We start from the raw sequence: 72,089 nt of genomic DNA on the forward strand, positions 1-72,089 counted from the left end.
TTGTATGGATGCCTTAATGGGACGAGATATCCCTAGATCTGTTCATTTAGGAGTTGTAGAGCCCGGATCTGTTGCCTTTTTGGAGATGCCTTGCATAAGAACCCTAGATCTAGCCTTTATTATGCTTTTTGAGCCTTATTATCTTCTTGGTCGCTTTTGGGCACGTAAAGATAGAATCTTTACATGCTAATCGAGTTAAGGAAGCCCAAATCTATAAGTTTCAGCCGCTGGATTCAAGCAGAATCGAGTTTAGAGTAGCTGCATGGCTATGACTCGGCGAGTCGGAAGAACGACTCGACGAGTCAAGTCGCGAGTCCCGTTTTTCCCCTTTTTGAGTGATGACGAGTGGAAGCCAGTGAGTTAGAGTGGACTCAGTGAGTTGGAGAGCAGACTCAGTAATGGAGGGACTCGACGAGTTGTTCATACAACTCGGCGAGTCCAAGGCAATCTTCTTAGCTCAAGAACAACTCGTCGAGTTGTTCATATGACTCGACGAGTCGGATGAAGATTTTCTGAGTTCTTGGATCGAGAGAGTACTCGTCGAGTCGATGCCATACTCAACGAGTAGCCACGAGTAGGGTTGAGAAGTGAGACTAGAGACTCGGTGAGTTGGCGGCCCAACTCGGCGAGTCAGGTCAATTGTGGGTTGACTTTGACCGAGAGAGTTGTCTTTGACCAAGGGTAAAAGAGTTATTTTACCCCAGTGCAGTGTTTAGCATTTGATTGAGTGTGTTTATGGACTTGTAGCCGGGGAGATACCGGAGCAGCAGCAGTTAGCTTCCAGAGCCATTCACACAGCAGCCAGTTCACGAGGTGAGTCTCCTTTCAGTAGGAACGGGTCTACGGCCACAATGCCGGCCCGTTTAGTTAGCAGTAGTCCCGAACTTTGGTCCGATGCAGTAGTTAGAGTGCTTGATGTCTTTGTGATTCAAGCATGTTTGTGTTATGTGTTCCGGACTCTGTTCCAATGCAGTATGCAGTATATGTGATTATAATAGTTGATATGTGTTATGCTATGCCATGATCAGCCAGTTCCGGACTTCAGTCCGATGCAGGGGACAAGGTCCCAGTCAGTTCCGGACTTCGGTCCGATGCAGCTAGTTCCGGACTTCGGTCCGATGCAGTCAGTTCCGGACTTCGGTCCGATGCAGTTAGTTCCGGAATCTGGTCCGATGCAGGGGACAAGGTCCCAGTCAGTTCCGGACTGCGGTCCGATGCAGCTAGTTCCAGACTTCGGTCTGATGCAGTGGGCAAGGCCCAGTATGTGCTTTATATGTATTGTATGGTATGTGGTAGTTTGGGGGAGCTCACTAAGCTTCGTGCTTACAGTTTCAGTTTTGGTTTCAGGTACTTCCGCAAGCAAAGGGAAGAGCTCGGGATGATGGCATCGCACACACCACAACTTCAGTTTTGTCCTGGGAGTTGATTTAGTTTTCTTGATATGTTTGGATACAGTTGTGATGCAGTTTTTCTCACAGTATTTTATTACGGTTTTTGAAACACGCAGCATATGGTTTTATTATATGATACTCAGTCTCGTGGTTTTTGTTATAATAAAAATCGAAATTTTTGGGTGGTATTTTTGGGTTGTTTCATATTTATATAGATTAGTCTGGAGGTTTTCTTAATCCATGTTATCCTAACAAAATGTGTCAAGCTTGAGATCCACTTTTGGATATAAAGCAAACATCTCAATGTTTCAATCATAATTTTAATGTAAAACCACAATGTATGCTTTTATATCAAAATGAATAGAACATATGTGCTTACTAACAACTAGTGGGACCAAAGTGACATTCCTAATCTTGTATGAATGTGAAATACTTAATCATGAGAAATTACATTCTGACCATGCCATACCTTTTCACATTGACTCAGATTGTGTTTCTAAAATGAAAGACTTAGGAAGGATAAGATACATTTTTGGAATGTAAGATCTATGGAGATAGATTAAATGAATGTTAAAAGTTTTATGTCCTTATGCATATATGGATAATATCTTGAAAGGGATCAAGATACATATTCGAGGCACGACTGGTTGCGAAAGGCTTTACTCAAACCCCATGGAATGACTATGATGAGACCTTCTCATCAGTGGCCAAGATTAAATCTATCAGGATAATGCTCGCCATAGCTGCCTTTCATGATTATGAAATTTGACAGATGGATGTCAAAACCGCTTTCCTTAATGGGAAGTTGACTGAAGATGTTTACATAAGTCCGCCAGAGTGTTTTGTTGATGCAAAGTTTCCTAATAGAGTGTGTAAGCTTGATAAATCCATCTATGGATTAAAACAAGCGGTCTCGCAGCTGGAATCTTTGCTTTCATGAAAAGTTCAAAGGGTTTGGTTTTTTTAGAAGTGAAGATGTGTCCTGTGTGTATGTCAAAGCTATTGGGAGTATAGTAACCTTTGTAGTATTGTATGTTGATGACATACTTGAAAGATCTAGTATGCTCAAGAATCATATTAAAGTGATATTTCTAATTAACATATGATACTAATGGGTCACACTAACAACAACTTGATATAATTGATTATTTATTAGAAATTGATTTTAATAAATATTCATTAAAATCTTATAATTAAATAGGAAATTATTTATTTGTAATAGTCCGAAATTCAGATGCATCTCTTAAACCCTTCTTCTTTATCAAGTTGTCAACTTTAGCCCCTAAAGGCAAAAGTATGGCAATTGAGTACTCTGGGCGTACTGAAGAGTACGCTGCGCGTACTCATGTGCTTATTTTGGAGACGGACTCGCCTAGGTACGCTGGGCGCAGCTGGCCCAGATGCAAAACCCTAATTGTGGCTTGAGGGCTATAAAAGGAATGATATGGTCTTGTCTCCAGCCACCATCCCACAGAGAGAAACCCTAGGAGAGCAATATCATCGTTCTAAAGCTTGTGTGTGAGTGTTCTTGAGCTAGAAAGTGCCTTTGTGTGATAGTGAAGAAGAAGAGGAGGTTCTTGTGGAGGATAGAAGTTGGAGTACAAGCTTGGATCTGAGTTCTACAAAGGGTGGAGCTTCACTTGGAGGTAAAAAGCTCAAAGTTTTCCTTATCATTTTTGATTTGTGCTTCATGGACCAATTTTTTAGAGTTTTTGGTCCAAAGGTGGAGACTTTATGAGCAAATGGTCTCCATAAGCTTAGATCTGCCATATTTCAGAGTAATATGAGTTGTGGGTTCATAAAAATCCAATCTTGGACGTTAAGATTAAGTCATGCATGAGTTTAGGGCTTAATGGGGAAAGAGGTTATATGTTTGAAGTGAATGGTGACCTTTACAACCATGCAAAGGCTTAAAGGTTTAAACTTTATGGCTTAAGAGGCATTACAGAGCTTAGATCTATAATATGAACCTAGGTCTTAATGGATTCAGACTAAAAATGAAGGAAATATGAAACTGGGACTTACACTGGGCATAATCCCAGTACGCGCCGTGTAGGGGGCCGAGTCCCCCGATTCTGGTTAGCTGGAGTACGCCCTGTGTACTACTTGCTGTTGACTTTCTTGACTTTTAGGGTTTTGGTTAACATGTGGACTTTTGAGTCAGGGAGGGGTAAAATGGTCTTTTACCCTTCTGTGGGATTATAGGAAGGGTTCAATCTAGCCTTTGAGAGCCGTTGTTTATTTGAGGAATTTATTTATGTGGTTAGGCGGAGGCTAGATCAGTATTTCGAGAGCGAGATTATCCGAGTTACCCGAGGTGAGTCTTCTCACTATACATTACCTAGAGTGGTATCTATGTGCAGACCGGAGGGTCTTATGTGTATGTGTATGTTTGAGATTTTGTATTGTGATATGTATGCTATGTGTTGTATAGACCGGACCGAAGGGTCCAGCAATATAGACCAGACTAGAGGGTCCAACGATATAGACCGGACCGGAGGGTCCAATGAGTTACGGGACTGGAGGGTCCCGCTGAGACACATCGACCGGAAGGTCGTACCGAGATATAGCCTCGAGTGGCGTATGTGTTGTATGTGGTATTTTAGGGAACTCACTAAGCATTTATGCTTACTGTGTTATGTGATATATGTTTCAGGTACCAGCGAGGATCGCGGGAAGGCGCCGACATGAGTCGTACACACTGAGGGATTTTATGTATTGAGATCTTGGGATTTGTTTTATTCGGATAATATGTGAAACATTGGATTTTGGGATTTCTTTATGAATGAAATTATGTGTTTAAAATGAAAAATTGTTTTGAAAATTTACGTTGTTACAAGTTGGTATCAGAGCCTTGGTTTGAAAAATTGTTATGAATGAAATTATATATTGACACCTCCCTCATTTGCTGATTGAGTCGCGCCAGACGACTCTGCCACAAACTCATTTGAAAAGTCTTCAGGAAAGAGTAGCTCCATAAAAGTTGAAGTAGCAGCGGAAGTATCTTTGGACATGAACTCTCTTTCTATAGGAGTGAGTGGTGTTGTTTCAGCATAAGGATTATCATTCTGAACTGGAGATTTCGGACTATCAGGATGTATAGATGACTCCCCCTCAGGTGAAGCGAAGGACTCCCCTTCAGGCGAAGTAGGAGTCTCCCCCTCAGGTTGTGAAGAGGATACCGTTGGAGGTCTGTATACAACTTCTTTGTCTTCGTCTTCAGAAACATTCTTTGAACCGGAGATACATCCAGATGAGCTACCTGAAGACACATTTATAGATTTGAACAGAGATGTGTAATCAAACAACCAATCCGGACCTACTCGAGCATCCGTCTCATTTTCTTCCAACCAGCGCACGTCATAAGATTCTACAACTTGCTTTGTCTTCTTATTATAGACCCTATAAGCGGTGCGAGCAGCATACCCTATGAAGTAACAATCATCAGCTTTGGCATTGAACTTTGGGTTGGACTCTAAGTGAAGAAGGGTGCAAAGGCAGCCAAATACACGGAAATGACTGACTGAAGGCTTGTGACCATATAGAATCTCGTATGGAGTCTTCATTTAAGCTTTGTTGATCAACATGCTATTATGAACGTAGCAAGCAGTGTTTATCGCCTCAGCCCAAATGAAGACTGGCAGTTTGGAGTCACACAACATTGTCCTTGCAGCGTCTTTCAAAGTTCTGTTTCTCCTCTTAGCAACACCATTTTGTTGGGGTGTGTGAGTGGAGCTGTATTGACGCACAATACCCTTTTCTGTGCAGAAGTGATTGAGTACAGAATTCTTAAACTCTGTTCCATTGTCAGTACGAAGCGCCTTCAGCCTGTTGTTAGTTTGGTTCTCAATTAACACAATGAATTTCTTAATCAAATCAGCAACTCTAGCTTTATTGGATAGAAAGAAAACCCACGTAAAACGCGAGAAATCATCAATCACGACCAGACAATAGGAATATCTGTTAATGCCGAGAACGTTTACTAGTCCGAACAGATCCATATGTAGCAATTGAAGCACCTGACTAATTGAGTTGACCTGTTTTGGCAGGTGTGGTTTTCTATGATGCTTACCTTGGGCACATGACACACACTTCTCAAACGTGATAAAGTCCTTGACAGGCAAACCACAGACCATCTCATTCTTTGCAAGACGATTCAAGTTCTTGGCGTTAGCATGACTGAGTCTTCGGTGCCATAACATTGCATTTTGTTCGGAGATCTTTGAAAAGAGGCACGTAACTTGTTATGGAAGATTGCTATTCATATCTATGATGTAAGCATTCCCATCCCTTTTAGATTTCACAAGAATCCACTCTTCTGGGATGACAAAGCCTGACTTGAGAATCATACATTCCTTTTCGGTAAAAATGTGTAGAATAGCCTTTGTCGCAAATCTGAGACACACTCAACAAACTATGCTTCAATTCGGGAGCAAAGTTGACATTCTCGAAACTCAAAACCCCATTTGTGACAGTTCCTCTTTGAGTGATTTTGCCACCTTCTCCACCCGCAAAGGATATGTATCCCCAATTAAAGGATTGAATGTCGTGCAGCTGGGCGATATCTCCTGTCATATGCTAGGAGCAGCCGCTGTCGACGAACCAGGGTCTGACGACATTCCCCCGCAACTGTACCTGCAAAATGTGCAGGCTTAATTAAACTTGGGAACGCAGGTCATTATTTTCCTGGATTGTCCCGATGCCTTTTCAGATCTATTATCATCTAATAACTTTTCAGAGAACATCGATGATGAATTGGAAGCTAATTTGGGCAACCATTGATAATTAGGTTTTCTAACAGTCCCGGGTAGTTTTGAAATCGGATGTTTATCAGTTTGCTTGAAGCATTTGGGTTTTCTACTAGAATTAGTTGAAGACCCACTGTTGCTTCTTGATGAAACCGACCTTGGCTTGGCCATGCTCGGTTTTGGCAAACTGCTTGGGACTTTGTTATGAAAGACCTTTTTATGTTTTTGAAAACAACCCGTTTTCTACTCCGATCATTTTTCCAATCATCATTCCAAGAACGATTTCTAGAGGAATTTCTAGTTAAAGACCTTCCTCTAAATTCGTTCTCTCCTCTTGGAGACTCAAAATATACAAACATACGATTTTGACAATTTCTAGCTATATGACCACCAATACCACAATTTAATCTGTTTGTTAATGTTATAACTTGTGCTACATTGATCAGATTTGTTTTCCATACTAACACCCTTGCTTCTCTCACAAGAACAAGAACAAGAATTAGGCTGTGAGACAAGTGAGGGTACATTAGATGAAGAAACTTGTGAAACTGGTGGTTTTTCAATATTATCATCACAAACATTAGAATTGCCAACCACATTATTCAAAACAGTATCAGACACTTTAAAACCATTCAAAACAGTATCAGAAGAAGTAGAAACATCACAAAAAACATTGTCACTTGAAACATCAGAAAAATTATTGTCTTTATTTAAAACTAAAACTTCAGGTTCAGACTCAGTTTTATTTTCAGAAACAGATCCTTCAAATTCGTGCTTTGAATGATTCAAGGATTGATCTGCAGGAGAAATAGAAATGTTAGTACTTTCAACATTAATAAATCCTCCCGAAACAAAACCAGATGGCTTGCCATAAACCGTGAATGGTTCATTGGCAATCTCTTCTTTGGACAAGGGCTGAAACTGATATGAATGATTGAAAGGAGGAGGCACGTGATTATACCCTAGACCCTTTAACTGGTTTCATTTAAATTGCATGCAGTGGTCTATCATACTGGCAACTACCTCACTTGATACATCATATTTTCTAAAATCAAAATCAGCAGTTTCAAATTTTCCCTTTAATGATTCAATTTCAGCCACTAGTTCAGTGTCCTGTTTCTTTATATAGTCATAATTTTCGCATTTATTACTATAGTCTTCCTGAAGTCTCATAAAGTCCTTTATTTCAGATTCTAACTAGGCCTTAAGAGGTTTTTTTTTTACCTTTTCTCAGTGGGTAACCTTCATACCTAAGATCCTCTACTCCCCTTTTGAGTGAGTCGTTAAGTTCACGGAGAATTTTAAGGTTCTCTACTTCTCTACCTAACGTCTCAATTTTCTCATGCAGAATTTTAACATAATCAATACAAGCTTGATAGCATGAGGGTAGACTTACCTCGTTTTTATTAGGTTCATGAGAAGAAGATACCATCAACGCAAACTGTAGCTCCATCATTTAATCTTTAGCTGCAACAATCTCTATCGGAGGATCATCACTAACCTGTGCCAGGTGTGCATTTTCAGGTGTAGATAAGTTCAGGGCCTGCATCTGATCCTCCCAGTCAAATGATTGTGCAACCATGGCCTTCTCGTTGTTGACCTGAGCACTGCTGCGACTATTTCCAACTGCGACCATTGTCCTGTCATTATTTAGTCTTCTGTCTGGCTGTGGACAATCACGAGCAAAATGCCCTGGCTCGTGGTAATTGAAACACCGCAGCTTTCCCTTGTTGAACCCAACCTTCTTGTCAGCACTCATCCCCCAGTTGTTCTTTCCGGTCTTCTTGGCAAACTTTTTTTCCCTGAAAACTGCCATGACAATTTGCCATGTGATATCCATCTCTTCAACATCTTCAGAGTGAATCTGATCGAGATCGGCAAATGACAGTTGGGGTGGAAGATCTCCAGCTATGAGTGCGTTGCAGCAGTTGACAAGCCCTGTAGCAAGAGCGAGATTTTCATCACCCTCCTTTCCTTTTGAAGAGGAAGCCGCATTGGAAGAGGAAGCAGCTTGAGCGGCCATGAACGATTGGTTCTGAGAGAGAGGCATGGCTGATGCAGAGGAAGCTGATGGAGTGGGGAAGGACTGAGCCTGCGCTTGCTGAGTAGCAAATGATTGACCTGCAGAAGAAAAAGTGAGAGATGAAAGAGCATTGTTAGAAGAGATTCCAAGGTTCGCAGCTGAGTATGAGTTCACATGGTTGATCTCTCGCTGCTTGTCATCAATATCACAGGCCTTGATGACCGCCATCACTTCAGCAAGAGAGAGCCGGCTAAGATCCCTAGTCTTCTTTATAACAACTACATTCATGTCCCAAGACTTTGGGAGAGCATTCAGTAGCTTCTTTTTTATCTCAGACTTGGTGTAAAAAATCCTAACTACAGTCATTTCATTGTTAAGAGATGTGAACCGATGCAGTTGTGCTTCAAGAGTTTCTCCAGGAACGTAGTTGAACATATTGAATCGTTGTCGCAACATATCTTGGCGACTCTCCTTCATATCTTCATTCCCTTCATAAACCTCGATTAGGGCTTCCCACAAAGCCTTATCAGAAGTGTACTCCCTAAAACCTCGAGCAATGTCCGGAGAGAGAGTCTTGGTCAAGGTGGCCAAAGCCTTTTCTTGCTCTTCAACCTTCTCGAAGTCTTCATCTGTGTAGTTTTCAATCTTCTTGTCAACCACTTGTCCTGCAACAGTAGTGGTTATTCTGACATGATCTTTTATTATGCTTCTCCAGATTTTGAAGTCCTTCATCTTGATGTACTTTTCAATCCTATACTTCCATTCTGGGAAGCCTTCAGCAGACAGGAGTCTAGGAATTCGGGTGGTTATGCCCATAACAGAATCCAGCTCGTGGTGGTGTGTTTGACTTTGAGAATCCATTAATATTAAATTAATTTTAAACATAAATTAAATTATTTTAAAATAAATTAATTTTCTGGTCAAACACAAGTACACAGTCAAATTAGGTTTACGACCGTAAACTAAGTTCACGGTCAGGGAGGAGTTTGCGGCCGTAAACTCTGTTCACGGTCCGGAGTTTACGGTCGTAAGGTGTTTCCGATTAAGGTTCACGGTCCAAGATTTTAGGTTTCCGGTTGATGAACAATCTATATTCACGGCCCAAGAACAAGGTTCACGGTTCAAGAATAGTAAGAGTTTGCAGCCGTAAGCTAAGATTACGACCGTAAGCTAAGGTCGTAATCTCCCAGAAACTTGAGAATAATGCAGTTTTTCGAACGAAACTTGAAACCCTTTCGCAACAAACACCAATTTTAGTCGCAAACAGATAAGAACACAGTCCAAAATCGATTGTAGAGTGTTTTTGACGCTGGCTTTGCTCTGATACCAATTGTAAGGTCCTGAAACGGATCTTACCAGTGATCAAACAACAAATACAATCGGTTAGCAATAAAGAACAAGTAGAATATAGAATCAACAAGCTTGCACACGCTTTTGTATTAAGAACAACATCAGGTACAACTTGTGGTTACAGCAGCCGTGAACTCTGAGGCATCAACAATTGACAAAAGACCTAGCACACCTCTATATATACTGGACCTGGGCCGACCTTGGGTTTACGGCCGTAAACAGGCTTACGGCTGTAAACTCATTGTCGAGTCGTAAACAACACATAAACTACCAAAATGCTATAAATTGACCAAAAGAACCTATTACATGGAAATCCTAGACCAAACCACTAATTAGACCCTTCAGAGGTAAAAGTCAGACTGACTATATGAAGGGCAATCAAGTCATTTTACTTGGGACTAGGACAGGGACTAAAATTGTTATGAAAATCAAAAGTACAAATTGATTCCTTTAAGAACTTATTGGATGGAATAATCTTTTCGATTGATCTGTCAATTTCATATGTAATTCAATCATATTAAGAAAGGACCAAACATTGATCTCATCTGAAGTAGCAACAGTAGGGCACGAGTACATGAGTATCTTCTACTTTCTAAACTCATGCATGCGATCTGAAAGGCTAAAAACAAGCTTTAGTTGGTTTACTATTTTTTATCTCATAAAGTAACTAGTTAGATACAGAGAAAAAGGATTATGTGTTTGTTTAATAAGATTTTTACGTGGAATCGTGATTTCTTAATCAAACGATAAATTTGACAAAAAAAAACATTATACCTTCTAATACTGGCCAGTAGTAATGGTTGTCACATGACAACAATAGAGACGTTGACTTTATCTCACACCACATTCATGTACCTCCAATCCACTGATCACAACAATAGAGATGTTGACTAAGAATTGAGAAGCTAAACATAAAGATTTTATCGGATTCCCTACCGTAGGTGGTTCAAATACTTCCAATTTGATTCTTGACGAACTATGTTTTTCCCCATCTCCTAATACCACTTGTGACCTAATTTCTTTGGATGCTTTTCTTGCTGCGCGAAACTAACATAAAACTTTTCAATTAAGAGCATGAAAAGTTTGAAGATGGTTCTTGTAACGATCTATTGTCTAAACTGTATACCTCGTCACCAAAAGGGCGATGGATGTTTGAGGAAATCTTGGAAGAGAATGCGGCTAATAGTAAACATAGTGCTAGAGCTGTTTGACCACCTGTTAGGCTAAAAAATATGGTGAATTTGGTTTTCAGCGAAGAAACAGATGAAATCGGATGTATATGGAGATGGAGATGGTTATCTAAGCTGATGCTGCGACTAATGGCGCCAAGGAACCCTGAACTGGATAGGGAAAATGGATTGGACTTTAGCCGTGGTTCGATCTGCGTGGGGACAGAGGGAGTGGTGATGAGAAGAGAGGGTTGGAGAACACCGTTGTTGATAGAAGTAGAACCTCTACTTTGGGACTTGGGTGTGGCTGCTTTGGATTTTTATCATTATTAAGGTTAAAATTCACCTTAATAAGATATGGCTTGTAAATTTGAGCAATAGAAGAAGTAAGCCTAAGGTCCGACAAGGGGAGGCGAGGTATCGTGATTAGGGTTTGCAGAGAGAAAGGAAGAAGAGAATGAAGTGGTGTATTTAAAAATTTTAGAATTTTAGGAGGATTTCATTTCCCCCTTTTGAGATTGTGCATTTTGAGAAAAATTATAAAGCGACATTCACAGAGGATGCACATTTAAAAAAGCGCCCTCTTTGTTTGTAATTTTTTTGTGGGACAATAATTTTAGGGCACGCACAAATGCGTGTCCTCTATTCTTCAAAATTTAGAAGTCTGGCATTAATTTTTAGGGCACGCACAAATGTGCGTCTTCTATCAGTGAGTGTCATTATTTGCACGTCGTAAAAGGCTGTTTTTCTAGTAGTGACATTTCGAGGTGAGTTATCCTCACTATACTAAGGGGTCTAAGGCACCACGGCCGGCCCATTGGATTTGATATCCCAATAGTTAATGATGTGTTGAGTATGAGATAATTATACATGCTAGTTTTCTACGCTAGTTAGGTAGATCTGTAGGACTACCTGTGTTACCGATTGATTATATGTATGTGTAATTAGTTGTATATGTAGACATGTTGTGTGGGTAGGGTTGAGGTTGCACTATCTCGTGCAGTGACCAACAAACCCTAGAGTATGCCAGATATGAGATGTGGGCCGGGAAGGCATACCAGACTCATATTGAGGACTCATTAGCATGCCAGATATGAGCTGAGGGCCGGGAAGGCATACCAGACTCATACCGAGGACTTATTAACATATCAGATACAAGCTGAGGACCAAGTGGTATGCTAGACTCGTACTGAGGGCAGATCATTTATTTTTCAATTTTAGGACTGAAGAGGGGGAATGCTAGTCATAAGCTATGGACTCAAAAGCAAACCAGCCTTATGTTGTGGGCTCGGAGGCAAGCCAGATGTGAGTTGTGGGCCCGAAAGGCAAGCTAGACTCACACTACGGGCCCAGGGGGTAATACAGTCTGTAGAGCCGTGGACCCATTACATGCTGTTATTATGTTTACTGTTTGTTATGTATCGATATATTGGGGGAACTCACTAATCTTCGGGCTTACAGTTTCAGTTTTGGTTTTAGGTACCTCAGAGGATCGCGGGAAGGCAAAGGCGTGATCGTACAACTTCTCACATTTTATGACTATGTCTCTAGGATACACTGACGTTATACTATCTTGAAAACAAGTTTTGTAATAATCATGAGTTTTGAAATGTTTTTAAAAGTTTAAATTTGGCTTGAATTTTTTGGATGTTACATTAAACTTGAAGAAAATAATTGGAACGAAGAATCCAACTGATATTTTTACCAAGGTGGTTACCATTAAGAAGTTGAAGCTTTTCATGGCTTCAACTGTCCTTCTAGAATTTTGAAAAGAAAGGCTTGGCAGGAGAGAGATGTAGTACTTTGAGGAATGCAAAATTGTGAATAGTAGATAAAGTTGTTCAAGCCTTCAAGTGGGAGATTGTTGTGGGTATGAAGTCTTGACCAACTTGGAACACTTGGGAGTGGAATGGACAACTTGATACATAGTTGTGCCATTTGGAGCAACTTGGAGCATTTGGGCGTAGAATGGAGCAACATGTATGGCATCGAAATACATGTTGTGCCAGTCATGATATATGTTGTGCCATTCATGGAAGAGGTTGCGCCAAAGTGATAGACGTTGTGTCAAGTGGAAGATACTACGCTAAAGTAAAAGATCTTGTGGCATGCCTAAAGGATGTTGCGCCATCCTTGTACAAGATGGGTCATCATCATGCAAGTTGCACCATCTTGGTGTAAGGTGCGCCATTATGGTAACCCTGATGAGTCACGTATGCTCAGAAGTTGGTGATGCTCAAGGAATACACTATGTTATGCCACCATGATTGATGTTGGGCCATTGGTGCTCATGATGCTCCGCTATGGCTCATGGTGCTCCGCCATGTGTTTGGTTGATGCTCATGAGGTTGAAGGTTTCAAAAGCGTCTGCATGGCACTCCGTGATTGGTTAAAATTTAGGGCATCCCCTAAATGGGCTAATTATGGATGGGCCTAATCCATCAAAATTAGGATTTTCCATGCTTGCTTATAAATATGGCCATATCCCTATCATTATAAATTGCTAGATTTCTATGCGAGCTCAACGTGAGATATAATTTTGAGTGCTTATAATAGTTCCAAAAAGTTAATAAAATCATCTCTCTCGTTCGCCCGTGGACATAGGTCATCTTGACCGGACCACATTAAATATTGTGTCATTTTGATTTACGTTTTTCAGAAGTTTTATTTCCGCAAGTTTCACATAAACTTGTTTGATATTTGTCTGAAGTGCTTAACTTGTTTAGTTGTAACCTAATAGTTTCCTTTGAATATTCATAGACTATCTACCCTAATAAATGAAAATGTTATTGCCACTTGTCCTCTTCTCTTTTATTTGGACACATGACATTTTCTAGAATTTTTAAAATTTTCTATTTTCCACTTGTCATTTTATTGTATTTTTCATTTTATTAAATTAAAATTCCACATTTAATATGTAAGGTAATATATATGTAAGAAATTTATTAGAAAGAGTTTATATATGTAATGTATTCAATACATTAAAACATCATTAATTTTAATAATTCATTTTTTTTCATTTTTCTTATAAATTCAAACTTTTCAAATTGTTAAAATTTCATATTTAATTTTTTTAAAATAAACTCATGTAATAAATAAGTCTCGCACCTAGTTATGTAATATTGTAATGTATGTTTCCTTTTTGTTAGTTATATAAACACGTTTCCTTTTGTGTAATATTGTAAGGTACGTTTCCTTTTTGTAAGTTATATGAACACAGAATTGAGTGAGTGTTCTTTGTTAGGTTAGTTTGATTTATATAGGATTAGAGTGATATATTCTTGATGTAAAAGTATCTAAAGATCTTTAAATAAAAGTGTTTTCCTTTTATTGGGAGTGTGTTCATAAATTTTAACAATTTCTCTTGTTTCTTATCAATTATTTGGATAGGAAGATGGAACCTATCAATACTTAACATGTGGTTGAATTTAATAGATGTGCACTGGAGCCATATGCACTGTCTCTATTTGGCATTTATTCTAAACTCATAATGAATAGCTTGTGTCCAAAAAGCTAATCCACCAAGTTAAGTGTTGGTCCAAGAATTTATAGCCGTTATATTAACAACAGAGATTTTATTCAAAAAAATATCTAACGAAAAGCTAGAATTACATGAATTTTGACATTGCCCAAAAGGGTCAGCACACCAATCGGTCTGGTTAACACTTGCACCTTTTCGCGATCTAACTATCAACTAATTAAAAGCAATGATTTTCACCTAACTAACAATATCATTGCAATTTTTGACCACACCATTGAAGACAAGACACACTCATTTCTTTACATTCCAAAGAACCCAAAACAACAAAATTGTTCATGCATTTTGAAAGTCGGTTTAAAATAATGATATTATGGGTAGTTTATTAATAAAAACTTATGTAAGTTTACAATTGTTGTACTAACTACTAAGAAGGAGTTGTAGCATAATGATATAGGCTTGTTGGTATGTTCAACCATCTCGGCTTTCTATACAATTTAATATTAATGAATGATAAAAATATATTCATTTTAATATTAATTCTATATTATCTTTTTTATTGGTTTGTTGCTTTTTCATATATATATATATATATATATATATATATATATATATATATATATATATATATATATATATATATATATATATATATATATATATATATGCCATGTTACATTCTCATTTATTTTGCCACATACTAGTATAATTTTGTGGTTATTTTAAATTAATTTTTATTCCACATGTTATTTTATAATTTTTTTCATTTTATTAAATTTTACATAGTATTTAAATGCAATAATAAATACATATCAATTTCATTAATGATTTTTTTTTTCTAATTTCAAAATTACTAAATTAAAGATTCATTAATTTTCTTTCTTTATTTATTTATTTTTAAAAGAGATAAAAAAACACTTTAATTTTTATAATTCAATATTTTCTCACTTTTCTTATAAATTCAATTTCTCAAATGTTTAGAATTTTGTATTTAGTTTTTCTTTTAAATAAATCCATGTAATAAATGAATCTCACACCTAGTGTGTGTGTGTGTGTATATATATATATATATATATATATATATATATATATATATATATATATATATATATAGAAAACAAAAAATCCTTAAAAAAACCCTAAAAATCATAAAAGAGCATAAAAAAAACTTAGAGATTAGAAAACTTTTTTTTGAATTTATAAATAAAAAAATCGCAACTTTTTCTTCAAATTCGTTGAATTTTTTTTTTTTTTTGAAAAAAACCAAAAAAATCGAATTTTTTTTCAACGAATTTAAAGAAAAAAGCTGCAATTGTTTCATATTTAAACTCAAAAAAAAGTTTTCTGATCTCTAAGTATTTTTTAATGTATTTTTATGATTTTTAGGGTTTTTTTTGTTTTCCATATAACCTTTCCTCTCTCTCTCTCTCTCTCTATATATATATATATATATATATATATATATATATATATATATATATATATCCATATTCTAATAAAAGAATAGTTTAAATCTCATTTTGACATGTGTCATCCTATTAGGCCTCTTAATTAATACATATTTTATTTATCTTTTGTCATGTGTCACCATATTAGGCCTCCTAATTAATGCATACCACTTGTCAATCTATTAATTCTCCATTTCAAATTTCAAAATTTAAATTTATCACTCTAATTAAATTAAATTAATAACATTAGAATAAAATTAAAATAAAATTAATACAAATTATACGTGATATAATATTTCATATATTTATTTAAATTAACAATTATAATTTTATATAACTAAAACAATATCTTTTAATTAATAATTTATTTAAAATAATTAATTAATAATTTTTGAGTTCTCACTAAAAATATTTAATTATTTTTGTAACTGTGGTTTTCACGGGTTATAAACTAATATATATATATATATATATATATATATATATATATATACACACACAATAGATAGTGAAAACATTTGAACCTAACTCTCTCTCTCTCTCTCTCTCTATATATATATATATATATATATATATATATATATATATATATATATATATATATATATATATATTGAAGTTTACTCATAAACGTTTTATTCAACCTAGCATTAATGGTTATAATAGCTACCCGAAAACAAAACAATTTGGACCCGAAAACAAAACAATTTGGAGGAAGTATATAATTTCTCTAATTAATTTACACTGAAATAATACATATATAATATTGATTGAATTGATATGTTGTTGACACTTGTAGCCAAATGAGCGTCTACAATTGGGAGACGTCTTTCACATTAGAGACTAGAGAGAGTGATTGGGAACCACAGTCTAGTAAACCAACCAGTCAACTTGGCAACCCCCCTTCCGCCTCACTACTCACCATCACTCCGATTCAATTCTCTCACCCTTTCTTATCACACCAGATCCAATCTCAGAAGCTTTAATTTATTTACTCACACTTTCTTAATGTTAATAGTAGATTCGAAAAATCGCGCCGGAAGTTGCTAATTTCTCATTAGAAGTGGTTGCTGCTGGTATATGTGCATGCGATTGGTTCTCGAATCTTCTTTGGTTTCGAGACGTATTTCGGTCTAAAGAGATATCTGGAAGGAGTTTGATCATGGCCGTTGCTCTTGCTCAACCTTACGATGGATTAAAAACGATGCTGCAGTCTGCTGTACAATCTGTTCAATGGACCTACATTATTTTCTGGCAGCTTTGTCCTCAACAACGGTACGGAAATCAGATTTGGTATTTGATATTGTTCTCTGAAATTTCATCTAAGTTGATTGGTTTTGTATTCCGGTCTTCTTCGATGGTGGTTAGGGTTTTAGTATGGGGAGACGGGTACTACAATGGCGCAATAAAGACCAGGAAGACGGTGCAGTCTGTGGAAGTTAGCACGGAGGAGGCGGCTTTGTGTAGAAGCGAACAGCTTAGAGAGCTCTACGATTCATTGGTTGCCGGTGAACAGCAGGCGACGGAGAACCAGCAGCCCACGATACGGCGGCCGGCGGTGGCATTGTTACCGGAGGATCTTACGGAGGCTGAATGGTTCTACCTTGTTTGCGTCTCATTCTCTTTTCCTCCAGGCGTCGGGTACGTCAGTCATTCTATCTACTATTCCTTCACGTTTCACCTAAAAGGCTAAAACTCATGTTAGGGTTGCTTGCTATATTACTCATAAATCATAGTACTTCTTCCCAAAATTTCAGAATCTCAGCTGCAGCTGCTGCCATTGATATTAAATTCTGATTTCTGTTCTTGCATTATCTGGGTTTTTCAGTATCGAATAATAATCAGCCTAAAATAAACCAAATCTATTCCGAATACTTAAATCCTTGACTTTTCTACTTCGGATTGCTTACCCAAGTGACAGGTCGGGTCGGGTCAAGTTGTAAATTGTTTGACCAACATTAATTCAAAATCAGATTTAATTACATTAATTCATAATGTTTGTATATGCATGGTTGTAGATTAGTCGGAGAGGCATATGCAAAGCAGCAACATCTATGGCTCACCGGTGCAAATGAAGTCGATAGTACAGTTTTCACAAGAGCCATCCTTGCCAAGGTACACCGAATAAACTATGCAGTGAAAGTTTGAAAAAGAACGTTATTACGGGATTCTAAAACGTGTTCTGTGATGACAATCTTAATTATGAGAAATATAAAATATATTAATTATAAAAAATAATTTTTATTGAAAATTTTGAGATGCGTTAATTATGAATAATATTTTTTATAAGCAATAATGTATTTCACATTTGAATCTGATAATATTTTTTATAATTAATATATCAATAGTTTATAACCCGTGAAACCATAGTTAAAAACTTAAAAATATTAATTAATTATTTAAATAAAATATTTTAAATAGATTATTAATTAACATATATTCTTTAGTTCTATAAAATTATAATTATCGATTTAAATAAATATAAGACTTTATAATCAGTATTAATTTTATTTTATTGTTATTAATTTAATATAACTACAGTGAGAAATTTAAAATTTGAAATTTGAAATGAAGAATCAATAGGTTGATAAGAGACATAACATTAATTAGGAAATCTAATAGGATGATACATTAAAAAGAAGAACAAACATATTCTTTTATTAGAATAGAAATATATATATACTTTTAGGGTACATATTAGAAAATCTTTATTATTATATTTTTTTAATCTTGTTTGAATTGATAAACACTTTTGTTATTGAAAATGGCAAACTTTATTATCAAAACTACCTAACAAGAGTATACTATAGAGCATTTGGTTTAGTAGTACAGAATGACTCTTCAAATGAGAGGTCATGTATTTAAGTTTTGATAGGAAACATAAGTGATATTTAAAATTAGTTTAGTTTATTGTTTAAAAAAAAACTATAAAGAGCATAAATAGGTTATAAGTTAGTTTTTTAAAAATCAATTTAGACTAGTTTTTTAGGATTTTTTTTTAAAAGTTTTACGAATATACCCTGTAATTAATTATAGAAACATATTCTTATAAATAATTTTTATGTAATTTATTTTTATCTTTCAAACTAGCTTTTTAGCTAATAACTAGTTTTCCATCAAACATAACCTAATAAAACATTCCAATCAGCCCAATTATGATCCTTCCTAATAAATGAAAGTTTTTTTTGCCACTTGTTACATTCTCATTCGAATTATCAAATGTCATTTTGTGGTTATTTTGAATTATTTTTTTCCACATATTATTTTATGAGGTTTTTCTATTTTATTAAATTTCACATAATATTTTAATGTAATAATTGTAATAAATAAAGTAATAAATGGATATCAATTTCATTAATGAACTTACCTTTTAATTTAAATATTCCCAAAATTAAAGCTCATTAGTTTTCTTTTATTTATTTAAATTATTTGTTTAAATTTAAAAGATAAAAAATATTTCCATTATAATAATTTACTAGATGTGAGATCCATATACTACACGAGTTTTTTAAAAATAATAATTTAATATCAATAATTAAACATTAACTATTTAAAAAAATAATATTTTACATTACATAACGTAATCTTTTGGAACATTTATAAAAGAAATCAAATATTCTTTAGAGCATTTATGAGACTTTATTATCAAATTAATAAAATGATTTTTTTTCCTTATAAACTCATTAGAATTTTGTGGAATTTTATTTAAAAAAAAATAGAAATTCCCAAAAAAATGACTTCTAAACCTCCCACAAAATTACATGTGATAAAACTTTTAAGAATTTGACAAGTGTCAAACAAACCTTCATTTATTAGAGAAAATTATTTTTCTTATAAAATCAAAGTTCTCAAATATTTTGACCTTTATATTTAATTTTTTTTTTTCAAATTAACCCATATAATATATGGGTCTCACAACTAGTGGTTTACAAAAATAGAGATATTATTTGATTTAAATTCATACTGAGACATTATATGCGTGTAAAAGGAAATAATAAAAGGTGAAACACATATTTATTCAACATTATTATGTGAATATGATAGCTTGATTAGTATCACCTTTAAAAAAATTAGAGTATGGAAGGATCTACATAGTGACAGTGTAAGCTTTATTTCTAGTTTGTATACAATTTAATTACAATTATCTGAAATTCTTTATATAAAAAATAAAAATTACACAAATAGTAACAAAATCAAATAAAATTATATATGCAAAACAAATATTTAAAGTTATCTTGGAAATTTCGAAAACATTTTATGAAACTTTTAAACTTTAAATAAACAATCATATACACACACTTCATGATATGAAGCTAGATTGATATGATCCTAGCTAGCACAAATGGAAAATCAAGGTAAAAGAATAATCTATGTGAGCCTGTGTTCGGTTCTTTGTGACTCATTCTTATTTGTTGACATTTTGATCATGTTGATGGCTGCTGTTTTGTCTCGGGTTCTTGCACTAGAGTGCTGATATACAGGCAAGTCGAAATTTTCCCTTAAAGTAATAATTATACGTGCATTAATTCTTCAATCTTTTCATTTGTTGCTTAATTAACTTTTAACATCAACTCCACAGACTGTTGTATGCATCCCTCTACTGAATGGAGTCGTTGAACTTGGCACAACTGAAAAGGTTAGATCGATGTATCATGTTAATTTGATAGCCTCGTTAATTTGCTTACATCCACTCTCGTTAAATTGTTACCTAATTCATGAATTCATTGGGATATAAGTATTAATTATTTATAGGTATGAAATAAACTGTTTTTGACCACTCTATGTAAAATTTAATAATTAAAAGCTATATATATATATATATATATATATATATATATATATATATATATATATATATAATCAATAATTTTCATTTAAGAAAATTTTTCCAACCACATTCTAACACTAAAATGGTGTCAAAATGTATTCCATCGCATAGCATCACATATCAAATATAATTAAACAAATAATAAAATAAAAGGGTATATTACGCGAAGTTGAATAAATAAATTGTATAAAGAAAATTTTAAGATGTAAATGTATTGTATAAGTTTGTAAGGCACCAAACGCTGTTCTTTAAAATTATTTTTACACCGTTTTGCTATAACTAAATACCATTTGTGAGGAAATAATATAAAATCAAATGGTGTAAAATTATTTTTACACTATTTTTTATACCGTTATGGTTTTATTTCCATATATATATATATATATATATATATATATATATATATATATATATATATATATATATATATATATATATATTCTGTTTTTTATTTTAGTTTATAGATTTTAAAATTAATTTAATTATATAGTTATATTTTGAATATAATAATTGTTACCTATAATATAATTTCATATGATATTAAATTATTAACTAACTACATATACAAATAATTTATTTGGTTATAAATGTTTAGTATATAATTTGTAAGATTATTGTAATAATAAAGATATAATCAACAATATATTTTCAGAATCCTATTTTAAAATCTTGATGTATTTGTCTCCTTTGTTGTTAGAGATTGGTTTTTTATTGCAATACTACTGTTAAAAAAATATTATTTAAAATATATACTCGTTAGAATTTAGAATATATATATATATATATATATATATATATATATATATATATATATATATATATATATATATATATATATATATTTCGGTATAAAAATAGTGTCAAAAGGCGGATATAATTAACTATTTGCATCAAGTAGATATTACATTATTTTTTGTAAAACGTGGCATATGACATATGAGTTGAAAATGATTTACTTGTTGTTTTACTTATTTTTCAACACCGTAATTGTAAGAAATGATATTGATCGGAACAATTTTACACTAAATTTGATGTAGAAATGAAAATTGATTTCGGATTACACGTTGTGAACATTTAGAGGTTTTTTTGATTATTTTTTTTACCAATAATCAAAGTATTAGGATTTTTTTTGAAAATTACTTTTAAACTAATATATATTATATGATGTAATTTAATATGTATCACTCCCGGTCTTCTTTCTTGTAGTCTTTCTAGGCTCACCATATGTTTTCGTTGTCGTCGTAGAACCCAAAAACAAAAAGCTAACACACAAACATCATTAACTCCATCGATTTTTCCGAAATAATCCATTCACAATTATAAGGTCATCTTTCAATCTCCAAATGAAAAAAGAAGAAATGTTATTTTTTACTTATGTTGATTTTTTAAGCTCGATGGTTCATTCCTTATGATTTTCTAGCCCTTTAGTGGTTGCGTCATGTGAGATTCGTCTTCTGTTGTTAACAACATTATGACCAAAGCCATTAATGTATGGGTTCGAACCATGGTTCGCGCCATTGTTAGGTAATAGGAACATCTGAGTGTTGGAACCATGGTTCGAGTCATGGTTAGGTAATATGAAAATCCACGTGATCACTGATTAGCAATGATTTTCTCATTTCTTCATTTGGAAATTTAAAGATGATCGTAGAGTTGTGAATGGATGATTTTGGAAAGCTGATGGAGTTAATAATGCTTGTGAGTGAGTTTTTTGTTATTGGGTTCAACAACGATGATGAAAACACACAGTGAGCATAGAAAGAGTGCAAGAAAGACGTCAGAAAATGATACGTATCGACTTTAGATCATATAACATACATTAGTTTAAACGCAATCTTAAAAAAATTCTTAATATTTTGGTTATTGGTAAAAAAAATAATGAAAAAACCCCAAAATTTTGATCAAATAATGAAAAAACACCATAAAATTTGGATCAATTAACGAAAAAAGACGAGATAACGACTAAATCTATGTAATTGGCCACTAAAGGTTATTCAGAAATTTTAGCCGGTAATCTGTCTATTTTGTAAGCAAAACTTACTTTGAAATTAAACTGTAAACTGACCTAAAATATTTAGACTTTATTGGAGATTTTTGAATATAATAACGTTGGGTTTGCATTAAAACTCTAAACTTAATTTTATTACAAATTAGGGTTTCTCTATATTGTGGTGGAGAATTTATGTTTATTTAAGAAAAAAAACATGGACCACAAAACTTTAGATCCAGGTACGCCTAGCGTACTAGAGCTGAATCTCCATTTCACTATTAAGCTCTTATGTCGTTAGGCCAAAACACCAAACTTTAGATCGAGGTAAAAAGGGATGTCTTAACGGATAAAGTCTTTGACTTAATCCATTTGCATGCATACAAGAGGGTAAAAACTCAAACCATTTGTCCAAAAGTCATCCAAAGCTCCAAATCTCTTGCATGCATTAATGAGAGTGTCCAAGCTCTCATTTTTATGAATATATGAGCTCAAAACTACAAGAAACTACATTTCAAGGACCTAGAGTATCTCATACTCCATTAGACTAAATCAATCAAAAATATGCACACATAACATGTAAAACATGTATATTTTGTTCATCCAGCATATATATCAAGAATACATATAATAGGCACACATAACATGTAATTTATATTAAATACTTCATATCTATGTGTAAGATGAAAGTAACTATACAGTCACTTGTTAAAGTGATGATTCCAAACTCGGGCATCGCTTCGCTTCTAACAATTCTATTTTCCTTCGACGAAACCTAGTATCATTACCGCTAGATTTTAGTCTAATATTTATAAGGCGTGTTTGGCACAGAGCTTTTGGAAGCGTTTGGGAGCTTCTAGCTTTTAGCTTTTGACAAAACGCTCTAGTTTAAACAAAAAGCTTCGTTTGGCAGTACGAGCGTTTAGCTTTTAGTTTTAACAAAACGCTCCGATTCTAAAAACTACTTCATGTAGCTTTTAACAAAACGCTCCGAAGCTTTTGAAATCAATTTCCATAATTACCCTTAAAAATATATTTATATATTTTTTCTATTTTTAATCAATTGTCCGTTTATGTAATTTCATGTATTTCAAAAGCTTCCAGCTACTTTTGCCAAACATTCATATAACAAATAAAAGCTACAGCTTCCCGCTACCAGCTACCAGCTACACGCTACCAACTAACCGCTACCCGCTTCCAGCCAACAGCTACTTTTGCCAAACACGCCCATAGTGACTATTTATGAGCGATATTGTTTTATAAGTGTTAAATAATACTTTTAGCCATACATGAAACACCGGAGGGCATGACCATTTTGGCATTTAAGCACTTCTGAAATCCAACAACACCATGTGGCCTTTCAAACCAGATTCCCCGCACCGCGGGTAGTTAAAAGATATTATCATAACATTTTGTATATTATATATATATATATATATATATATATATATATATATATATATATATATATATATATATATAAGAGTAAATTACACGAATGGTCCCTATGGTTTAGGGTAATTTACGCGTATGGTCCCTAACTTATTTTTTTAACTCGGAAGGTCCCTACTATTTGTTTTTGTTACGTGCTTGGTCCTTGTCTTACCTAAAAAGACTATTTTGCTCTTGATTTTTTAATTTATTTAAATAAACACACCCCCAACTCTACCCCCTCACCTAACCTTACATACCCCACCATTTTTTCCTATTTAAATAATAGTCTTTTTAGGAAAGACAGGGACCAAGTGCGTAACAAAAACAAATAATAGGGACCAATCGTGTAACAAGACACAAATAACAGGGACCTTCCGAGTTAAAATAATATGTTAGGGATCAAACGCGCAAATTACCGCTAACCATAGGGACCATTCGTGTAATTTACTCTATATATAAGTTCATAATAATGATATTGATCATAAATATAAGCTATACTTAAAGTAGGGTAAGCATAACTTACTTACTAGGAGGTTTGGCTAGAAACCAGACTTTGTGGGGGCAGAACTTCCGAGCCGATAGCTCTTCTTCTCGAAGCCTTCTGGCGCTCCGGGACTTGCCTCTGAGCACTTGGGAAGTACTAGAGGTTGGGAGGGGTTTAGAGAGAAGTTTGAGAGAGAGAAGGGTGAAGATGTGAAGAAATGAGGGTGCCCTCACATCATATTTATAGGGGCTAGTCTGTGCAGTACGCTGGGCATACTCCTCGGTGGGCGTACTCCTTTATGCTACGCGTAAGAGGCTACGCTCCGCGTGCAAGGGGGCAGATGTCGAAATTCGGATGGGGCGACGTGGAGGCTGCTGGACCGCAAATGCGAGACCGTTGGGCGTAAGGCTTAGCTATGCGGGGCGTACATGTGTACCCTCACATCATCCTATTCCGACTTCTAAGTTTTGTAACTTTCGCATACGAGCTCTATTTTTGACGTTCTTTATATCTACACGTAGGTAGCGACGTACTCTATAACTTTCGTTTAGACTCCGTCTGCTAATTTTGACTTTATTTTTAAAGTTATATTTTAACAAGCCTGGACATGTAAAGTCTGTTAAAAATTAATACCTTTGTCATCCGACGTTCGTTTTCGTCTGTATTTATATCGTTGGGTTCTTATAACGAGATCTTTAATTCTCGTTTAGATTGTGTCGGCTAAAAATCAGCTAAAAATCGATCGATCTAAAATTCGAATTCCGGGTTGTGCACTGTTATGCTAAATCTTAGAAAAATCATAGCTTCCTCATACGAAGTCAGATTTGGACGTTCTTTTTATGCATGCTCTCAGTTTAACGTATACTAAGAATTTCGTTTAGATCGATAAGGCTAAAAAGTATTTTATCACAAACTCACTTTTTACGTCACACAACGTCGTGCCGGTTTTGTCGCGAAACTTCAACATGGCGTAAGTTCTTCGTTATAACTCGGATTTCAGCGTTCTTTATATGTACGGAACCCTTGTGACATATACTATAACTTGGTTAATATTATTCATTCTAAATAATCTTCCATCAAAAAGTCGTTTTTGACGCTTATTGTCTTTAAATTGACTAGCCCGAATCTGCGGGCGTTACAAAGATCACCAAAAACAAACTTTCAAGCTTAAAATGCCCACACAATGGATTAGGGTTAGCAAGAGATGATTTCGGAGATGGAGGCTGATAAGGGAAGAGGTCTTGAAGAGATAATGTGTTGGTCATTTTAGTTTCACTATGTCATTTTAAGTAACTGAAACTAACATGTGAGCTAAGGAGCTTCATAATTTGTACTCTAATACATGTACGGGGGTTGTGCGGAGTGCATGCATGTATAAGATCGAATTAGAAGCCGGTTCGACGACTAGTTGGGGGTTTGGGGGCATCGCCCCTGGGTCCGGGGTTTCCAATGGGGCAGCGCCCCTTTGGCGGGATCTAGGGGTAGCGCCCCTAGCGGGGTCCAAGGGACAGAGCCCCTGGCTGGGGTCCCGCTCAAGGTGTTACCTCATTAAATCTGGATTATCATGACTTGCTTCCAAAGCAACTAATGACGACCCAACCCTAATGAAACCCTAATCTTGTTTAATATATAAACAGTTCTTCCTCTTTAGAAGAGGGTTACGATCTTAAACTCTTGGTTTTCATCATACTTTTTACAGAATCCTCTAGCATATTGGCTTACGATTTCTGTTCCTAGAATCGTAAGTGTCCAATTGGATTATCCTAGGCTGAATTTCTTGTAACCTAAGCATATGGTAGAAATATCAGTTCGGAAAGTGATATCATGATCCAAGTTGGTATCCAGATCTCCACCACAAACCCTGAATTTTCTTACATAATGGTGTTTAAATGGGGCTCAAACCCTAAAAATTAGGGTTTGACCCTCATCCACTTACTCCCGACATAAGTTGGAGTACGCCCATTGTACTAGGCACAACACGTGTTTTCACTTAATGAGCCAAGGGACCGATGTTGCAATTAAATTTTATACTAAGGGTATAAATGGAAAATACCTCGATCAAGGTGTTACACCATAGGGCCAACTACATTGTAATTTCTCTCTTATGACGATGTACAACGTCTTCATCCTCGCCATCTCTCACCATGTAGTGGTGAGCCATATGCCGCACCACGGTAATTAGGAATCAATAGATTGCATTACTGATTCCATTCCATTTTTGGGGACACTTTTTATCCCAACTTCTAACCTTCATAACTTCTTCATTTTTACTCGTTTTCGATGTTCTTTTTGTCCACATGAAGGTGGGAACTTACTCTACATGTATGTTAAGTCATTTCTCACTGAATTAATATGGGTCTTAATATGTTAAGTCACAAAGTTGGACCAAAAACATTTACTTGTTTTGGCCATTTCATGTAGTCACGACTTCATGATCTCATCTTTTTCTCACAATTGACCATTTTGCCATTTTGGTCAATAGTTGATTAAAAATAAATTATCTTTAAATTTCAGGTTCTTACAACAAATCTAATATTACCAAAAGGACAAAAATGCCCTTTAACACAAAATAGCATTCTAAAATACATATGCATAAAAGTCTAGATTCTTACATTAAGTTGTTTTAAGATACAAATAGAAAGACAACTTTAAAACTCCAAAGAGTCGAAGATATCAAGCCAATTTTGACTATTGTTCTTCAACTTCTATAGTGTTTATACATCCTCAAATTAACAAAGTGTGTTATTTATTTTGCCAACAAAAATCGGGGTGACATCCTTTCGTTTTGTTTTAAAAATAATCAAGTGTTTCAATCAAATTTTAATATTAAAAACTATCAAAAACATGATAAACAAAAAAGTGAAAAACATGGGAATTATGAGCAAAACAAAAAAAAAACCCAAACAAAAATGTTTGCAAAATGTGAATATTTATGAAAAAAAATATTGACTTTTTCTCTTTCAAATTAATTTGTGTTAAACAGGAAGATCTAATAAAATAAAATGGTAAAATAAAAAATTGGAAAGAAGTTAAAAAATTCTTTAAAAAATAAAAATGAGGTTATAGTGTCTTTTTTAATTATTTTTTTATTATGTAATCGAACCTTAAAAATGAGAGTGTATTTAAACTTTCAAAATTGAAGATATCTAAGGAAGAACGGATAAATAAGATAGTTTAGTTGTTTTTAATGATATTAGTTGATGTAAAAAAAATATGAAGATAACAAGTGTTTGTAAAGTTGTTTATTAAATATATATATATATATATATATATATATATATATATATATATATATATATATATATATATTTTTTTTTTTTTCCTCCTGAATAAATGTTTTGACTATATAATTAGAAGTAGAATGAAACAAAATCTTGATACTAAAAGTCGTCATTTTTATTTGTTATCTGATGTTAGGTGGGAGGAGACCAAAGTATTATTATTATTATTATTATTATTATTATTATTATATAACATGATAAAGCAACTTTAAGTTTCTCAAATAATATGGGTTAATTATAAATGAAAATCATATATAAATATATATATATATATATATATATATATATATATATATATATATATATATATATATATATATATATGGTTAGGTTATTGTGTTATAGCTATCTATTGTGTGTATGTAGGATTGATTCTGGACGAATAATTTTAGTTATTTTAAGAAAATAATTAATGCATATTATATATAAAAGATATAACGAGTATTAATTAAATTCTTCAACATTTAATATGTATTAATTATTTTTCTTAAAATAATTAAAATGATTGGTCTGGAATCAACCGTACATGCACACAATAGATAGTAGAAATATGTGAACGTAACTCTCTCTCTCTCTCTCTCTCTCTCTCTATATATATATATATATATATATATATATATATATATATATATATATATATAGTTAGGTTCAAATGTTTTCACTATCTATTGTGTGCCTGTATGATTGATTCTGGACCAATCATTTTAGTTATTTTAAGAAAGTAATTAATGTTTATTAAATGCTGAAGATGTAATTAATACCTATTATATCTTCAACATGTAATATGCATTAATTACTTTCTTAAAATAACTAAAATGATTGGTCCAGAATTAGTCATACAGGCACACAATAGATAGTGAAAACAAAATAACCTAACCCTATATATATATATATATATATATATATATATATATATATATATATATATATATATATAGGGAAGAGTTATATGGAAAATGAATGATTAGGGCAACACATATTTGAACCAATGAAAACATGACAACACATCACTTCCACAATAACTTCCACAATACATTACTTGTGAAAAAAGAAATGGACACGTGTCATTTGATTATTGGTTCCGGTAGATGTTGCCCTAGTTATTTGTTTTCCATACAACTCATTCCTATATATATATATATATATATATATATATATATATATATATATATATATATATATATATATATATATATATATATTCTAGCTATTTATTGTGTGCATGTATGATGATTTTGGACCAATCATTTTATTTATTATAAGAAAGTAATTAATGCATATTACATGTTGAAGATATAATTAGTATTAATTAAATCTTCATCATTTAATATGTATTTATTATTTTTTTAAAATAACTAAAATGATTAGTTTAGAATCAATCTTATATGGACACAATAAATATTAAAAACATTTGAACCTAAGTCTATATATCTACCCTAATAAATAAAAATGATTTTGCCACATGTCCTTCTCTCATTCAATTTGCCACATGTCATTTTGTCATAATTTAGAGATATATTTATTTTCCACTTGTCATTTATTTCATTTTCCATTTCTAATACATTATTAATTAGTTTCTATAAATTAAACCTACCATAATGATATTAATTTCAAATTTTAAATTTTAAATTTCAATTTCAATTTCAAATAAATTTACAGTTTAAACCTTTGTGTTTAACATTTTGTTGTAATTAACCTGTTTAGTATACGAGTCTAATAACTAAACAATAATTTTAATTTATTTATTTTTTCCATGTTTTTTTTCTCATAATTTTTATTTATTTCAAATTTCAAATTCAAATAAACTTCTTATTTAATCGTTTTTATTTAACATTTTGTTTTAATCAACCCGTATAATATACGGGTTACACAACTAGTATATATATATATATATATATATATATATATATATATATATATATATATATATATATATATATATTTGTCGATTTAACCCTTACATTTTTTTTTCATTTTTCCGGATTAAACCTCAACTTTATATTTTTTGCTAAAAAAAACTTTTCATCTTTGTTATATTGGAATATTTCTTGCATTAGGATCCATAATTCCATAGTAGATGCTTACATCTTCATGGTGGTTTGGAGTAAATCTAGTGAGATAGTCTTGTAAATCTATTGTTTGACGATTGATCAAGAACATTGTAAGTTCATGTAATGATATGGAGAAGTTCAACACAAGATGTGCAACGATTGTTAGTTTAATAAATGGTTGTCTACTTTGAGTTTTTTTTTAAATTATTTTTTATTTTTTATGTTGGTTATGGCTAAGGAAGGGTAAAAGTTAATCTTGTTGGGTTTTTTTATTCTCGGTAGGGAACCATAAGGTTCTATGATAGAAGATAAGAAAGATAATAAGAGAAGATTGATAGCATCCGTTGGCAAGAATAAGAAGTGGGGAGGGGTTCTTCTTCCATCATCGAACCTTATGGCTTCTAATGAGAATAATATCATACCAGTGATTATTACACATCTTGAGTTGAACTTTTCTAGATGATTACATGCGTCTACAATGTTCTTCATCACATACATGATGCCACGTGGAAGAGAAATTTATGCAATCTTCAAGCAATGTACTTACAACACAATCTCTTTAGATTTACTTAAAACCATCATAAAGTTGGGAGTATATGCAATGTAATTATGGAACCGAATGCAATAAAACTTTGAAGATAACGAAAGTGTAAGGATTTTTCTAGAAAAAAAATAAAGTTGAGGTTTAATCCAAAGAAATGTAGGGCTCGAAAATAAAATAAAAATGTAAGTAATAAATTAAAAAAAATAAAAATTATAAGGGCTAAATAAAAAAAGTAGAAAAAAAGTAAGGACTTTTTCAGAAAAATAAAATAAAATTTTGGTTTAAAGTGAAAAAAACCTCTTGATTATCCCAAAAATATTAAAATATTATGGTGAATGGACGGGTAAAATCATCAAAGTATCTTGCATGTTATATATATATATATATATATATATATATATATATATATATATATATATATATATATATATATATATATATATATATATATATATAGGTTCAGGTTCATTTGAGACCATTTTAATTTTGTGAGACCGTGAGACCAAATCTAAAAATAATTTTAAAATGCAAAATAAATGGAAAAATCCAAAAATTCTTTTTTTAAATGTTATTTTCGGAACTTGAATTAACTAAAAAAATATAAAAAAAATAAAAAAAATCCGTGTTTTTTTTTTTGAAAAATACGTGAAATATTCTAAATAGAATATTTCACTGACATATTCTAAAAAATAATTTTAAAATGCAAAATAAATGGAAAAATCTAAAAATTCTTTTTTTAAATATTATTTTCGGAACTTGAATTAACTAAAAAAAATAGAAAAAAAATTAAAAAAAATAAAAAAAAAATTCTATTTTTTTGAAAAATACGTGAAATATTCTAAATAGAATATTACACTGTACATATTCTAAAAATAATTTTAAAATGCAAAATAAATGGAAAAATCAAAAAATTCTTTCTTTAAATATTATTTTCGGAACATGAATTAACTAAAAAAAATAAAAAAAATAAAAATAAATAAAAAATAAATAAACAAATGCGTCTCACGGTCTCACAAAATATAAGTGGTCTCAAATGAACCTAACCCTATATATATATATATATATATATATATATATATATATATATATATATATATATATATATATATATATATATATATATATATATATATATATATATATATATATATATATATATATATATATATATATCAGTAGTATATTTTCTAAATAAAACGATCATAGAATTTGACGATTTTCAGCTACTTTATGTATTTGTTTAATAATAAATTGCAAAATTTTAATTAGTTAATTATCAAGTAGGTCCAAGTTATTTATTTATAAATTTACTTTAATAAATAAAAATTATTTTTATCAATTGTTACATTCTCATGCATTTTATTTCTACTTGTCATTTTAAGGTAATTTTTAATTTTCTTAATTGACTATTCTAATTTTTAAGTTATAGAAAGTAATTAATGTGTCATTAATTTGTTTACTTATATTTTCAAAATTTTAATATATTTCTTTTAAAGTTCATTGTCATTTTAGACAAACATAGTCTACATAGGAAAAGTAAACAAATATTTTTGTTTTTCATTGGTAAAACTAAAAAATATGGTTAAACCACAAATATGGCCAACATATAATTATTTCGCTGTAGTTTGTTTTTTTAGTATAAATTAATTTATTTATTATTTTGTTTGTATTTATTTTGAAATGTTACTTTAAAAAATACTTAATGTTTACACATTGATATTTAATATTTTCTGAAAAATTAAATACTCAATAATTATATCTTAATATATAATTTTTTTAATCAACCGGTATAGTACACGGGTCTAACACCTAATGCATGTATGTATATGTAGGTGGAGGAGGGTGTCGACTTGATTGAACACGTGAAACATTTCTTCAAGGTCGAAAATGACAAGTCAATTATCCCGCGTCCTAGACCCGCCCTTTCCGCCCATTCTTCCAACACCAATACTCTTTCCACTCGTCAATTCAAACCTTTAAACAACCGGTATTTAATGGATGCATACGCCGATGATGATAATGAGGATGAAGAAGATGATGATGACGACGATGAGGAAGAAGAAGAAAATGAGTCGGATTTTGAGGCAGAAACGGATCATATTTCTATTGTTGAAGAACCTCATGACGAAGATAGCATCGTGATGGAGGCGAATGAACTACTGCAACTTGATATGTCTACAGATATTAGGTTCGGATCATCCATTGACGATTCGATTAACTTGGACTCTCATTTTGATCACTTGTTACCAACCAGTCAAGATCATGATTCATGTAGAGCTGACTCACATCCACATGCTCTGGAGCTGCACAACCCATCCACTATTCATTTACAAGGATCACGAGGTATATATAATATATGCATGATAGAATAAATTTTTTAGATTAATTAAATACCAAAACGACCTGAAAATAAATATCATCAATCATTTTCTATATACATCAAAAAAAATTTATAATCTTAATAGATTTTTATGCAGTATATTAGTAAATTATTATTTGAAAATCATCAACTTTGTTTAATATTACTTTGATTAAGAGAAGTTACATATCGCGTTTACAACTTCTCTGTCTTTTCTTAAACATAATACATCACAATTCAAATTTTTATAGTGATGTTATTGAGTTTATTAAAGTTTCTTATAACTGTTTTTTATTAAAAGGGATATTCTAGATTTTGTAGGCATTCAATTGTTTTCCATTGTAACCATGCCACCAACTTCTGGTTAACTTCACCAATCACCCATATGATAAAAGTTCGTATCATTTGATAACTCAAAACCTAGCAAAACACTTTACAAATATATGTATAATTACCAAAACACGAAAGTGATATTATACAGTAATTGTAAACCGATTCTTTTTGCTCCCTTGAAGGTTAAGTATATGATTGATTCTAAACCCCAGAAAATATTTTTGTGAAGTTGTGTGTAACTTAGATTTTATATCTTTATCCAAAAAAATAATATTATTATTATACTCCACAGTCCAATAATACTACATTTTAAAGTAGCCAACCCCTTTAATATAGTATAAAATAGGTTGTCTTTTAATACAACATAAAATATGACGATTTGGTTATTTTTTCTTTTTTTTTTTACTAAAAAGTACATCATCTTTTTTTTATGGCTCATTCTACAAAATGTCATCATTACATAATATGTTAGGTTTGTCCATTGGATATATTTTACTCAAATGTTGTGCGTATATATATTTGTTGAAACAGAATTAGCACAGGAGGACAGTCATTACTCCCGTACAGTTTCAACCATTCTCCACAAACAAACAAGTCAACTGAGTCAATGGCACGACTCACACTCAGCATCACGCCACAACTCACTATACACGTCCACCCAATCATCCTTCACCGCCTGGGTATCAAATCACCATCATCACACGGTGGCGGAGACTAGATCTAACTCACAGTCGCTCCTAAAGTACATCATCTTCACCGTACCTTTCCTCCACTCCAACAACAACAACAACAACAAGTCCACCGAAGGTGACGCCTCGGAGTCCGTCGCATCTCGTATACGGAAAACGACATCGCATGAAGAGCTCAGTGCCAACCACGTCCTCGCAGAGCGACGTCGCAGAGAGAAGCTAAACGAGCGGTTCATGGTTCTTCGATCGCTGGTACCATTGGTTACTAAAATGGACAAGGCGTCGATCCTTGGTGACACCATCGAGTACGTGAAGCAGCTTCGTAAGAAGATTCAAGATCTGGAAGCACGTGATCATCGTCAGGACACGTTGGATACGTCAAAGAGGAAGATCCAAGTAGTAGACACCGGAAGTATTGGTGGCGGAAGGAAGGCGGCGAGGTCGGTGCAGGTGGAGGTGTCGATAATCGAGAGTGATGCATTGGTAGAGCTGCAGTGTCCGCATAGAGAAGGGCTGTTGCTGGATGTCATGAAAAAGCTAAGGGAACTTGGAGTGGAGATCACAACCGTTCAATCTTGTATGAACGAAGGAACGTGTACGGCTGAGATGAGAGCCAAGGTATTTTTGTCCTTTGCCTTATATTTATTTTCCTTAATAACTTTTATTTGGATTTTAATTTTAGGTGAAGGTGAACGGCAATAACGGAAAGAAAATTAGTATAATGCAAGTGAAGAAAGCCATTAATAAGATAATATCTCCGTTGCTACTCACACAATGACTATACATATGTTGTTCGTGTATGTTTAGGTAAACCGAAATATGTTACTTTTGTATTTATAGTACTTAATGATAGTTTTATGGACAAAATTGCAAAAATAGTCCTTGTGGTTGTCAAATTATGTAGTTTTGGTACAAAAATGTTTTCTAATGCAAAAGTTGTCTAATTTTGGATCTTTTTAGTGATTTTGGTTTCTACACACTTAAAATGACATTCATGCCCTTGCAATTTTTTTCAATTTTTATAATTGTTATGATATTTAATTTATTATTAAAAAGTTGGTTCCCCACCACTCACCTTTTTATCTGCTAACCCTTCATCCCTAGATTCCATTTGTTTTTTCTTTACAATCACCACCTCCCTCCACCCCACTCTTCCACCTACTGGAAAACACATCCCTTTGGTGAAAAGCTATGGGTCATCGAAGAAAAGCCCATCACGAGAACCTCTGGCCTCTACGGTCTTCTTCGACCACTATCCACCACTAGCTTTCCTACCACCGACGCAACCCTCATCTGTCTGGCGGTGGTAATTCTTGTCGGAAAAACGTACTCGACAGACTTCGTTTGGTTCTCCACATTAGCATCGTCCCTGTAATCGTCCTATCCATTTCTTCTTTTTTTTTTCTCTTCCCCCTTTCTCTTTCTCTTTTATTTTTGAAAACCCCCGATTCAGGGGACAAACACCACAGTTAGATCGACCATCATCGCCCACCATACCATATGTAACACCCAAAGTCAGGAAGACCAAGAAAGGAAAGAAAACCCTAAGTTTAAGGGACGACTCGTCGAGTCCAAGGAGGAACTCGGCGAGTCCGAGCGGGCTCCGGGTCAAGGAGTAAGTGACCGACTCGGCGAGTCGGCCAAGGAGACTCGGCGAGTCTGGTCTGAGCGAGGAAAACCCTAAATCCGGGACTTGTAGCCTATTTAAACGTCTCATTCTCTCCCCTAGGGTTCCTTTACTGCCTCTTTCACCCAGAACACCGAACCCTAAGCCCCATTGTTGCTCATTCAAACTTCCAAACCATTTTTGGGTGATTTGAATGAAGAAAGAAGAAGGGAATCATTGAAGCTTCAAGGATTCGCCTTAGATCTGGAGTTTGTGGAACCTTTCTGAGTTATTGAAGGTATTAAGTCGTTTCCTTCATTTAGATCTATTCTAGTCATGAGTTTTGGGTTTTTTTAGCCAAAATTAGTTATCCATTTGAGTTAGAAGCCAGATCTGAAGTTGCTACTTTGGATCTAAACATATTTTGGCCTTGTGAAACATAAAGTAACTGCCCTTGAGTTGATTATAGAGCCTCCTTGCCTTAAACCCTAGTTTATGGTGTGTTTAGCCTAGATCTCCTTCTCTACACGTAAAGTTTACAACTTTACGTGAGGAATAGGCTTGGGAAGGGCAAATCTACAGTTTGGAGTCCATGCATGACTCAAAAGTCCTCTGCATGTATGAAGATCTGAATGGACTCGGCGAGTCCTTTGAGTGGACTCGGCGAGTAGCATGAAGATTAGGAGGAACTCGACGAGTGGGATGAACAGCTCGTCGAGTCGGATGAAGATTGCCTTGTACTCGACGAGTCTGTTCTTGGACTCGGCGAGTCAGGTCGCGAAACCCCAAACCCGTCGAGTTGAGACGCGAATTAGTGAGTCGAGTGGAGACTCGGTTAGTCGGACATGTCAGGACTCGGAAATCGGTAGACTCGGCGAGTCGAGTTGCGAATGGAAGGACTCTGAGGATATGAACTCGGCGAGTAGGGTTGACCTGAAAGGTTGACTTTGACCAGCGTTGACTTGGTTGACTTTCGGGGATCAGTTAGACTAAGTGTTGCATTGATATTGGTAGCTCGGGGACAGGCCCGACCCAATACATGGACGAGTTGGGCTTAGGCCCAGGGCATCAAATATAAGGGGGCATAATATTTATCCAACTATATATATATATATATATATATATATATATATATATATATATATATATATATATATATATATATATATATATATTTCGGAACTTTGGCCCAAAAGTTAAGTCCAGTAGCAGCAGTCCAAAAAGAAACGCAGGAGTCTGAAGGCGGAAACGGGAAGCAACTTCGTGAGCGCCAATATCTTGACTCTTGAGAACTTCAATCGTCAAATTTGTAACGGGAACCCTTGATCGTGGAGATCGAGGCTCTTAATCGTTGAAGTATTCGTCTTGTGGTCCGATTTCTATTCCTCGTTCTTCGTTTCTTATTCTATATCTCTCTAACTTATTCCCAAATCCCAATTTATGTAAATCGATTACTGCTGGTCTGCTGCTAACGTTCCATTCTTAATTTCAATCAATTAAATTCGATTTTTTCCTTCATTCCAAGTTCTATCAACGATTCAAAGTTACTGTGCTTGATTTGAGTTCGATTTTTTTCTGCCTAAAGCAAGAGGAAAACGGAAGAAGACTTAAATCAGTGAGTTTTTTTTTCTTTTGTTTGTTTCTTATTACGTTTCTATAAGTCTATTACATTTTAATAACGTTTCTGTAAGTCTATTAGTCTATTACCTTTTAATTACTTCAATTGTTCTTGATTTTTTTTTGTTCAAAATCATTGGTTTTAACTTCAAAAGATTGAAATGGGTTTCTTTTTGGTTTCAAGAAATTGATGATTGCATTAAGATTTGTGACTCAATTTCGTTGATTCTAATGTAGATTAGTTTGACTTTTACAAGTGACGGCATCCATCCACTAAGCATCTTTAAACATATATATTAATCTGAGTTCTTTTTTTTAATCATTTGAATACAATGTCTTGACATGAAAATCTAATGAAAATGTTTTAATGTTTGATTTTTACACGGTCAGTATTATTTATTGCACAATATCATTTACTGCGGTCCCATTATTCGCAAGTACTGTAATCTGGTTTGTGGGATTGGTCTATTCTTGCTCCTAATTTGTTGCTGGCTTGCTGCTACTGTTGCTTTCTGATTTGGGTGAGTACTTTACTGCTCTTCTTCTTATTTCAATTTTACTGTTTCATTTTAATTTATGTAATTTTGATTTTGTAAATTTTTTGTGTTTTTGTTTCTTGTTTTTGTGATATGAATCAGGATTCACGAGGCTTTTTTGTTTTGGTATTTGACAACTGTGAAAGATTAAATGGATTATCAATTTTGAGTATTGAAAATACTTAAAAAGTGATTTTTTACAAAGTATTGATTATTGTAAAATAAGAGATGTTTTTGTTTCAAAAAATGCACGAAGACATTGTTTTAGGTGATGTTTGTAGGTTTTTGTTTGTATTGTATTGTTTGTTTGATTATAAAAGTTATTATATTTTTGATTTTCTAATTTTTTTTATATATAAGGGCATAAATTTTTTTATCTCGCCCTGGATAGCAAAAAACAATGGACCGGCCATGCTCGGGGAGCTAGTGGAGCAGGAGTTCAGAGAGTTGTCGGGCAGCATCCAAAAGGTTATCAGCAAGTTCACCAGTTCGAGGTGAGTTTCCCTTTGTGTGAATGGGTCTACGGCCACAATGTCGGTCCATGTAGTTATGAGTAGAAGACCCGGGGGTTAGCCTTAGGCACAGTATGCTAGTATGATATTCAGGACGAGGTTCAAAGATAGCTGGCGGGTCACCAAAGAATGGTTTATGTGATAGTTTATACTTGTTGTCTGTGTGATACTTGTATGTGCCTGGTAGGGAGGTGAGTGTGGGCGAGGTCCCGTATCTCACCAAGAGCAGAGTGTGGGTTGGGCCCGTATCTCACTATCAGTAGGAGCATGAACGGGGTTCCATGACTCATCAGTAGCAGGACAAGGGCGAGGCCTTTGGACAGGATCCGTTGGTATGTGTATAGCTTATGTGTTGTGATATGTTTATATGCTATTATATGTTAGCGGGCGAGGCCCTGTGACAGGCGAGGCCTAAGTGAAACAGATCGGTATCCGAGCGGGGCTCGAAGCCAGGCGGGGCTTGGAGCGGCGGGGCCGTTGTAGCGGGTGAGGCCCGAGGGAGGGGCGAGGCCCAGGATAACGGGCGTGGCCCAGTATGTGCAGTATGTGGTCATGCATGGTATGTGGTAGGGTGGGGAACTCACTAAGCTTCATGCTTACGGTTTTCAGTTTTGGTTTCAGGTACTTCCGGTAGCGGAGGGAAGAGCTCGGGGTGATCGCATGGTACACACCATAGACTAGACAGCCAGGGAATGTTTTACTCTGATAACGAACAGGTGTTTTGGAAATTAATACTCTGATTATGATCCGGATTAATGATTTTACTTTAAGTAATGTTTTATTAAAAGAAATTTTTAGTCTTGAATTTTGGGACGTTACAAGTTGGTATCAGAGCCTTGGTTTGAGGGATTCAGGCATACTCTCGAGTGTGCCTGAACTCAAATTAATGGGGTCGGTTAAAAAGTTTTCAAAATGAAAAGACAGTTTTGTAAAAAGGAAGTTTTTAGAAAATGAAACAGTTTTAGAAAAGCAAAAAGAACTCAGAAAGAAAAAGAATTTTTAAGAAAGAAAAGGGATGTGGTGCATGCAATCAGCCGAGCTCAAGTAAGTACCCCAAATTTGATGGGTTTTGGTCATAAGACATCCTATGTGCTCATACAAACCCTAATGCTTGGATCTAGGTTTCTCTATTGTACATGCTTTGAATCCAAGACTATAAACCCTAATTCTAGCATATGGAAATCGATATTAACATATAATTAGGTTTATGATATTACCTTGATTGTTATGTAGCAATAACAATCCCAATTCCTCCTTGAATTGACTTTGGAAGGCTTAGAGTCACAAGTGTCACTCCTCTAATGGCTTACAAACACCAAGAGCAAATGGAGAAGGTATAAAGAGAGAGGAGAGGTGTTAGAATTCGTCTGTAGGACTTCTTGGGAAGGGTTAGACGAATTCATGAGCCTTAGGGGGTTTATATAGGTGTAAAGATTAGGATTTTAGTCCTTATCCTTATCTAGTTGCTTGCCCACCAAGCAACCATAAGATAAGTCTTAGAAACCCTTATCCTAGTCGAATTCTAAGGCATTATCTCCTTAAATTCGTTCACCCTATATTCAAGATAATCCTTACCTTATTTCGTAACTATCACATAATTACAATTCAGCCCCTCTAGTTTAATTAATTACACTTGATCACAAAATTAATTCTTAATTAATTATTGACCAATATTAATTAAACAAATATGATTTCTCCTTTAATATATTATTCTTATAACATATTAATAAATCATAATAACCTCTCTCTCTATTTATTTCTCCAATCAAGTTGCTTTGGTGAAGGCAACCCAAAAGGACCATGCACCATCGGGTCAAGTACATACCAAAATAGTTATTGACTTAGACACTAATCCAACAGTCTCCCACTTGGATAAGTCTAATAACTATTATGCGTATGACTTCAGATCCTGATCTGCAATCGTAGCTTTCCAAAGCCGCTGTCAACTCTGATCATATCAAATACGCGTGTCCAAAACTCTTTAAAAACTCTTTAGTATCAAATACGCTGTCAACAGAATTACGTATTTATTGGATTAGTATTTTGTCTTCGAAGTTATTGAAAGACAAAATAAATTAACTATCAAGTTAACCCAGTCTATTGACAAACATTCAATTCTTTTAGAAAACTCTTTAAAAAACAACCAATTTGTTGAAGAAGTCGCCAAAAAGGCAAATATTGAGGGCACTCTTAAGGAAACCAACATTAAGATCACTAATATACATGATCAGTTAAAACAACTAATAGGATGACCTCGATACCCGAGCTCAATAAATCAATCACCTCGATACCCGAGATAAATAGATCAATCAATCTCCTTAATGAAAAAATTGATGGGCTGATTATAAACATGGACTTAACATTCAATAAATACGTAACCATTACCCAGTTGGAAGTAGCATCTGCAAAAATTATTGCAGACATTACTAAAGAGTTATCTGAAAAGATTGACTCTTGCCCATGTAATAAAGACATACTTGAGCACATCAAGAATATCTCCATCATAGAACAAAAAACCAAGCCTGGAAAATATTCAGGTCTTAAGAAATACTCACCTCCCAATCCTAGTGTTGGAAACCCTGACTTAGGAAGCTCAAAAGATTCCCAGAAAATTAACATTTTCAAGAAAGAATAAAAATGAAAGAAACAATCTCTGAACGTCTCGAGAAATATTTCTTTAACCTTCAATATGAAGATTATGATAAAACTGACCAAAAGCTTATTCAGCTTTTATCTTTAGAAACTGAAGAATGTGAAGAATTGTATCAAAAAGAACCCAAACTTTTTGATCAATATTTTAGAATGACTAAAATAAATGAACCCGATACTGAATCAGAACAAGAAGATAATTTTAAAACAAATACAAAGACTGTTAAGTTCGAATATTCAGATATGGAAGATGATGAAGCAGAATCTTCTTATACAGCCACAAGAAGAGGCAATAAAAAGAAATACGAGTTCAAAATGCCTGTCCACAATGGAATTCCAAATAGTGGCCAAGGACCCAATACGATCAATGTACTCAATATTGATTGTATCCAAGATTTAAAACTCAGAGAAAGAGTTGTAGAAAAATGGGTTACTGAGATTTCACTAATCTTACAAACAAATCCAGATGAATTTGAAAAAGCAAAAAATGTTCTACTACTTTTAGAACACAAAACTGATGGAATCGTGCAGAAATTCCTAAGAAACAATAATTGGAATGAAGAACTACATGGCTCAGATCTTTTTGATAATCTCATAAATGTCATATACACTACTTTCTTAGGTCTTGATTATATTTCTAATAAAGACTTCACCATTAATAAGAAGGTTGACATAGCAAGAGTTTCAATGACTAAACTCCAATTACATGATATTAGTCTTCTCGACAAATACACATGTATGTATGAATCATATTTGTATGATATTCCACAGAGAAGTGAATATGCGCAATGGATATCTGCTTATCTCATGAAAATTCCAATTATTGGAGAAACCTGTACAGACAGATGGAAAAAAGAAGCTACTGGAGAAATCCAGCAAACCAGTCTTTCTTACGCAACAAAAATTGCAAAAGAAGAAATTGATAGAATCTGTCAAGACAGATATAAACAACAAAAGCTTAAAACTATAAGCAAAGATTGTTGTAGCATTCTCTCTGATTTCAAAAACTTTGATATTGGAAAGAAAAATTATACTAAGAAAAAGCATAAAAACAAAAAGAAATACAAATCTTTTTGGAAAAAGAAAAGAAGAAAATTTTCACCAGGAAAATACTTCAAGAAACCATCAAAAGAAACACCTAAGAAAACTACTTCTTGTCCGCAAGGAAAGAAAAAATGTAGGTGTTGGATCTGCAATGAAGAAGGACACTACGCAAACGAATGTCCAAATAGAAAAAAATACCCTGACAAAGTCAAGGTTTTACAAACCGCTAACAATGGAGGCTATGAAGCTCTTGAAGAAGAGTATGATGGTACGCAACATGTTTTTATATATCATGTTGAAACAGAATCTTCATCAGACACTGAAGAATACGAATCAACAACGGATGACTCAGACTAGTCCCATACATACCTCGCTTTTCAGGGAGGAGGAGATTAACCATTTTTGCGTAAACCTCCAGAAGATTGATGATTCCCTTATCATGAATCTTACTAATCCAAACTCTATTTATGTTTCTGCCTTCCTTAACTTTAAAGGATATAAAAAATTTAGAGTACATTGTTTTGTAGACACAGGTGCATCTTTATGTCTTGCAAGCAAATTCATCATTCCGGATGAACTCTGGGAAAACGCTCCCAAAGAAATTAGTGCCACTATTGCAAATGGTGAAACCATAAAAATTAATAAAGTTTGTAGAAATATTAATCTCGAACTTTCAGGAGAACATTTCAATGTTCCCACTATTTACCAACAAAATTCAGGAATTGATATCATAATTGGTAACAACTTCTGTCAAGTCTATGGACCATTCATACAATGGATAGATAGAATTGCCTTTCATCTTAATAATGATATGGTAATTATAAAAAAGGTTACAGAGGCCTATAGCAAAGGAAAACCAGGTTTTCTTGAAACTCAAGAAAAAGGTTCTAAAGAAAAACAAATTCCAGGTACTAATATAACTCATGAAGAGATTAATAAAGAAAGGATTATTTCTATTCAAACTACCAGGTTCAAACAGATTGAAGATCTTCTTGAAAAAGTTTGTTCTGAAAATCCTATTGATCCAAATAAAACCAAAGGATGGATGAAAGCTTCAATCAAGCTTATTGATCCCAAAACGGTTATTAGAGAAAAACCTATGGTTTACTCTCTACAAGATAGAGAAGAATTTTCCAAACAAATCAAAGAATTACTTGATATGAGACTAATTATAGAATCAAAATCCCCTCATATGTCTCCTGCCTTTCTTGTCAATAAAGAAGCAGAGAAAAGAAGAGGAAAGAAGCGAATGGTTGTTAACTACAAAGCAATCAATGATGCAACTATTGGAGACTCACATAATCTCCCCAATATGCACGAACTCTTGACTCTTCTACGAGGAAAAAACATTTATTCAAGTTTCGACTGCAAGTCAGGTTTCTGGCAAGTTCTACTTGATGAAGAATCGCAGCTTCTCACTGCCTTCACATGTCCTGATGGACTCTTTCAATGGAAAGTACTACCCTTTGGGCTTAAACAAGCTCCTAGTATTTTTCAAAGACACATGCAGAATGCTCTTCGAGGCCTTGAAGGTTTCTGCACTGTATACGTTGATGACATCATGATCTTCAGCAAAAATGAACAAGAACACTATGTTCATGTCACACAGGTTCTCAGAACTATTTTAAAATATGGTATAATACTTTCAAAAAAGAAAGCTCATCTTTTCAAAACAAAAATCAATTTTTTAGGTTTAGAAATAAATGAAGGTACCCATTGTCCTCAAAAACATATTCTTGAACATTTACATGACTTTCCAAATGTTTTAGAAGACAAAAAGCAACTACAAAGATTTCTTGGTGTTTTAACTTATGCTGAAACATATATTGAAAAACTTGCAGCCATGAGAAAACCTTTACAGGCAAAATTAAAAAAAGATGTCATTTGGAATTGGTCAAATGCTGATACAGACTACATCAAAAAGATAAAGAAAGTTTTAATCAATTTTCCAAAACTTTATCTTCCAAACATTGAAGACAGTTTAATTATTGAAACTGATGCTTCTGATGAATTTTGGGGAGGTGTTTTAAAAGCTAAAAACCCCAAAAACGAAGAACAAATTTGCAGGTACACCTCTGGCAGTTTCAAAGCAGCTGAGAAAAACTACCATAGCAATGAAAAAGAATTACTCGCTGTAAAAAGAGTTATTACAAAATTCTCTGTATATTTAACACCAGTAAATTTCCTGGTTCGTACAGATAATAAAAATTTTACTTATTTCCTCCGAACTAAGATTGCAGGAGATAACAAATTAGGCCGGCTAATACGTTGGCAAGAGTGGTTTTCACGATATACTTTCACTGTTGAACATCTCGCAGGAAACAAAAACGTACTGGCAGACTGCCTCACCCGTGACTTCAGGTATACCTTACATCATCCATGATCTCACTCGCTCCTCTCGAGCCCTATAAAAGGATATGATCCTCAAGACATATTTCCTCACAAAAACTTCACCTACAAAAAAGAGAGGGGGAGATTAGAGAAAAAAGTAAACAAAATTTGAGTTTACAAAAATGGAAGACCTCAACACTTTGAGGATGAAGAAACAAATGCTCCTCATAGAGCTATCTGCAATTGAGCAGAAAATCAACTTGTATGAACAAGTAACAACGGTCACCAATGTACCGGAAAGCGAAAGCTCAAAAACAAAGGCTATTCCAGTGCAAACGGCACCTGGTAAAGAATCAACAAATCCGTTGAAAGCTGATGCTTTGCTAAAAAGCATAATAAAGGAGACAGCTACTCCTCTTCCTGATGGAAAAACTAGCTTGTTGGTTGATACCAATCCTTGTACTGAAGGAATCAGTAAAATGACAACCTTGTCACCCATTAACAAATCTGTGCAGGAGTTTACACCAGATTACAAAAAAGCTCTTAACAAAGAAGCTGAAAGATTTTATGTAATCTACAAAGGACCTCATGCCGGTGTTCATACTGACTGGGGAATTACAGAAACATTCTGTAAAGTTGATAAAGTTACTTGCAAAAAATTCAGAAATGAAGCATCTGCAAGATTAAGCCTTGCCACTTATCAAGACGATACAAGCAAGACTAACCAACCACTTCTTCGACCAAAAATTCATAAAGTCAAAGAAGCTCACAGAGACCAAAGGTTTGACGTTCCAAATAACGCTCAACAAATGGTTAACTATCCTGAAATCTCTTTCGAAGACTTCAGAACAATCTGGAAGAAAGCAAGAGCTGCATGCCCAGAAGACCTTGTTCATGAAAAGTTTTTCACTACGGACAAGAAAACAAAAAGTCTGTTCAACTTCCTCGAAGGATCAGATGCAAAATTAGTCTACCAAGCCTTTCAAGCTGGACTAATCGACAATATCTACCCAAGTTGCAACCTTCAAGAACTCATTTTCTTCCCAAGCAACATGGTAGAATCCATTAAAAACTTTCGAAAGAAAGTACTTAAAGCAAAAGATAATCCGATCTACATCAGATGCATCTCTTCACTCCCAGAATGGATTCAAGAATCAACTCTTTCTCCATACCACTTTCTGGAAATTGGTCTTTCTAAAACCAATAGAGATATTGAACAATCTCAACCAATGGAAGACAAAGATCTACCTTTTACAGAGATTCTTCATCCCAATCGCATCAATGGTTTAAGAAGAATATCAGAAAAAATCATCGAGATTATCTCTGGTTCAAAAAAGAAGATTAATTATACCGACTCGCATTGTATAATTACAAGCTGGAGTTACAACAACACCAGCCAAGAAGATCTTCGTCAAGCCTCCAAGTTTGGCGAAAAATTCATGAACAATAGCATGGAAGTATCCAATGCTACACGCCAACACTTCTGCCGACATGCAGAACAACTTTTTGAAGAACATCTTTGTCACTTTTGCGAAAGCAAAGATTCGGAGACAATGGAGGGACCCCCCTCTGAAGATGACAAATCATCATCATCTTAAAGAAAGATGCTTCACGTGTCAAATGGCCCCAGCCACTCGAAATAATAATGCCCTTCTTCATTATTAGAAGCTTTCTAGCTGTCCACAATAATGTAATCTTTAGTGGATAAAAACGTCATGCCTGACATATTAGGCAAGGATCAGACCCTCTCAATGTATCTATAAATTGAGAGTTATGTTTTGTTTTAGGGACATCGCAAGAACGAGTGCAAGAAAAAACACTCTCTATCTAAAAATTTTCAGTTCAATGTCTAGTGAGTAATTCCTCCCTTAGAAGGGGAAAAATGTAAAATATTGTAAGAGTCTTCCCTTTTTGGGAACTCTGTTATCAATAAATCTTTGTTTTGTTATTTTTGAGTGTTCATACAATTTAGAGTGATGAAACTTGTAAGTGACAGAGTGTCAGGTCGACGATGATTAACAGTACCACAGGCACCATGCCAACAGGGAAAGCAACCACACAGACCAATGAACGACACAGGCTGGCTTGAATAGTTTCTATCTATGTAAGTATAACACTCACTACATCACAATTACACATTTATTGATACAAGAGTCTTCTTTTCACAATTTTTATATTTATTCCCTTCTTTGTTAAAACATAAATTCCGTACACATCCACACACCCAAACTGGTATCAGAGCCTTGATAAATATGGCATTACATTATAATAAAACACTTTACAGAGTAAAGTTTGAACATATTCATAATAAAGAGATTGAAATCTCTCAACATAAAGAAATACTTTTCAATAATAAAAAAGACTTGGTGCATATAGATTTCAGAATTCTACAAGCACAAAATAAACATACTCACGAATATATACCAAACTTGGTTAATATACGTATGTATCTCCTGCATAAGCAAAAAGTACATCAAGAACATCTTGATAGAAATAAAAAATTAGTTTCAAAACTCAGAAAGTTTATTTTAACCTGTTAGCTTTTCTTAAAATGAATAATGAAATTTTCAACAACACTGAAGAAAATAATTCAGAAGAAAAACAAATCTTAACTTATGTTGAAGATGAAGACGGCTTTCATGCAAATCTTTTAATAAAACAAGACCTTCTCTCTAGAGTTAAGAAAATTGATTTAAAAATAAAGAAAGAAAACATTTTCAAAAATGTTCCTTCTAAACTTAGTATTCTAAATCCCCTTAAAAGGAAAAATGAAATTTTCTACTTTGTTAGTACTAAAGAAATGTCCGTAGACATAAAAGATACAATAGGAGCTGTCTTTCTACCCCTTTTAACTAAGGAGCAAATACATAATAACTTAAAAAGTATTCCAGTTGAGATTAGATCAAAAATTAGAATGGTCCATATCGGAGCTGTAAAAATTTTGTTAAAATCCCAATTCCAAGCAGGAATAAATTCTCCCATAAAAATGGCCTTAATTGACAACAGAATTACTGACAGACAGGACTGCATCTTAGGTGCTGCAAAGGGAAACCTTGCTTACCAAAAGTTTATGTTTTCAGTCTATCCAAAGTTTGCTCTGGATTTAAAATCTGCAAATATAGATAAAACCTTATCTTTTATACATCACTTTGAAAGAAGTGACCTAATGAGTCCAGGTGATAAACCTTTCACCATAACATATCTCATAGGATATGCCCTGACCAACAGTCACCATAGCATAGACTATAAGAAAGACGAGTACATCGAACTTGATGATGTCTTTTCAGAAATAGGCCATGTCAAAGATAAACAATTCTGCGACATAAATCCTCAAGAAAACTCTTGGGTTTTAAATATAGCTAGAAATAAAAAAGCTCTAGGAGAAACTCTTAGACCAAGAATTTCTATGGATTCACTCCACATAGGAGAAAGCTCGGAGAGAAAAGATAATAACCTAATAAGAAACATGTCTTTAAAAATTGATAGTCTACGCCAGAATATCAAACAAATCACTGACATTATAAATGAATAATAAAATTGATTTTCCTCATTTCTATAAAAAAGGTAAAACAGTCAAAATTAAAACTCTTGACGATAATACTGAAAAGAAAGAATACGTTTTCTCTACTTCTGGTAAAGCTGGTGTTCAAACAATCGTAAATCATTGCAATAATCTCAACCAAATCATTGCAAGATGTCTTTTAAAAACTTCAAAAATAAGCCATTATCTTGGTATTTCAAGAGATATTTCTACAGATATTTCAAAAAATAAAATACCTTTTAACCAATTTAAAAACGATTTAGCCTTTATGGTTAAAAACAATCTTGATAAAAAAGATTTTGAAAAATTCTTCGAAGTTATTGAAAGACAAAATAAATTAACTATCAAGTTAACCCAGTCTATTGACAAACATTCAATTCTTTTAGAAAACTCTTTAAAAAACAACCAATTTGTTGAAGAAGTCGCCAAAAAGGCAAATATTGAGGGCACTCTTAAGGAAACCAACATTAAGATCACTAATATACATGATCAGTTAAAACAACTAATAGGATGACCTCGATACCCGAGCTCAATAAATCAATCACCTCGATACCCGAGATAAATAGATCAATCAATCTCCTTAATGAAAAAATTGATGGGCTGATTATAAACATGGACTTAACATTCAATAAATACGTAACCATTACCCAGTTGGAAGTAGCATCTGCAAAAATTATTGCAGACATTACTAAAGAGTTATCTGAAAAGATTGACTCTTGCCCATGTAATAAAGACATACTTGAGCACATCAAGAATATCTCCATCATAGAACAAAAAACCAAGCCTGGAAAATATTCAGGTCTTAAGAAATACTCACCTCCCAATCCTAGTGTTGGAAACCCTGACTTAGGAAGCTCAAAAGATTCCCAGAAAATTAACATTTTCAAGAAAGAATAAAAATGAAAGAAACAATCTCTGAACGTCTCGAGAAATATTTCTTTAACCTTCAATATGAAGATTATGATAAAACTGACCAAAAGCTTATTCAGCTTTTATCTTTAGAAACTGAAGAATGTGAAGAATTGTATCAAAAAGAACCCAAACTTTTTGATCAATATTTTAGAATGACTAAAATAAATGAACCCGATACTGAATCAGAACAAGAAGATAATTTTAAAACAAATACAAAGACTGTTAAGTTCGAATATTCAGATATGGAAGATGATGAAGCAGAATCTTCTTATACAGCCACAAGAAGAGGCAATAAAAAGAAATACGAGTTCAAAATGCCTGTCCACAATGGAATTCCAAATAGTGGCCAAGGACCCAATACGATCAATGTACTCAATATTGATTGTATCCAAGATTTAAAACTCAGAGAAAGAGTTGTAGAAAAATGGGTTACTGAGATTTCACTAATCTTACAAACAAATCCAGATGAATTTGAAAAAGCAAAAAATGTTCTACTACTTTTAGAACACAAAACTGATGGAATCGTGCAGAAATTCCTAAGAAACAATAATTGGAATGAAGAACTACATGGCTCAGATCTTTTTGATAATCTCATAAATGTCATATACACTACTTTCTTAGGTCTTGATTATATTTCTAATAAAGACTTCACCATTAATAAGAAGGTTGACATAGCAAGAGTTTCAATGACTAAACTCCAATTACATGATATTAGTCTTCTCGACAAATACACATGTATGTATGAATCATATTTGTATGATATTCCACAGAGAAGTGAATATGCGCAATGGATATCTGCTTATCTCATGAAAATTCCAATTATTGGAGAAACCTGTACAGACAGATGGAAAAAAGAAGCTACTGGAGAAATCCAGCAAACCAGTCTTTCTTACGCAACAAAAATTGCAAAAGAAGAAATTGATAGAATCTGTCAAGACAGATATAAACAACAAAAGCTTAAAACTATAAGCAAAGATTGTTGTAGCATTCTCTCTGATTTCAAAAACTTTGATATTGGAAAGAAAAATTATACTAAGAAAAAGCATAAAAACAAAAAGAAATACAAATCTTTTTGGAAAAAGAAAAGAAGAAAATTTTCACCAGGAAAATACTTCAAGAAACCATCAAAAGAAACACCTAAGAAAACTACTTCTTGTCCGCAAGGAAAGAAAAAATGTAGGTGTTGGATCTGCAATGAAGAAGGACACTACGCAAACGAATGTCCAAATAGAAAAAAATACCCTGACAAAGTCAAGGTTTTACAAACCGCTAACAATGGAGGCTATGAAGCTCTTGAAGAAGAGTATGATGGTACGCAACATGTTTTTATATATCATGTTGAAACAGAATCTTCATCAGACACTGAAGAATACGAATCAACAACGGATGACTCAGACTAGTCCCATACATACCTCGCTTTTCAGGGAGGAGGAGATTAACCATTTTTGCGTAAACCTCCAGAAGATTGATGATTCCCTTATCATGAATCTTACTAATCCAAACTCTATTTATGTTTCTGCCTTCCTTAACTTTAAAGGATATAAAAAATTTAGAGTACATTGTTTTGTAGACACAGGTGCATCTTTATGTCTTGCAAGCAAATTCATCATTCCGGATGAACTCTGGGAAAACGCTCCCAAAGAAATTAGTGCCACTATTGCAAATGGTGAAACCATAAAAATTAATAAAGTTTGTAGAAATATTAATCTCGAACTTTCAGGAGAACATTTCAATGTTCCCACTATTTACCAACAAAATTCAGGAATTGATATCATAATTGGTAACAACTTCTGTCAAGTCTATGGACCATTCATACAATGGATAGATAGAATTGCCTTTCATCTTAATAATGATATGGTAATTATAAAAAAGGTTACAGAGGCCTATAGCAAAGGAAAACCAGGTTTTCTTGAAACTCAAGAAAAAGGTTCTAAAGAAAAACAAATTCCAGGTACTAATATAACTCATGAAGAGATTAATAAAGAAAGGATTATTTCTATTCAAACTACCAGGTTCAAACAGATTGAAGATCTTCTTGAAAAAGTTTGTTCTGAAAATCCTATTGATCCAAATAAAACCAAAGGATGGATGAAAGCTTCAATCAAGCTTATTGATCCCAAAACGGTTATTAGAGAAAAACCTATGGTTTACTCTCTACAAGATAGAGAAGAATTTTCCAAACAAATCAAAGAATTACTTGATATGAGACTAATTATAGAATCAAAATCCCCTCATATGTCTCCTGCCTTTCTTGTCAATAAAGAAGCAGAGAAAAGAAGAGGAAAGAAGCGAATGGTTGTTAACTACAAAGCAATCAATGATGCAACTATTGGAGACTCACATAATCTCCCCAATATGCACGAACTCTTGACTCTTCTACGAGGAAAAAACATTTATTCAAGTTTCGACTGCAAGTCAGGTTTCTGGCAAGTTCTACTTGATGAAGAATCGCAGCTTCTCACTGCCTTCACATGTCCTGATGGACTCTTTCAATGGAAAGTACTACCCTTTGGGCTTAAACAAGCTCCTAGTATTTTTCAAAGACACATGCAGAATGCTCTTCGAGGCCTTGAAGGTTTCTGCACTGTATACGTTGATGACATCATGATCTTCAGCAAAAATGAACAAGAACACTATGTTCATGTCACACAGGTTCTCAGAACTATTTTAAAATATGGTATAATACTTTCAAAAAAGAAAGCTCATCTTTTCAAAACAAAAATCAATTTTTTAGGTTTAGAAATAAATGAAGGTACCCATTGTCCTCAAAAACATATTCTTGAACATTTACATGACTTTCCAAATGTTTTAGAAGACAAAAAGCAACTACAAAGATTTCTTGGTGTTTTAACTTATGCTGAAACATATATTGAAAAACTTGCAGCCATGAGAAAACCTTTACAGGCAAAATTAAAAAAAGATGTCATTTGGAATTGGTCAAATGCTGATACAGACTACATCAAAAAGATAAAGAAAGTTTTAATCAATTTTCCAAAACTTTATCTTCCAAACATTGAAGACAGTTTAATTATTGAAACTGATGCTTCTGATGAATTTTGGGGAGGTGTTTTAAAAGCTAAAAACCCCAAAAACGAAGAACAAATTTGCAGGTACACCTCTGGCAGTTTCAAAGCAGCTGAGAAAAACTACCATAGCAATGAAAAAGAATTACTCGCTGTAAAAAGAGTTATTACAAAATTCTCTGTATATTTAACACCAGTAAATTTCCTGGTTCGTACAGATAATAAAAATTTTACTTATTTCCTCCGAACTAAGATTGCAGGAGATAACAAATTAGGCCGGCTAATACGTTGGCAAGAGTGGTTTTCACGATATACTTTCACTGTTGAACATCTCGCAGGAAACAAAAACGTACTGGCAGACTGCCTCACCCGTGACTTCAGGTATACCTTACATCATCCATGATCTCACTCGCTCCTCTCGAGCCCTATAAAAGGATATGATCCTCAAGACATATTTCCTCACAAAAACTTCACCTACAAAAAAGAGAGGGGGAGATTAGAGAAAAAAGTAAACAAAATTTGAGTTTACAAAAATGGAAGACCTCAACACTTTGAGGATGAAGAAACAAATGCTCCTCATAGAGCTATCTGCAATTGAGCAGAAAATCAACTTGTATGAACAAGTAACAACGGTCACCAATGTACCGGAAAGCGAAAGCTCAAAAACAAAGGCTATTCCAGTGCAAACGGCACCTGGTAAAGAATCAACAAATCCGTTGAAAGCTGATGCTTTGCTAAAAAGCATAATAAAGGAGACAGCTACTCCTCTTCCTGATGGAAAAACTAGCTTGTTGGTTGATACCAATCCTTGTACTGAAGGAATCAGTAAAATGACAACCTTGTCACCCATTAACAAATCTGTGCAGGAGTTTACACCAGATTACAAAAAAGCTCTTAACAAAGAAGCTGAAAGATTTTATGTAATCTACAAAGGACCTCATGCCGGTGTTCATACTGACTGGGGAATTACAGAAACATTCTGTAAAGTTGATAAAGTTACTTGCAAAAAATTCAGAAATGAAGCATCTGCAAGATTAAGCCTTGCCACTTATCAAGACGATACAAGCAAGACTAACCAACCACTTCTTCGACCAAAAATTCATAAAGTCAAAGAAGCTCACAGAGACCAAAGGTTTGACGTTCCAAATAACGCTCAACAAATGGTTAACTATCCTGAAATCTCTTTCGAAGACTTCAGAACAATCTGGAAGAAAGCAAGAGCTGCATGCCCAGAAGACCTTGTTCATGAAAAGTTTTTCACTACGGACAAGAAAACAAAAAGTCTGTTCAACTTCCTCGAAGGATCAGATGCAAAATTAGTCTACCAAGCCTTTCAAGCTGGACTAATCGACAATATCTACCCAAGTTGCAACCTTCAAGAACTCATTTTCTTCCCAAGCAACATGGTAGAATCCATTAAAAACTTTCGAAAGAAAGTACTTAAAGCAAAAGATAATCCGATCTACATCAGATGCATCTCTTCACTCCCAGAATGGATTCAAGAATCAACTCTTTCTCCATACCACTTTCTGGAAATTGGTCTTTCTAAAACCAATAGAGATATTGAACAATCTCAACCAATGGAAGACAAAGATCTACCTTTTACAGAGATTCTTCATCCCAATCGCATCAATGGTTTAAGAAGAATATCAGAAAAAATCATCGAGATTATCTCTGGTTCAAAAAAGAAGATTAATTATACCGACTCGCATTGTATAATTACAAGCTGGAGTTACAACAACACCAGCCAAGAAGATCTTCGTCAAGCCTCCAAGTTTGGCGAAAAATTCATGAACAATAGCATGGAAGTATCCAATGCTACACGCCAACACTTCTGCCGACATGCAGAACAACTTTTTGAAGAACATCTTTGTCACTTTTGCGAAAGCAAAGATTCGGAGACAATGGAGGGACCCCCCTCTGAAGATGACAAATCATCATCATCTTAAAGAAAGATGCTTCACGTGTCAAATGGCCCCAGCCACTCGAAATAATAATGCCCTTCTTCATTATTAGAAGCTTTCTAGCTGTCCACAATAATGTAATCTTTAGTGGATAAAAACGTCATGCCTGACATATTAGGCAAGGATCAGACCCTCTCAATGTATCTATAAATTGAGAGTTATGTTTTGTTTTAGGGACATCGCAAGAACGAGTGCAAGAAAAAACACTCTCTATCTAAAAATTTTCAGTTCAATGTCTAGTGAGTAATTCCTCCCTTAGAAGGGGAAAAATGTAAAATATTGTAAGAGTCTTCCCTTTTTGGGAACTCTGTTATCAATAAATCTTTGTTTTGTTATTTTTGAGTGTTCATACAATTTAGAGTGATGAAACTTGTAAGTGACAGAGTGTCAGGTCGACGATGATTAACAGTACCACAGGCACCATGCCAACAGGGAAAGCAACCACACAGACCAATGAACGACACAGGCTGGCTTGAATAGTTTCTATCTATGTAAGTATAACACTCACTACATCACAATTACACATTTATTGATACAAGAGTCTTCTTTTCACAATTTTTATATTTATTCCCTTCTTTGTTAAAACATAAATTCCGTACACATCCACACACCCAAATATGGCATTACATTATAATAAAACACTTTCCGGTACATTGGTGACCGTTGTTACTTGTTCATACAAGTTGATTTTCTGCTCAATTGCAGATAGCTCTATGAGGAGCATTTGTTTCTTCATCCTCAAAGTGTTGAGGTCTTCCATTTTTGTAAACTCAAATTTTGTTTACTTTTTTCTCTAATCTCCCCCTCTCTTTTTTGTAGGTGAAGTTTTTGTGAGGAAATATGTCTTGAGGATCATATCCTTTTATAGGGCTCGAGAGGAGCGAGTGAGATCATGGATGATGTAAGGTATACCTGAAGTCACGGGTGAGGCAGTCTGCCAGTACGTTTTTGTTTCCTGCGAGATGTTCAACAGTGAAAGTATATCGTGAAAACCACTCTTGCCAACGTATTAGCCGGCCTAATTTGTTATCTCCTGCAATCTTAGTTCGGAGGAAATAAGTAAAATTTTTATTATCTGTACGAACCAGGAAATTTACTGGTGTTAAATATACAGAGAATTTTGTAATAACTCTTTTTACAGCGAGTAATTCTTTTTCATTGCTATGGTAGTTTTTCTCAGCTGCTTTGAAACTGCCAGAGGTGTACCTGCAAATTTGTTCTTCGTTTTTGGGGTTTTTAGCTTTTAAAACACCTCCCCAAAATTCATCAGAAGCATCAGTTTCAATAATTAAACTGTCTTCAATGTTTGGAAGATAAAGTTTTGGAAAATTGATTAAAACTTTCTTTATCTTTTTGATGTAGTCTGTATCAGCATTTGACCAATTCCAAATGACATCTTTTTTTAATTTTGCCTGTAAAGGTTTTCTCATGGCTGCAAGTTTTTCAATATATGTTTCAGCATAAGTTAAAACACCAAGAAATCTTTGTAGTTGCTTTTTGTCTTCTAAAACATTTGGAAAGTCATGTAAATGTTCAAGAATATGTTTTTGAGGACAATGGGTACCTTCATTTATTTCTAAACCTAAAAAATTGATTTTTGTTTTGAAAAGATGAGCTTTCTTTTTTGAAAGTATTATACCATATTTTAAAATAGTTCTGAGAACCTGTGTGACATGAACATAGTGTTCTTGTTCATTTTTGCTGAAGATCATGATGTCATCAACGTATACAGTGCAGAAACCTTCAAGGCCTCGAAGAGCATTCTGCATGTGTCTTTGAAAAATACTAGGAGCTTGTTTAAGCCCAAAGGGTAGTACTTTCCATTGAAAGAGTCCATCAGGACATGTGAAGGCAGTGAGAAGCTGCGATTCTTCATCAAGTAGAACTTGCCAGAAACCTGACTTGCAGTCGAAACTTGAATAAATGTTTTTTCCTCGTAGAAGAGTCAAGAGTTCGTGCATATTGGGGAGATTATGTGAGTCTCCAATAGTTGCATCATTGATTGCTTTGTAGTTAACAACCATTCGCTTCTTTCCTCTTCTTTTCTCTGCTTCTTTATTGACAAGAAAGGCAGGAGACATATGAGGGGATTTTGATTCTATAATTAGTCTCATATCAAGTAATTCTTTGATTTGTTTGGAAAATTCTTCTCTATCTTGTAGAGAGTAAACCATAGGTTTTTCTCTAATAACCGTTTTGGGATCAATAAGCTTGATTGAAGCTTTCATCCATCCTTTGGTTTTATTTGGATCAATAGGATTTTCAGAACAAACTTTTTCAAGAAGATCTTCAATCTGTTTGAACCTGGTAATTGGTCTTTCTAAAACCAATTACTCTAAATTTGCACGAACATTTCTTTGGGAGCGTTTTCCCAGAGTTCATCCGGAATGATGAATTTGCTTGCAAGACATAAAGATGCACCTGTGTCTACAAAACAATGTACTCTAAATTTTTTATATCCTTTAAAGTTAAGGAAGGCAGAAACATAAATAGAGTTTGGATTAGTAAGATTCATGATAAGGGAATCTTAGATCAAAATCAATTTTATTATTCATTTATAATGTCAGTGATTTGTTTGATATTCTGGCGTAGACTATCAATTTTTAAAGACATGTTTCTTATTAGGTTATTATCTTGGTATTTCAAGAGATATTTCTACAGATATTTCAAAAAATAAAATACCTTTTAACCAATTTAAAAACGATTTAGCCTTTATGGTTAAAAACAATCTTGATAAAAAAGATTTTGAAAAATTCTTCGAAGTTATTGAAAGACAAAATAAATTAACTATCAAGTTAACCCAGTCTATTGACAAACATTCAATTCTTTTAGAAAACTCTTTAAAAAACAACCAATTTGTTGAAGAAGTCGCCAAAAAGGCAAATATTGAGGGCACTCTTAAGGAAACCAACATTAAGATCACTAATATACATGATCAGTTAAAACAACTAATAGGATGACCTCGATACCCGAGCTCAATAAATCAATCACCTCGATACCCGAGATAAATAGATCAATCAATCTCCTTAATGAAAAAATTGATGGGCTGATTATAAACATGGACTTAACATTCAATAAATACGTAACCATTACCCAGTTGGAAGTAGCATCTGCAAAAATTATTGCAGACATTACTAAAGAGTTATCTGAAAAGATTGACTCTTGCCCATGTAATAAAGACATACTTGAGCACATCAAGAATATCTCCATCATAGAACAAAAAACCAAGCCTGGAAAATATTCAGGTCTTAAGAAATACTCACCTCCCAATCCTAGTGTTGGAAACCCTGACTTAGGAAGCTCAAAAGATTCCCAGAAAATTAACATTTTCAAGAAAGAATAAAAATGAAAGAAACAATCTCTGAACGTCTCGAGAAATATTTCTTTAACCTTCAATATGAAGATTATGATAAAACTGACCAAAAGCTTATTCAGCTTTTATCTTTAGAAACTGAAGAATGTGAAGAATTGTATCAAAAAGAACCCAAACTTTTTGATCAATATTTTAGAATGACTAAAATAAATGAACCCGATACTGAATCAGAACAAGAAGATAATTTTAAAACAAATACAAAGACTGTTAAGTTCGAATATTCAGATATGGAAGATGATGAAGCAGAATCTTCTTATACAGCCACAAGAAGAGGCAATAAAAAGAAATACGAGTTCAAAATGCCTGTCCACAATGGAATTCCAAATAGTGGCCAAGGACCCAATACGATCAATGTACTCAATATTGATTGTATCCAAGATTTAAAACTCAGAGAAAGAGTTGTAGAAAAATGGGTTACTGAGATTTCACTAATCTTACAAACAAATCCAGATGAATTTGAAAAAGCAAAAAATGTTCTACTACTTTTAGAACACAAAACTGATGGAATCGTGCAGAAATTCCTAAGAAACAATAATTGGAATGAAGAACTACATGGCTCAGATCTTTTTGATAATCTCATAAATGTCATATACACTACTTTCTTAGGTCTTGATTATATTTCTAATAAAGACTTCACCATTAATAAGAAGGTTGACATAGCAAGAGTTTCAATGACTAAACTCCAATTACATGATATTAGTCTTCTCGACAAATACACATGTATGTATGAATCATATTTGTATGATATTCCACAGAGAAGTGAATATGCGCAATGGATATCTGCTTATCTCATGAAAATTCCAATTATTGGAGAAACCTGTACAGACAGATGGAAAAAAGAAGCTACTGGAGAAATCCAGCAAACCAGTCTTTCTTACGCAACAAAAATTGCAAAAGAAGAAATTGATAGAATCTGTCAAGACAGATATAAACAACAAAAGCTTAAAACTATAAGCAAAGATTGTTGTAGCATTCTCTCTGATTTCAAAAACTTTGATATTGGAAAGAAAAATTATACTAAGAAAAAGCATAAAAACAAAAAGAAATACAAATCTTTTTGGAAAAAGAAAAGAAGAAAATTTTCACCAGGAAAATACTTCAAGAAACCATCAAAAGAAACACCTAAGAAAACTACTTCTTGTCCGCAAGGAAAGAAAAAATGTAGGTGTTGGATCTGCAATGAAGAAGGACACTACGCAAACGAATGTCCAAATAGAAAAAAATACCCTGACAAAGTCAAGGTTTTACAAACCGCTAACAATGGAGGCTATGAAGCTCTTGAAGAAGAGTATGATGGTACGCAACATGTTTTTATATATCATGTTGAAACAGAATCTTCATCAGACACTGAAGAATACGAATCAACAACGGATGACTCAGACTAGTCCCATACATACCTCGCTTTTCAGGGAGGAGGAGATTAACCATTTTTGCGTAAACCTCCAGAAGATTGATGATTCCCTTATCATGAATCTTACTAATCCAAACTCTATTTATGTTTCTGCCTTCCTTAACTTTAAAGGATATAAAAAATTTAGAGTACATTGTTTTGTAGACACAGGTGCATCTTTATGTCTTGCAAGCAAATTCATCATTCCGGATGAACTCTGGGAAAACGCTCCCAAAGAAATTAGTGCCACTATTGCAAATGGTGAAACCATAAAAATTAATAAAGTTTGTAGAAATATTAATCTCGAACTTTCAGGAGAACATTTCAATGTTCCCACTATTTACCAACAAAATTCAGGAATTGATATCATAATTGGTAACAACTTCTGTCAAGTCTATGGACCATTCATACAATGGATAGATAGAATTGCCTTTCATCTTAATAATGATATGGTAATTATAAAAAAGGTTACAGAGGCCTATAGCAAAGGAAAACCAGGTTTTCTTGAAACTCAAGAAAAAGGTTCTAAAGAAAAACAAATTCCAGGTACTAATATAACTCATGAAGAGATTAATAAAGAAAGGATTATTTCTATTCAAACTACCAGGTTCAAACAGATTGAAGATCTTCTTGAAAAAGTTTGTTCTGAAAATCCTATTGATCCAAATAAAACCAAAGGATGGATGAAAGCTTCAATCAAGCTTATTGATCCCAAAACGGTTATTAGAGAAAAACCTATGGTTTACTCTCTACAAGATAGAGAAGAATTTTCCAAACAAATCAAAGAATTACTTGATATGAGACTAATTATAGAATCAAAATCCCCTCATATGTCTCCTGCCTTTCTTGTCAATAAAGAAGCAGAGAAAAGAAGAGGAAAGAAGCGAATGGTTGTTAACTACAAAGCAATCAATGATGCAACTATTGGAGACTCACATAATCTCCCCAATATGCACGAACTCTTGACTCTTCTACGAGGAAAAAACATTTATTCAAGTTTCGACTGCAAGTCAGGTTTCTGGCAAGTTCTACTTGATGAAGAATCGCAGCTTCTCACTGCCTTCACATGTCCTGATGGACTCTTTCAATGGAAAGTACTACCCTTTGGGCTTAAACAAGCTCCTAGTATTTTTCAAAGACACATGCAGAATGCTCTTCGAGGCCTTGAAGGTTTCTGCACTGTATACGTTGATGACATCATGATCTTCAGCAAAAATGAACAAGAACACTATGTTCATGTCACACAGGTTCTCAGAACTATTTTAAAATATGGTATAATACTTTCAAAAAAGAAAGCTCATCTTTTCAAAACAAAAATCAATTTTTTAGGTTTAGAAATAAATGAAGGTACCCATTGTCCTCAAAAACATATTCTTGAACATTTACATGACTTTCCAAATGTTTTAGAAGACAAAAAGCAACTACAAAGATTTCTTGGTGTTTTAACTTATGCTGAAACATATATTGAAAAACTTGCAGCCATGAGAAAACCTTTACAGGCAAAATTAAAAAAAGATGTCATTTGGAATTGGTCAAATGCTGATACAGACTACATCAAAAAGATAAAGAAAGTTTTAATCAATTTTCCAAAACTTTATCTTCCAAACATTGAAGACAGTTTAATTATTGAAACTGATGCTTCTGATGAATTTTGGGGAGGTGTTTTAAAAGCTAAAAACCCCAAAAACGAAGAACAAATTTGCAGGTACACCTCTGGCAGTTTCAAAGCAGCTGAGAAAAACTACCATAGCAATGAAAAAGAATTACTCGCTGTAAAAAGAGTTATTACAAAATTCTCTGTATATTTAACACCAGTAAATTTCCTGGTTCGTACAGATAATAAAAATTTTACTTATTTCCTCCGAACTAAGATTGCAGGAGATAACAAATTAGGCCGGCTAATACGTTGGCAAGAGTGGTTTTCACGATATACTTTCACTGTTGAACATCTCGCAGGAAACAAAAACGTACTGGCAGACTGCCTCACCCGTGACTTCAGGTATACCTTACATCATCCATGATCTCACTCGCTCCTCTCGAGCCCTATAAAAGGATATGATCCTCAAGACATATTTCCTCACAAAAACTTCACCTACAAAAAAGAGAGGGGGAGATTAGAGAAAAAAGTAAACAAAATTTGAGTTTACAAAAATGGAAGACCTCAACACTTTGAGGATGAAGAAACAAATGCTCCTCATAGAGCTATCTGCAATTGAGCAGAAAATCAACTTGTATGAACAAGTAACAACGGTCACCAATGTACCGGAAAGCGAAAGCTCAAAAACAAAGGCTATTCCAGTGCAAACGGCACCTGGTAAAGAATCAACAAATCCGTTGAAAGCTGATGCTTTGCTAAAAAGCATAATAAAGGAGACAGCTACTCCTCTTCCTGATGGAAAAACTAGCTTGTTGGTTGATACCAATCCTTGTACTGAAGGAATCAGTAAAATGACAACCTTGTCACCCATTAACAAATCTGTGCAGGAGTTTACACCAGATTACAAAAAAGCTCTTAACAAAGAAGCTGAAAGATTTTATGTAATCTACAAAGGACCTCATGCCGGTGTTCATACTGACTGGGGAATTACAGAAACATTCTGTAAAGTTGATAAAGTTACTTGCAAAAAATTCAGAAATGAAGCATCTGCAAGATTAAGCCTTGCCACTTATCAAGACGATACAAGCAAGACTAACCAACCACTTCTTCGACCAAAAATTCATAAAGTCAAAGAAGCTCACAGAGACCAAAGGTTTGACGTTCCAAATAACGCTCAACAAATGGTTAACTATCCTGAAATCTCTTTCGAAGACTTCAGAACAATCTGGAAGAAAGCAAGAGCTGCATGCCCAGAAGACCTTGTTCATGAAAAGTTTTTCACTACGGACAAGAAAACAAAAAGTCTGTTCAACTTCCTCGAAGGATCAGATGCAAAATTAGTCTACCAAGCCTTTCAAGCTGGACTAATCGACAATATCTACCCAAGTTGCAACCTTCAAGAACTCATTTTCTTCCCAAGCAACATGGTAGAATCCATTAAAAACTTTCGAAAGAAAGTACTTAAAGCAAAAGATAATCCGATCTACATCAGATGCATCTCTTCACTCCCAGAATGGATTCAAGAATCAACTCTTTCTCCATACCACTTTCTGGAAATTGGTCTTTCTAAAACCAATAGAGATATTGAACAATCTCAACCAATGGAAGACAAAGATCTACCTTTTACAGAGATTCTTCATCCCAATCGCATCAATGGTTTAAGAAGAATATCAGAAAAAATCATCGAGATTATCTCTGGTTCAAAAAAGAAGATTAATTATACCGACTCGCATTGTATAATTACAAGCTGGAGTTACAACAACACCAGCCAAGAAGATCTTCGTCAAGCCTCCAAGTTTGGCGAAAAATTCATGAACAATAGCATGGAAGTATCCAATGCTACACGCCAACACTTCTGCCGACATGCAGAACAACTTTTTGAAGAACATCTTTGTCACTTTTGCGAAAGCAAAGATTCGGAGACAATGGAGGGACCCCCCTCTGAAGATGACAAATCATCATCATCTTAAAGAAAGATGCTTCACGTGTCAAATGGCCCCAGCCACTCGAAATAATAATGCCCTTCTTCATTATTAGAAGCTTTCTAGCTGTCCACAATAATGTAATCTTTAGTGGATAAAAACGTCATGCCTGACATATTAGGCAAGGATCAGACCCTCTCAATGTATCTATAAATTGAGAGTTATGTTTTGTTTTAGGGACATCGCAAGAACGAGTGCAAGAAAAAACACTCTCTATCTAAAAATTTTCAGTTCAATGTCTAGTGAGTAATTCCTCCCTTAGAAGGGGAAAAATGTAAAATATTGTAAGAGTCTTCCCTTTTTGGGAACTCTGTTATCAATAAATCTTTGTTTTGTTATTTTTGAGTGTTCATACAATTTAGAGTGATGAAACTTGTAAGTGACAGAGTGTCAGGTCGACGATGATTAACAGTACCACAGGCACCATGCCAACAGGGAAAGCAACCACACAGACCAATGAACGACACAGGCTGGCTTGAATAGTTTCTATCTATGTAAGTATAACACTCACTACATCACAATTACACATTTATTGATACAAGAGTCTTCTTTTCACAATTTTTATATTTATTCCCTTCTTTGTTAAAACATAAATTCCGTACACATCCACACACCCAAACTGGTATCAGAGCCTTGATAAATATGGCATTACATTATAATAAAACACTTTACAGAGTAAAGTTTGAACATATTCATAATAAAGAGATTGAAATCTCTCAACATAAAGAAATACTTTTCAATAATAAAAAAGACTTGGTGCATATAGATTTCAGAATTCTACAAGCACAAAATAAACATACTCACGAATATATACCAAACTTGGTTAATATACGTATGTATCTCCTGCATAAGCAAAAAGTACATCAAGAACATCTTGATAGAAATAAAAAATTAGTTTCAAAACTCAGAAAGTTTATTTTAACCTGTTAGCTTTTCTTAAAATGAATAATGAAATTTTCAACAACACTGAAGAAAATAATTCAGAAGAAAAACAAATCTTAACTTATGTTGAAGATGAAGACGGCTTTCATGCAAATCTTTTAATAAAACAAGACCTTCTCTCTAGAGTTAAGAAAATTGATTTAAAAATAAAGAAAGAAAACATTTTCAAAAATGTTCCTTCTAAACTTAGTATTCTAAATCCCCTTAAAAGGAAAAATGAAATTTTCTACTTTGTTAGTACTAAAGAAATGTCCGTAGACATAAAAGATACAATAGGAGCTGTCTTTCTACCCCTTTTAACTAAGGAGCAAATACATAATAACTTAAAAAGTATTCCAGTTGAGATTAGATCAAAAATTAGAATGGTCCATATCGGAGCTGTAAAAATTTTGTTAAAATCCCAATTCCAAGCAGGAATAAATTCTCCCATAAAAATGGCCTTAATTGACAACAGAATTACTGACAGACAGGACTGCATCTTAGGTGCTGCAAAGGGAAACCTTGCTTACCAAAAGTTTATGTTTTCAGTCTATCCAAAGTTTGCTCTGGATTTAAAATCTGCAAATATAGATAAAACCTTATCTTTTATACATCACTTTGAAAGAAGTGACCTAATGAGTCCAGGTGATAAACCTTTCACCATAACATATCTCATAGGATATGCCCTGACCAACAGTCACCATAGCATAGACTATAAGAAAGACGAGTACATCGAACTTGATGATGTCTTTTCAGAAATAGGCCATGTCAAAGATAAACAATTCTGCGACATAAATCCTCAAGAAAACTCTTGGGTTTTAAATATAGCTAGAAATAAAAAAGCTCTAGGAGAAACTCTTAGACCAAGAATTTCTATGGATTCACTCCACATAGGAGAAAGCTCGGAGAGAAAAGATAATAACCTAATAAGAAACATGTCTTTAAAAATTGATAGTCTACGCCAGAATATCAAACAAATCACTGACATTATAAATGAATAATAAAATTGATTTTCCTCATTTCTATAAAAAAGGTAAAACAGTCAAAATTAAAACTCTTGACGATAATACTGAAAAGAAAGAATACGTTTTCTCTACTTCTGGTAAAGCTGGTGTTCAAACAATCGTAAATCATTGCAATAATCTCAACCAAATCATTGCAAGATGTCTTTTAAAAACTTCAAAAATAAGCCATTATCTTGGTATTTCAAGAGATATTTCTACAGATATTTCAAAAAATAAAATACCTTTTAACCAATTTAAAAACGATTTAGCCTTTATGGTTAAAAACAATCTTGATAAAAAAGATTTTGAAAAATTCTTCGAAGTTATTGAAAGACAAAATAAATTAACTATCAAGTTAACCCAGTCTATTGACAAACATTCAATTCTTTTAGAAAACTCTTTAAAAAACAACCAATTTGTTGAAGAAGTCGCCAAAAAGGCAAATATTGAGGGCACTCTTAAGGAAACCAACATTAAGATCACTAATATACATGATCAGTTAAAACAACTAATAGGATGACCTCGATACCCGAGCTCAATAAATCAATCACCTCGATACCCGAGATAAATAGATCAATCAATCTCCTTAATGAAAAAATTGATGGGCTGATTATAAACATGGACTTAACATTCAATAAATACGTAACCATTACCCAGTTGGAAGTAGCATCTGCAAAAATTATTGCAGACATTACTAAAGAGTTATCTGAAAAGATTGACTCTTGCCCATGTAATAAAGACATACTTGAGCACATCAAGAATATCTCCATCATAGAACAAAAAACCAAGCCTGGAAAATATTCAGGTCTTAAGAAATACTCACCTCCCAATCCTAGTGTTGGAAACCCTGACTTAGGAAGCTCAAAAGATTCCCAGAAAATTAACATTTTCAAGAAAGAATAAAAATGAAAGAAACAATCTCTGAACGTCTCGAGAAATATTTCTTTAACCTTCAATATGAAGATTATGATAAAACTGACCAAAAGCTTATTCAGCTTTTATCTTTAGAAACTGAAGAATGTGAAGAATTGTATCAAAAAGAACCCAAACTTTTTGATCAATATTTTAGAATGACTAAAATAAATGAACCCGATACTGAATCAGAACAAGAAGATAATTTTAAAACAAATACAAAGACTGTTAAGTTCGAATATTCAGATATGGAAGATGATGAAGCAGAATCTTCTTATACAGCCACAAGAAGAGGCAATAAAAAGAAATACGAGTTCAAAATGCCTGTCCACAATGGAATTCCAAATAGTGGCCAAGGACCCAATACGATCAATGTACTCAATATTGATTGTATCCAAGATTTAAAACTCAGAGAAAGAGTTGTAGAAAAATGGGTTACTGAGATTTCACTAATCTTACAAACAAATCCAGATGAATTTGAAAAAGCAAAAAATGTTCTACTACTTTTAGAACACAAAACTGATGGAATCGTGCAGAAATTCCTAAGAAACAATAATTGGAATGAAGAACTACATGGCTCAGATCTTTTTGATAATCTCATAAATGTCATATACACTACTTTCTTAGGTCTTGATTATATTTCTAATAAAGACTTCACCATTAATAAGAAGGTTGACATAGCAAGAGTTTCAATGACTAAACTCCAATTACATGATATTAGTCTTCTCGACAAATACACATGTATGTATGAATCATATTTGTATGATATTCCACAGAGAAGTGAATATGCGCAATGGATATCTGCTTATCTCATGAAAATTCCAATTATTGGAGAAACCTGTACAGACAGATGGAAAAAAGAAGCTACTGGAGAAATCCAGCAAACCAGTCTTTCTTACGCAACAAAAATTGCAAAAGAAGAAATTGATAGAATCTGTCAAGACAGATATAAACAACAAAAGCTTAAAACTATAAGCAAAGATTGTTGTAGCATTCTCTCTGATTTCAAAAACTTTGATATTGGAAAGAAAAATTATACTAAGAAAAAGCATAAAAACAAAAAGAAATACAAATCTTTTTGGAAAAAGAAAAGAAGAAAATTTTCACCAGGAAAATACTTCAAGAAACCATCAAAAGAAACACCTAAGAAAACTACTTCTTGTCCGCAAGGAAAGAAAAAATGTAGGTGTTGGATCTGCAATGAAGAAGGACACTACGCAAACGAATGTCCAAATAGAAAAAAATACCCTGACAAAGTCAAGGTTTTACAAACCGCTAACAATGGAGGCTATGAAGCTCTTGAAGAAGAGTATGATGGTACGCAACATGTTTTTATATATCATGTTGAAACAGAATCTTCATCAGACACTGAAGAATACGAATCAACAACGGATGACTCAGACTAGTCCCATACATACCTCGCTTTTCAGGGAGGAGGAGATTAACCATTTTTGCGTAAACCTCCAGAAGATTGATGATTCCCTTATCATGAATCTTACTAATCCAAACTCTATTTATGTTTCTGCCTTCCTTAACTTTAAAGGATATAAAAAATTTAGAGTACATTGTTTTGTAGACACAGGTGCATCTTTATGTCTTGCAAGCAAATTCATCATTCCGGATGAACTCTGGGAAAACGCTCCCAAAGAAATTAGTGCCACTATTGCAAATGGTGAAACCATAAAAATTAATAAAGTTTGTAGAAATATTAATCTCGAACTTTCAGGAGAACATTTCAATGTTCCCACTATTTACCAACAAAATTCAGGAATTGATATCATAATTGGTAACAACTTCTGTCAAGTCTATGGACCATTCATACAATGGATAGATAGAATTGCCTTTCATCTTAATAATGATATGGTAATTATAAAAAAGGTTACAGAGGCCTATAGCAAAGGAAAACCAGGTTTTCTTGAAACTCAAGAAAAAGGTTCTAAAGAAAAACAAATTCCAGGTACTAATATAACTCATGAAGAGATTAATAAAGAAAGGATTATTTCTATTCAAACTACCAGGTTCAAACAGATTGAAGATCTTCTTGAAAAAGTTTGTTCTGAAAATCCTATTGATCCAAATAAAACCAAAGGATGGATGAAAGCTTCAATCAAGCTTATTGATCCCAAAACGGTTATTAGAGAAAAACCTATGGTTTACTCTCTACAAGATAGAGAAGAATTTTCCAAACAAATCAAAGAATTACTTGATATGAGACTAATTATAGAATCAAAATCCCCTCATATGTCTCCTGCCTTTCTTGTCAATAAAGAAGCAGAGAAAAGAAGAGGAAAGAAGCGAATGGTTGTTAACTACAAAGCAATCAATGATGCAACTATTGGAGACTCACATAATCTCCCCAATATGCACGAACTCTTGACTCTTCTACGAGGAAAAAACATTTATTCAAGTTTCGACTGCAAGTCAGGTTTCTGGCAAGTTCTACTTGATGAAGAATCGCAGCTTCTCACTGCCTTCACATGTCCTGATGGACTCTTTCAATGGAAAGTACTACCCTTTGGGCTTAAACAAGCTCCTAGTATTTTTCAAAGACACATGCAGAATGCTCTTCGAGGCCTTGAAGGTTTCTGCACTGTATACGTTGATGACATCATGATCTTCAGCAAAAATGAACAAGAACACTATGTTCATGTCACACAGGTTCTCAGAACTATTTTAAAATATGGTATAATACTTTCAAAAAAGAAAGCTCATCTTTTCAAAACAAAAATCAATTTTTTAGGTTTAGAAATAAATGAAGGTACCCATTGTCCTCAAAAACATATTCTTGAACATTTACATGACTTTCCAAATGTTTTAGAAGACAAAAAGCAACTACAAAGATTTCTTGGTGTTTTAACTTATGCTGAAACATATATTGAAAAACTTGCAGCCATGAGAAAACCTTTACAGGCAAAATTAAAAAAAGATGTCATTTGGAATTGGTCAAATGCTGATACAGACTACATCAAAAAGATAAAGAAAGTTTTAATCAATTTTCCAAAACTTTATCTTCCAAACATTGAAGACAGTTTAATTATTGAAACTGATGCTTCTGATGAATTTTGGGGAGGTGTTTTAAAAGCTAAAAACCCCAAAAACGAAGAACAAATTTGCAGGTACACCTCTGGCAGTTTCAAAGCAGCTGAGAAAAACTACCATAGCAATGAAAAAGAATTACTCGCTGTAAAAAGAGTTATTACAAAATTCTCTGTATATTTAACACCAGTAAATTTCCTGGTTCGTACAGATAATAAAAATTTTACTTATTTCCTCCGAACTAAGATTGCAGGAGATAACAAATTAGGCCGGCTAATACGTTGGCAAGAGTGGTTTTCACGATATACTTTCACTGTTGAACATCTCGCAGGAAACAAAAACGTACTGGCAGACTGCCTCACCCGTGACTTCAGGTATACCTTACATCATCCATGATCTCACTCGCTCCTCTCGAGCCCTATAAAAGGATATGATCCTCAAGACATATTTCCTCACAAAAACTTCACCTACAAAAAAGAGAGGGGGAGATTAGAGAAAAAAGTAAACAAAATTTGAGTTTACAAAAATGGAAGACCTCAACACTTTGAGGATGAAGAAACAAATGCTCCTCATAGAGCTATCTGCAATTGAGCAGAAAATCAACTTGTATGAACAAGTAACAACGGTCACCAATGTACCGGAAAGCGAAAGCTCAAAAACAAAGGCTATTCCAGTGCAAACGGCACCTGGTAAAGAATCAACAAATCCGTTGAAAGCTGATGCTTTGCTAAAAAGCATAATAAAGGAGACAGCTACTCCTCTTCCTGATGGAAAAACTAGCTTGTTGGTTGATACCAATCCTTGTACTGAAGGAATCAGTAAAATGACAACCTTGTCACCCATTAACAAATCTGTGCAGGAGTTTACACCAGATTACAAAAAAGCTCTTAACAAAGAAGCTGAAAGATTTTATGTAATCTACAAAGGACCTCATGCCGGTGTTCATACTGACTGGGGAATTACAGAAACATTCTGTAAAGTTGATAAAGTTACTTGCAAAAAATTCAGAAATGAAGCATCTGCAAGATTAAGCCTTGCCACTTATCAAGACGATACAAGCAAGACTAACCAACCACTTCTTCGACCAAAAATTCATAAAGTCAAAGAAGCTCACAGAGACCAAAGGTTTGACGTTCCAAATAACGCTCAACAAATGGTTAACTATCCTGAAATCTCTTTCGAAGACTTCAGAACAATCTGGAAGAAAGCAAGAGCTGCATGCCCAGAAGACCTTGTTCATGAAAAGTTTTTCACTACGGACAAGAAAACAAAAAGTCTGTTCAACTTCCTCGAAGGATCAGATGCAAAATTAGTCTACCAAGCCTTTCAAGCTGGACTAATCGACAATATCTACCCAAGTTGCAACCTTCAAGAACTCATTTTCTTCCCAAGCAACATGGTAGAATCCATTAAAAACTTTCGAAAGAAAGTACTTAAAGCAAAAGATAATCCGATCTACATCAGATGCATCTCTTCACTCCCAGAATGGATTCAAGAATCAACTCTTTCTCCATACCACTTTCTGGAAATTGGTCTTTCTAAAACCAATAGAGATATTGAACAATCTCAACCAATGGAAGACAAAGATCTACCTTTTACAGAGATTCTTCATCCCAATCGCATCAATGGTTTAAGAAGAATATCAGAAAAAATCATCGAGATTATCTCTGGTTCAAAAAAGAAGATTAATTATACCGACTCGCATTGTATAATTACAAGCTGGAGTTACAACAACACCAGCCAAGAAGATCTTCGTCAAGCCTCCAAGTTTGGCGAAAAATTCATGAACAATAGCATGGAAGTATCCAATGCTACACGCCAACACTTCTGCCGACATGCAGAACAACTTTTTGAAGAACATCTTTGTCACTTTTGCGAAAGCAAAGATTCGGAGACAATGGAGGGACCCCCCTCTGAAGATGACAAATCATCATCATCTTAAAGAAAGATGCTTCACGTGTCAAATGGCCCCAGCCACTCGAAATAATAATGCCCTTCTTCATTATTAGAAGCTTTCTAGCTGTCCACAATAATGTAATCTTTAGTGGATAAAAACGTCATGCCTGACATATTAGGCAAGGATCAGACCCTCTCAATGTATCTATAAATTGAGAGTTATGTTTTGTTTTAGGGACATCGCAAGAACGAGTGCAAGAAAAAACACTCTCTATCTAAAAATTTTCAGTTCAATGTCTAGTGAGTAATTCCTCCCTTAGAAGGGGAAAAATGTAAAATATTGTAAGAGTCTTCCCTTTTTGGGAACTCTGTTATCAATAAATCTTTGTTTTGTTATTTTTGAGTGTTCATACAATTTAGAGTGATGAAACTTGTAAGTGACAGAGTGTCAGGTCGACGATGATTAACAGTACCACAGGCACCATGCCAACAGGGAAAGCAACCACACAGACCAATGAACGACACAGGCTGGCTTGAATAGTTTCTATCTATGTAAGTATAACACTCACTACATCACAATTACACATTTATTGATACAAGAGTCTTCTTTTCACAATTTTTATATTTATTCCCTTCTTTGTTAAAACATAAATTCCGTACACATCCACACACCCAAACTGGTATCAGAGGCTCTGATACCAGTTTGGGTGTGTGGATGTGTACGGAATTTATGTTTTAACAAAGAAGGGAATAAATATAAAAATTGTGAAAAGAAGACTCTTGTATCAATAAATGTGTAATTGTGATGTAGTGAGTGTTATACTTACATAGATAGAAACTATTCAAGCCAGCCTGTGTCGTTCATTGGTCTGTGTGGTTGCTTTCCCTGTTGGCATGGTGCCTGTGGTACTGTTAATCATCGTCGACCTGACACTCTGTCACTTACAAGTTTCATCACTCTAAATTGTATGAACACTCAAAAATAACAAAACAAAGATTTATTGATAACAGAGTTCCCAAAAAGGGAAGACTCTTACAATATTTTACATTTTTCCCCTTCTAAGGGAGGAATTACTCACTAGACATTGAACTGAAAATTTTTAGATAGAGAGTGTTTTTTCTTGCACTCGTTCTTGCGATGTCCCTAAAACAAAACATAACTCTCAATTTATAGATACATTGAGAGGGTCTGATCCTTGCCTAATATGTCAGGCATGACGTTTTTATCCACTAAAGATTACATTATTGTGGACAGCTAGAAAGCTTCTAATAATGAAGAAGGGCATTATTATTTCGAGTGGCTGGGGCCATTTGACACGTGAAGCATCTTTCTTTAAGATGATGATGATTTGTCATCTTCAGAGGGGGGTCCCTCCATTGTCTCCGAATCTTTGCTTTCGCAAAAGTGACAAAGATGTTCTTCAAAAAGTTGTTCTGCATGTCGGCAGAAGTGTTGGCGTGTAGCATTGGATACTTCCATGCTATTGTTCATGAATTTTTCGCCAAACTTGGAGGCTTGACGAAGATCTTCTTGGCTGGTGTTGTTGTAACTCCAGCTTGTAATTATACAATGCGAGTCGGTATAATTAATCTTCTTTTTTGAACCAGAGATAATCTCGATGATTTTTTCTGATATTCTTCTTAAACCATTGATGCGATTGGGATGAAGAATCTCTGTAAAAGGTAGATCTTTGTCTTCCATTGGTTGAGATTGTTCAATATCTCTATTGGTTTTAGAAAGACCAATTTCCAGAAAGTGGTATGGAGAAAGAGTTGATTCTTGAATCCATTCTGGGAGTGAAGAGATGCATCTGATGTAGATCGGATTATCTTTTGCTTTAAGTACTTTCTTTCGAAAGTTTTTAATGGATTCTACCATGTTGCTTGGGAAGAAAATGAGTTCTTGAAGGTTGCAACTTGGGTAGATATTGTCGATTAGTCCAGCTTGAAAGGCTTGGTAGACTAATTTTGCATCTGATCCTTCGAGGAAGTTGAACAGACTTTTTGTTTTCTTGTCCGTAGTGAAAAACTTTTCATGAACAAGGTCTTCTGGGCATGCAGCTCTTGCTTTCTTCCAGATTGTTCTGAAGTCTTCGAAAGAGATTTCAGGATAGTTAACCATTTGTTGAGCGTTATTTGGAACGTCAAACCTTTGGTCTCTGTGAGCTTCTTTGACTTTATGAATTTTTGGTCGAAGAAGTGGTTGGTTAGTCTTTCTTGTATCGTCTTGATAAGTGGCAAGGCTTAATCTTGCAGATGCTTCATTTCTGAATTTTTTGCAAGTAACTTTATCAACTTTACAGAATGTTTCTGTAATTCCCCAGTCAGTATGAACACCGGCATGAGGTCCTTTGTAGATTACATAAAATCTTTCAGCTTCTTTGTTAAGAGCTTTTTTGTAATCTGGTGTAAACTCCTGCACAGATTTGTTAATGGGTGACAAGGTTGTCATTTTACTGATTCCTTCAGTACAAGGATTGGTATCAACCAACAAGCTAGTTTTTCCATCAGGAAGAGGAGTAGCTGTCTCCTTTATTATGCTTTTTAGCAAAGCATCAGCTTTCAACGGATTTGTTGATTCTTTACCAGGTGCCGTTTGCACTGGAATAGCCTTTGTTTTTGAGCTTTCGCTTTCCGGTACATTGG

The 72,089-nt window shown here is 34.0% G+C and overlaps 1 protein-coding gene across 1 annotated transcript; it reads left to right on the forward strand.

Annotated features, from left to right (window-relative positions):
• Nucleotides 1-16,388: 16,388 nt before the first annotated feature.
• Nucleotides 16,389-34,550, forward strand: TT8 (basic helix-loop-helix (bHLH) DNA-binding superfamily protein). Its single transcript, XM_079004075.1, has 8 exons — nt 16,389-16,882; nt 16,976-17,248; nt 17,626-17,722; nt 20,074-20,088; nt 20,187-20,243; nt 32,049-32,559; nt 33,440-34,215; nt 34,280-34,550. The coding sequence occupies exons 1-8, from the start codon at nt 16,770-16,772 to the stop codon at nt 34,373-34,375; spliced, it is 1,938 nt and encodes a 645-aa protein (XP_078860201.1). The 5' UTR covers nt 16,389-16,769; the 3' UTR covers nt 34,376-34,550.
• Nucleotides 34,551-72,089: the final 37,539 nt, after the last annotated feature.

Source organism: Lactuca serriola, chromosome 5 (assembly GCF_051521515.1).
Source record: "Lactuca serriola cultivar US96UC23 chromosome 5, Lser_US96UC23_V15, whole genome shotgun sequence".
Classification (NCBI taxonomy): Eukaryota; Viridiplantae; Streptophyta; class Magnoliopsida; order Asterales; family Asteraceae; genus Lactuca; species Lactuca serriola.

Coding starts and splice junctions, on each gene's coding strand:
- TT8 (XM_079004075.1), top strand. CDS start 16,770: ATGGCCGTTGCTCTTGCTCAACCTTACGATGGATTAAAAACGATGCTG. Junction 20,244..32,048: donor AACTTGGCACAACTGAAAAG/GTTAGATCGATG, acceptor ATGTATATGTAG/GTGGAGGAGGGTGTCGACTT. Junction 34,216..34,279: donor CGGCTGAGATGAGAGCCAAG/GTATTTTTGTCC, acceptor TTTTAATTTTAG/GTGAAGGTGAACGGCAATAA.